Genomic DNA, 72,089 nt, shown 5'->3' with positions numbered 1-72,089 from the left:
TTAACATATAAGGCAATTTAATGTAAATTTCCGGTAAGTTAAAAGAGGTAAAAATACCTTAACCTAAGTAAAATTCATCTTTCAGGCGAATTTACCTTCAGTTTTCTTAGTGTGCTTAAGTAAGTCCTTAAAAAACTTTAACCAGGTTAAAGTGCGCGACCTAAATGTGATGAGACTTACTTGGCTAGAGCCCTGCCCAGGATGGGGTCCCGACCCCAGTCGGTGTGGCCCATACCTGTTTTGGGTCGCAGACCTCATCCTGGGAGTGGAGAAAGCGCACCTTAGCAAGAGGGTCTCAACCCTATTCTCCTGTCCGAATATAGTCTTAACACGGCCCAAACCCGAGTCTGAATGGCCTGATCAGAGCGTTATATAAATATATATACCTACAGTTTGGATAGTCTAATCAGAGCCCCTCCGGTGGCTGGATATTCTGATCAAAGCGCAATCTAGAGTCTGGAAATTTTGTTGGTGGGCTTTTTAAAGCACGAAGCTTAAAACAAACAAGTTTACATAAAGTCAAGGGATTCACTAGGCGGATGTAAGATTTATTTAACAACTTAAAACAACAATGTATATGGTTAAATTAATTCAGAAAGAATGGTTTGAAACGAAATGTTTTTTTTCGAGTTTTATGATAGTTTTTTATTCCATTTTTCCGATCCCACGCCAGCACTTTTCTTTTTTGCTCATAATCTAGATACTCATAGTGGTGGTATCTTATCCGTGTATCTGTAGGCGATACTTGTCTTGTTTCTAAATCTCGACGTGGCGGCCATGGGATTCCTGATAGTTGTATTGATGAATTGTTTTGACTTTTTGTATTGTGTTTCTTTTTGTTGAAGAAGTACCCGATTTTAGGGAGCTTGTTGGAGAAATGTCGCCCTTTGTGAAACCATAGACATATGGTCAATACCTTTTTCTTGTTGTTTTGCGTGGAACTGACAAAGAAAGTCCTGGAGTTGATACGTGTGGTTGGATTGTAGTTGAGAAAGATGGTTGCGGTGGTAGCAAACTGGTAGAAATTGTACGTTTCCGGGTTTTGGGATTCATTTTCGGGTTTGCGAATATTTATTGCTCCTGATATGACCAAGTTGGCAGACGAAACGAAAGATTTTCCCTTCGCTTCGTTTATGCTTCTTTGCATTATTACTGTTTCTTTAAATTCCCCTTGGTTGTTTTTGAGAAGGGATATGGTCTTCTCTTAGCGTATGACCAAAACAAAAAGGAGCTTTCTGTGTTTGTCCCGAACTCTATCTACTAGACGGCTATCACCATGTTCAACTAGGGCGTTTGCGGGTTTATTGTTGATTGGAGCCGTATGTGATGATTTTGTCAATGAGGAGCATCGTTTGAGGACCCGTGAGAAGTCTTTTCGCTTTTTTGGTGGTGGGAAACGTTTGGTCCAGTTTTATTTGAAGCCAATTTTGGATGTACCATGGTGCGCGATTCTTGATTTGGTTGAGTCTCACATTTTCTGTTTCAATTCAATATCACTGCGATCTTAATTTAGTCATCAATTGTCGTTTAGGTGTTGGTCTAGAGGGCCTGTGTCAGCACCTAAATAATAGTTAAATTCTTATACAAATAAGTTCAATTAAGTTGGCTTATACTTATATTTCGTAAAAGTATATTTGGTGTTCTGCAAAGCATGAGCCTCAAATGGAGTTACAGTTGTCGGTTCTTGTCTTGTTGTTCTCATTTGACAAATGTCATTCTAATTGCAGTTTCTTCTGTAATTTTATTTTTTTTTTCTTTCTGAATGCAAGCTAGTTTCTTTTGATTATTTGTATCAAACGCTTTAACAATCCACTAGCTTTATGGTTATCTGAAGGGGAGTCGATAACGTCACCAGTTATCGAGCCGTTGCTAGATCTAATTAAATTTGTCTAGGAATGCCATGTATGTGAACATAAACTTCAAGGAATTTTATTACTTTCTAACCAGTTGTCTTTTCATAAAGAATAGCTGTAGTATACTTTGAGCATTTATCAATAAACTGAGAAACATCGTTAGAATTTTTGCTTTAAATCTGTCCTTCAAATCGTTTTCCAGTTTTGCATTTGCTTCCGTACGTTTCTATAAGGCTGCCATTGAGATGCAGGTTTTGTTCGTTTAAGATACTTACCAATCCAGGTACATGTAAACATTCACTATCGTTTTTGTTGAAATATTACGACGCATGTAGAGCCAATATGAGCTTTTAGATAGTGAAGTCATCCTCCAGGTTCCGGGATGTGTCAGGGGTGACCGCCGTATTGGCCGACAGGGCGTTTAGCCGACAACCAAAAAATGAGAAATTTAGCCGACAATTTAAGTAAAATGTGCAATAAAACTTATTCTGAAGCTGTGATTGGCCAATTTAAAACACTATTTCGTAAGCGGACAAATATACCGCAGTTTTTTCATCGACTAGTGTAACGAAGGTCTATCAACTAGCGTAACAAAGGTATTTAACCACATCTGGCCATGCCTCGCTGGCCATGGCCATGCCTCGCGGGCCATGGCCATGCCTCAGCGGCCCGTGGGACTTGATATGAATCTATCACAACCGAACTACTGACCAATGAGACTTTTATGACCAATTATGATAAAATTGTCGGCTAAATTTTAGATAAGCATCTAAATTTTACGTGAAGGTCCCTCAGAACTGAAAGATGTAGGAACTTACTTCACGGCACCGATAATCGTCATCTTTGAGGACGTAAATGTTAGAATTGACAAGAAATCCTTGAAAACTTTGGTTCAAACTCTTCCAAAAATATCTTCCTCTGAAAACTCTTTTTTCTGGTTTTCCGTTTGGCTTGATGTTTGCGTTACATTAATGCTTGAATCAGCAACGAGGGTGCAATGGAATCTTACTCTTAAAAGTCGAGATATTGCAGGGAAAAGAGTTCGTTGTCTAAACACCTCTCCGCTCCATTCCTGTCTCCAACGTGTGATGAATTCATACTTAGCAGCTGATTTGTTCACAGATTAAAGTCACAAATGAAACTTGAATTATCAATTTCTTCACTTTATGGGTACTTGGTCGTTGGATGACTAGTTCTTATGTCAGGTTGCATGTGATTGGTTGAAGAAAACTTGCGGACTTGCGTCTCCATTGTAACTGAATTTTGTTTACCGATTTCCTTAAGATGTTCAGACGAGAAATGATTTGAGCTAATGAACAAGATCTCAATTGTGTCCCAAATGCGGGAAACTGTTGCTACTACAAGTTCCTCATGATATTCAGTAGTAACTTTTCATTTTTAATTTGGTTAGCGCCAAATGCAATCTACTTGTTACATTCAGTTTCTGGAAAAAAATCCTTATACGGAAATCAAACGATAGCAGTCTGAAACTGTAGAATGTTTCCCAAAAAGATGTTTTTTTGACCAACCAAACTACACCGTGAACTTCCTGTTCATTAAAGCTCTAATATGCTTGATTGCTAATTAGAGCCGCAAAATCAACCGTTTTCAATAGTGTGTGTAATTCTGACGCAAAGTTAGTGCCTCTATTGCCAATTACGACAACGGTTTTCTATACTTCATTATTCTCTCAATCTATAACAGTGGCTAACCCTGCTGTTGATGCATCTCATTTGACGCACGTTTCCAATTCAAAATTATCATGAGTTTTTTTCTGTTGTGCTTTTGCTTTTTGGGATTTACTTTAAAGTGAATGGCAGCCGAACTAAACTTTTCAAATGTCTTCAAATTTGGCCACAATGAACTTCATAAACAGGCTTAATTTGGAATAAATTTGCTCAAATGATGAGCTTTTCCTAGGAAATATCACATATTCAAAGTTTTGTGTGCCTGAATTTCCAAAAGTGCCAGTGCCTTTTTTCGTTTAGGAGCAGTTCCTGCTAGTAGAAGGCTGAATCTCAGCCAATTCATTCCTGTCTTTGCATATTCACATTCAGAGATATTAATTCAACGATTTTCCTTATCTTTTTTGCAGACATGAAGTCATATATTTCAAGTGATCTGTTTCAATGCCTTTATGAAATGCTGGGTTATGGGTTTTCGCAAGCGGAATAAAAAGCATTTTTAACAAAGCAAAAAACTAATTTCTCAAAATGAGAGAATAACAAGAATGATATTTTACAGTAGAATTTAGAGATTTACAGGTGAGATCTGATTGGTAGATAAAGATGGTGATTTGATTTTTGGGATGAAAACAGGCTCAAAATCAGCTGTATATATACCAATTATCAGTGCGAGGAAGTATCGAAAGTATTAAAACATCAAACAATCTTACTCTAATATTAGTTATCTAGATTCACCAATTTGAAGCGAATATTGATTATAAGCAACATTTCTTGACAATTCTTTTATATAAATTCTCTGATCAAAATCAATTTGCTTTTGTCTTTTAAATCTGGTAAGTTAAACTTTCTTTTCTAATTCTCACTACGTTTAAGACCATAGTTTGATCGATATTCTATCACCCCCACTCTGACTTGAGTTGATTGCGTAGAGTCTGTTCCCATCAAAACAGTTCTGGATGTTTCCACCTTCGATACGGGTAAAAATTTCGTGAAGCTGTCGGCTGCCATTTTGTCAGCAGGAACGTAATGAATTGATATAGTCCCATCTTCTGTCTTGTCCCGAATGAAGTGAAATTTTGTCTCAATGTGTTTGCTCCCCATTTGAACGAATGGGTTTTGGCACAGTTTAATACAACTCTGGTTGTCCTCTTCAATTGCTATTGGATGTTTCTGTTGGATGCCGAAATCCGCCAGAAGTTGTTTCAGATACAATGCTTCTTGAACTGCTGCTGCCATGCCCCTGATATCCTGCTTCTGATGAGGAAAGAGCAACTGTGTCCTGTTTCTTGACACCCCAGTTTAGTGCTGCGCCACGTCCGTTGAGCCTGAAGTAATAGCCCTTCGTTGATTTTCTGTCGTTCACGTCACCCTACCAGTCTGAATCACTTTTCCCACTAAATTATAACTAGCTTCTTTTGTGTAAGTAAGTTTTAAACCTTTTGAGCCTTGAAGATAACGCAGAAGTCTTTTTCTGCACATCCAGTGTTGATTGGTAGGAACATTCATGTGTCTGGACAAAATGTTGACTGTGAACATATCTGGCCTCATCTGTTTGGCCAGATACAGAATTGATCCAACCAAGCTTCTGTAGACCTTCTGGTCCACTTCTTCGTCTCCGTTCTGTGCTGTCTGAAGTTTCAAATTCAAATCAACTGGAGTTCTTGAGTGTTTGCATTGATCCATTTGAAACCGCTCAAGCATTGTTTCTATGTAGGGATCCTGGTCGACTGTGACTTTGCCATCTTTTTGTCTGATTCTTAGACCCAAAAAAACAGTGTATTCTTCCTCTGTTTTCCATGTGGAATGTTGCTTCGTGTGCCTTTTTGACACCGAAGATCACTGCCATGCTTTTTGATGCCACTATGTTGTCGTCAAACAAGACCAAGGTGAAGGTGTGACCCTCTGACTCTGCTCTTGCGAACAGGCAATGGTCATTCCTGCTTTTGGTGAACCCTATCTCAGTAGGAAGTTTGCCTGTTCATTATACCAGTTGTTAGCTGCCTGTTTCAAACCATAAATTGATTTATTAAGTCGGCCTACTAACTTCTCTCCATCTGATCCTCGTTTTACAATTTCCTGTGGCTGTTCCAGATACACTTCTTCCTCTATTGGTGAGTGCAGGAAAGCTGTTTGACATCAAACTGGCGCATCAATTTGCCCTGCTTCGCTGATAGTTGAAGTAGAATCCTGAATGTCTCTGGCTTACAGGTAGGCGCAAAAGTCTCAAAGTAGTCCAGTCCTTACCCCTGTTTGAAGCCTTTTGCCACATAGCGCGCTTTGTATTTGTCCCCTGAACCACCGGGTCCCAACTTCACCTTGTAGACCCATTTGCCCGGTATGACGTCCGAGTCTGTGGGTGTTCTCACTAGGTTCCAAGTCTCGTTTTCTTGGAGTGCCTTGACCTCGTCCGTCATTGCCCGGTGCGACTGGTCCCAATCGTCACCATGATTAGTTTCTTAGACTGTTTTGGGTTCCACATAGTCACCCTCGGTCACAACAAGATGGCTCCCGACTTCTCCAAAAAAATGCAGAACATCCCTTACTCGTTTTCCTAGTGTGGGCTCTGCCCTGTCCGCTTGCTACAGAGCCGCTTCAAAGAAGCCAAACATCTCTGACTGTGAGACGTGCTCCGTTTCACAGTCTTGCAGTGACTTCAAGTCTCTGAGACTCCTTCTTGTCGCAGTAAATTCTTCATCCAATGCTGCTTCCTCAGAATCTGAGACATCTCGTCACAGTGTCGTTTCTTGAGTGTTCACGCTCTCTGCGTCATGCCACTCCTTTTTTGCAGTAGATGTGCCCTGCTCCTCTTTGTTGCCATCGTCTTGACGACCATCGTCTGGGTGCCAAATCCGCAGTTGCTTTGACCCCTCATCTAGTAGGTTGGGCGTCTCTGTGTTGACAGGGATTGAGCCCACCTCGGTCTCCTTGATGATCACATCTCGAACTGCCACAATCTTGCGTGTGTCGGATACGTACACCACGTATCCGTTGTCTCCTTCAGTGTAACTCACGAACTTTCCTTCCAGTGCCTTGAGTTCAAGTTTCTGACATCTATGTCCCGCTTCCTCATAAAGACTGAGCAACCAAATATAGATAGTTTACTAATTGAAAGCTTAGGTTTTATACCTCGCATCAGCACTGCTGGGCATTTTTCTGCTTGTCTCACAACCAAGTTTCTTATCCTTGTTGCGTGGAGAATTGCTGCTCCACACATCATCTTAGAAAGACCTGAGTCAATGAGCAAGCATCTTGCCATCTCCAGCAGTGTCATGTTGCACCTCTCAGCTAATCCATTCTGTTGTGGTGTCTCTTTTATGGTCTTCTCCTGTAGAATGCCTGCATCTAAACAGTACATCTTGAACTGCTCTGAGAGAAACTCTATCGCATTGTCTTGTCTCAGATTCTTGGGCGTCCCCACAATGAAAACAAACTTCCTCAGGCTGGCCAGAGCTTCACTCTTTGCCTTAAGCAAGTCCACAAACACAATTTTTGTGTACTGGTCTGCAAACACAATGAAGAACTGGAACCCTGACAGTGACTCAACTCCGAAAGGTCCCATCACGTCTGTGAACACCCTCTCCAGCTTCTCTTTTGCTTGGGTCTCTGCCACTCTTGGTACTAGAGCCTTTGTGATCTTGGCCAATGCGCACACATTTCATACATCATCGAGTTCCCCCACTGTCTCTGGTGCATTCCTGACCACATCCGCTAGTTTCAAATGACCCAATCGTCTTTGCCACTTCCTTGCACTGTTAGGTTTCAAGTGTTGGAACTCATCTTGAACTCTAGAACGCTGCAGGGTAAGAAAAACAAATTATTTTCTTGTGTTAGTTTTACCCGAGTTGCCTTCCGTTGTTTCATGCAGCTGTTTCCTTTCTCAAAAATGAAGTTATGTCCCCACTCCGTGCATCTTGAGACTGATAAGAGGTTTTAAGAATAGTCCGGCACGCATAAAGCTTTTTTGAGTTCGCATTGGAATTGCCCTTTATTTGAGGGTATGCTGCTCCCTACATCATCTTGGGAAGACATGAGTCAATGAGCAAGCATCTTGCCATCTCCAGCAGTGTCATGTTGCGCCTCTCAGCTAACCCATTCTGTTGTGGCGTTTCTGGTATGGTCTTCTCCTGTAGAATGCCTGCATCTAAACAGTACATCTTGAACTGATCTGAGAGAAACTCCTTCGCATTGTCTTGTCTCAGCTTCTTCGGCGTCCCCACACTGAGAACAAGCTTCTTCAAGCTGGCCAGTGCTTCACTCTTTGCCCTAAGCGAGTCCACAAACACAAATTTCGTGTACTGATCTGCTAACACAATGCAGAACTGGAACCCTGACAGTGACTCAACTCTGAAAGGTCCCATCACGTCTGTGAACACCCTCTCCAGCTTCTCTTTTGCTTGGGTCTCTGCCACTCTTGGTACTAGAGCCTTTGTGATCTTGGCCAATGCGCACACATTTCATACATCATCGAGTTCGCCCGCTGTCTCTGGTGCATTCCTGACCACATCCGCTAGATTCAACTGACCCAATCGTCTTTGCCACTTCCTTGCACTGTTAGGTTTCACACTGTTGGAACTCATCTTGAATTCTAGAACGCTGCAGGGTAAGTAAAACAATTTATTTTATTGTGTTAGTTTTACCCGAGTTCCCTTCCGGAGTTTCAAGCAGCTGTTTTATTTCTCGAAAGTGAAGTTATGTCCCCACTCCGTGCATCTTGAGACTGATAAGAGGTTTGAAGAATAATCCGGCACCCATAAAGCATATTTGAGTTCGCATTGGAATTCCCCTTTGTTTGAGGGTGTGCTGATCCTCACACAGCCTCTGCCCACAACTCTGGAAGCCTCTCCGTTGGGACATCTGACCACTGATTGAAAGAGCACAAAGTCCAGGAACACATCGATGTTCGTCACTATGTGATCTGTACAATTATGGTCCACTAGCATGCCTGCTGTCTTCCACTGGGTAAGAGCTTCTCAGTATTCTTCATCTGGTGAAGCCAATGTCGGACTTATTGGCACTGACTTATGTTTGCCTCCATCTCTTTGTCTCTTGCATTCCCTGTCAAGGTGAGCTTTCTCACAACACTTGCTGCATTGTGCTTTATCCTTCCTCCTGCAGTGTCCAGGGATCCCACACACAAAGCAATTTGTTTCTTGGGTCCCTTCTTGAAGTCACGCTTCACTGCCAATGCCACTGAACACTTTTTCCCTTGTGCCTCTGTGCTGTGCTCTCAAGGAAGTTTTGCAGCCTTTTCTTCCCTTCTGTGAGGCTCGTTGCCGGGTTAAAGCTTTCCTGTATAACAAAACTTTCAGACCATTGACGACCAAGGCGTTTAATAGGGTCTCTGAGACTGCTTCTCCTGCTTCTTGTAGCCTTGTGAGCAACTCCTGTCCTCTGATGAAGAAGCTATCCAAATTCTTAGCATCCTCGAGCTGCAGTCGAGCAAGCCGTGCCACCAAAGTCACCACTGTCGGCGTCTCCACACTCTGAAATCTCTCTTGCAAAAGCTTCCAAGCCTTTGCTCCATCTCCAATGCCGTCATCTCCCACACAGTCATGTCTCATCAGCATGAGGGTTGTTGCATCTAGAGTCAGTGCCAGATGGCACCACACATCGTTCCCTTTCTCCTTGATGTCTGCAACTTCCTTCTCATATGCATCCTTCAGCACCTTGCGGTTTTTCTTTTCATTAATGCTCGCCCCATTGGCTAGTGGTGCAGGCTCATTGGGTTGCTCCTTTGACCCAAGTAGTGAATTGTAGAGTCCCTTCGTCTGCATCATTGCCACAAATCTTGTGCTCCAGATTGGAAAATCCTGTGCCTTTCCCGTGTAGGTCAGCAGCTTCACTGTCTGTTGATCCATCGTATTTTGAGTTGGCAAAACAGTTGTGAAAAGAAAAGGTACTAGCAGAAAAGGGGTATGACTGTCACCAACAAATCAGTTTTGTTTCAGAAATCAGTTTTATGACTTAAAAAATTGCTGCGCCCATTACCTGTTGGGTTATGGGTTATCGCGAGCGGAATAAAAAGAATTTTTAAATAAGCAGAAAAATTAATTTCTCAAAATGAGAGAATAACAAGAATGATATTTTACAGTAGAATTTAGAGATTTACAGGAGAGATCTAATTATTAGATTAAGATGGTGATTTGATTTTGAGGATGAAAAAAGGCCCACAACTCAGCTGTATATATACCCATTATCAATGCGAGAAAGACAAGATACAAAACTAATCTTAGCACCATGATTTACAGTGGGGGTGGCAAAGGTTACCCAATATGGATTGCTTCTGCAAATTTCCCAGAAATTAGACGCACGGGGTACCATAGGTGGTATGCGTTTACACTTTTCTAGGAATTGGTTCACATTTCCGGTGGTACCATAATCATTCAATACATGCTGGGAAGATTTTACATCAAATAATCTTACTCTAATATAAGTTATCTAGATTCACCAAATTCAAACAAATATTGATTCTAAGCATCATTTCTTGACACTTCATTCATATCAATTCTCTGATCAAAATCAATTTGCTTTTGTCTTTCTAATCTGGTAAGTTGAACTTTCTTTTCTAATTCTCACTATGTTTAAGACTATAGTTTGATCGCATTTTGAATTGAAGTTAAATTGTGAATGGTGGCTTAATGGAAATCAGCAGGTATATCTTTCGGCCCTTAAGATCCTATCTTAAATCGGTATATGTCTGTTGCTTTGCCGCCTCTAAAATTAAACATCCAAAGGCGGGCTATTTTGCTAAAATGAATTCATTAAATTATTAATAATGGGCGTTTGATATTTATTTTTCTGAAATTCTTCGTTTAAATTTTTGGAATTCAGTTCAATTTTGATCGATTTGACCTCTTGTTTCCCGGGTTGAGAAATTCGTCTAAATTTGTGTACGAAATACGCTGACAACCGCTGAAAACAACATTTTTCATGGGGTAAATCTTACACAGTAATCCGCTAAATCTGCTGATTTTTCAGCACTTTCTTACATAATTTCAGCACTTATCAGCACATTAAGCGGATAATTATGTAAGATCTAACTGCTGAGAATGTAATTTTTCAACGGCTGTCAGCGCATTTCTTACATAACTTTCAGGTCTTATGTTACACAATATCAGCACTTATTTTATGCACTTTCAACGGTTTCCTTGCACAAGTTGAAACATTTTGAGTTGTTTCTCCTACTGTACATTTAGATGAAGCAACTGTGCAAGACTAAAAAGCATTGCACTAAGACAATTCAACTTTAAAACAGTTGGATATCTGCCAAAAGACTTAAAAATGTTGTCAAAGCTTTACATAAAGCAGTTATTGCAGCTGAGGTATAAAACCAAATTACTTGATTGAATGAAACCAGGTAGCTTAAGTAAAATCTCATTCCTTCCGTTTAATATGATGCAATTGTGACGTTTTTCACTCGGTCTGTTTTTCAAAAAAAAGAATTTTCATTTTAAAAAACCACGCAGAGTTTTGATTGATTAGTCATAAGTGCAAAATTTGAAGGGGCCTACACTCTGAATACGTTATAAGCAATAGTGAGCAAAAAAATTGCACGTAAAATTATGTAAGAAAGGCGCTGATTCCGCTGAATTTAAAATTTTTAATAGTGATGAAATTATTTAAGAAAGGTGCTGAATCAAATGCTGATTTTATGCAAGAGATGCGCTGAAGTGTGCTTAAAAATTTTATTACAGAGAATTCAGCACCTTTTTATCAGTTTTATCACAAACCTTACATAATTTCAGCACATTCAGCGGATTTCTGACAAAAATATCCGCTTACAGCTGCTGACCCTTCGACTCGGGTTGGATTTGACAGTAATCTCTATCAGTGAGATAAAATTGATCGCATCTCTTTGTCCTTATTGACTTGTACGTTTTTTTTGTGAAATTTTGAACACTAATGTATATTCTGGACCTACCAATTTGGAAGACAGAATCTGGGAAATTGCAAGTAAACTACCTCCTTTGACAGACACAGTTTTTGATCTACATGATTGGTTGAATGCACAGGTTGACTTTGTTTGTTGATCTACCTGATGGAATAATTTTAGAGGTTGGTTCCCGGGCTCAGGTCGAGACCAATGGCTTCTAATCAGACCGTCCCAGACAAAAGCGACCCCTGATCAGACCGACTCAGACTGAAGTGTCCTCTGATTAGACTATCGTGCGCTCGAAGCTCCGTGTGTGCTTAAAGTGCGCTCGAAAACCTCTGCTGGTCAGTCTATTGTGCGCTCGAAAGCCATGCCCTGATCAAACTAGTGTGCGCTCGAATCTGCCTCTGATCAGACTGAAGTGGGCTCGATATAGCCTCTGATCAGACTGAAGTGCGCTCAAAAATGCCAATGATCAGACTGAAGTGCGCTCAAAAATGCCTATGATCAGAGTGAAGTGCGCTCGAAAATGCCTATGATCAGACTGAATTGCACTCAAAAATGCCTATGATCAGACTAAAGTGCGCTCAAAATCACCTCTGATCAGATAGAAGTGCGATCGAAGTTTCCTCTGTTCAAACTAAAGTGCGTTTAAATTAGTCTGATCATAGAATGATTTTGAACATGAACAAACCTCTCAATATCGTTATAATATATTCATTTCATGAAAATCGATGTTATCACTCTAATAGTCAACTAATGAAAAGCCAATCTTAAAATTATTGCTAATGAAAAAAAAGCAAACAAATTGCTCACAAAAATTTATTTGGTATGCCATTTATTTATGCTTTTAACTGAATAAATGAAGTTAGACAGCTTTGCTTAGAAACGTCATGATCAACTTTGATTCAAAAGCTTTCTTCTTGAGGTCCATTGTTTATACAAAAGTGCGCTCGAAGCTTTTTCCAGACCATGTAATTCGAGCGCACCGAGAACATGTGTGCGCTCGAAGATCGTCTGATCAGAGCTCAATTCGGTCTGGTCACCTCGACATAGGTATTGATGATAAGCTGCGTTTTGAAATTAGATCCCTTTCAATCAAAGATTTCCCGTGTTGGTGACTGGATCCGCTTTGAATATTTTAAGTCATCGGTTCAACGGTTCCGCAGGCCGTCATTGGCTGTAATTGCTAGACAGTTGTCATCCGAAATGAAATAATTTGATTTCAGATCAGGATTGAAATTATCGAAAAAATGGTTAACTTCACCCTTATTTAAAGCTCTTCGGCCTAAGTCTTGCATACCAGTACAGCTTTTACATAATATTTGAATTTTTGAAAATCGCAACCATGGTAACAAATTAAGCTATATATACATCACAATTTGCGCCAATGGCACACAAGTTGTGGCCAAAAACGGGAAATCTTTTACTATAAATAAAATTGAAAGTAACTGTCAACCACTTCTGAGTTCTTCAATTAAATCAAGAAACGAAAGATCTTCAATTAAAATAGGTTGGGGGCATGAAAGTCAGGAAATTAAAGGGTTTTGGATGTTGAAAATGTAGGTGGGGATGCAAAATGTGGGTGTGAGGAGAGAAATCAAAAGGAATTGGTTCCTTTACACTACCGCCAACAAAAGCCAACAATTGAAATGAAAATGTTAACACAACAAAATAATGCTCAAAGTTTTCGTTTTGGGATTTCAGTTTTGTTGTGTATGTATGTCTTTCAGTGAACGCGTTTCAGCGGCCCTCCGGAATGCTAGACAATCGTGGGAATACACGGTTTAGGGTTACTGCTGGTCTTTGGACTTTTCCTGTAGCCGTCTGGATTTTGAAGCTCCCGATTTATCCGTTAGAACCTGTCTGTGCTTTGACAATCTTCCCAGGAAGCCAAATTCCTCGTAGTGTAAAGTCTTTGAGCTTCCTCACAATGTCACCTTCATCCAGCTCATCATTTGGTTTTTGGCACTTAATTCCATTGTTAGCTCAAAAACATATTCTTTTAGCAGTAGTTATCAAGTAGCGCCTACGTAAGCTTGAAGTCCTCAGTTGAGAACCCTTGGTTGTTGTTCATATAAGGTTTCAAATACATTTGAGTTCTGCGAAGGAGGAAACGATTAGAAGTAAGTGATCCCTCATCTGAGATGCTGCTGCCCACGTGTGTTAATGGTCTGGAGTTCAAAATTGCCTCGGCAACTGCCACAACTGTCTGGAAAATTGAGAAAGTTAGGTTGCGACTGCCAAGCACTACTAGTAGACTTCTGTTTGCGGTCTGTATTAACCTATCCCAAACTCTTCCAAAGAGTGGTGCCAAAGGTGGGTTGAACGTCCACTGAATGTTCTGTTGAGCCAATTGCAGTCTGATTTACCCGTTGTCTGGCTGGTAGTTTCTCTCAAACTTTAACTTCCTTGCTTGATTGGCTTCAATGAAGTTTTTGCCACTGCCACTCCCAATGAGGTGACGGTATCCACGTCGTGACACAAATCTGCGGATGGCCATGAGAAGACAATCGGTTGAAAGGTCATGGCATGCTTCTAAGTGGACAGCTCTGGTGAACAAGCATGTGCACAAGCAGACGTGGTACATCTGAGTGCCCTCTCTCTTTTCCTCAATGTAGAAACATGTCCAATCCTGTGTTGACGAAAGTGTACTGCTTGTTTACATCTGGGATTTTGATATTGGGCAGATCAGCCATCCTGGGTCGCACGTTGTCTGCCCTCTATTTTCGGCAAATGAAACAGTATTCCCCAGATCCCCAGATTGAGAACTTTTCTCAATCCAATTATGAAGAAAGTTTGTTGGAGGTGAGCCTTAACATTTTCCAAGCCCCGATGACCACACTCGCGGTGCGTTTTTTCAATCAACAGTTTTGTAATTCTGCTCCTGCTAGATCTCATAAATTGGGATAAGATGCATCGGCGTTTGTTGTCCTAACATTCACCATGGCAGCAATTTCACTCATTGAGGCATAAGTGAACGTGTGAATGTAATGGGTTCCGTTGATATTGTGAATCAAGCATCTAGAAAATTGGATTGAAGTCATACTGTCGAACTCATTCATCAACTTGTGCAGTTCTTGTTGGTAGCATTCTGACACAAGTTTATTCCAGTTTCCTCCTTCTTGAATGCTTTTCTGGAAAATGCATCTAATTTTGATTGCAAACGGTGAGATTAGTTCAATTTCTGCCTGGATTTCTTCCAGTAGGTTTTCTATTATGGTTGTTTTAATGCTTAGGAAATTTGTCAGATTAAATCCTTTTGTCTTTAGACGAGTTTTGATCTCCTCTCCACTTCTTCGGGCCTCCTCTACAGAGGAGTAGGTCTGCATGAAATAGTCCACGTAGAACTGCTACATGATTAATGTGTAAGCCTCTGGATGCTCTGTTTGGGGTCATTTGCACACTTCTGCAGAACAACGATTGCACAAGAAAGTGGGAATGTAGCTCAAAAACGAGTCGATTGTATTTGAAGATCTTCTCATTGCCATGCGCTGTCTACAGAAAACGGAGATAGTTCTGGTCTTGTGGTTGGATGCCCATCTGCATAAACAATGCCTGTGATTGCTACTGAACACTGTCTGAAGCGGAGAAGAGGGCCTTGCAGGTTGCCAAGTAGATCCGGCCCTGTCAGGAATGCATCATTGAGTGAGATATTGATCCCTTACATACTGAAGCATCGTCTGCAACTCTTTGGATTTTGTCTGGTTTCTGTTTGTTAATCCCTGGTTAATGAAAAAAGTACCGAACAGAGTTTCTAATATTTGGGTCTGCAGTTATAATGTAGTTTTTGTCCAAATCTATCATGATTGTTTCCTCGTAGCGGTCTGTCAAGTTTGTGTCCCTCTCCAGCCTCTGTTGCAGAACGTACCACAGACCCTTGGCCATGAAGTAGTTGTCAGGGAGTTTGACGTCTTTCTGCCGTGGAAGTCCAATCTGGTGTATGTCGCCAGTGTTTCTTAATGGTAACGTTGAGGATGGACACAGCTCTTTTATCATCTGAAAACTGCCCTGGGAAGAATACTGATTTTAGTTCACTCCTTCAATTGTGCAGAAGTGCTGGAGAAGATCTTCATCTGGATCGTCTTTTCGTTTCTTGATATGATTGAAGAAAGCAATGTTTTTGCTGTTCGATTGTCCAACCTTCTTCCATGTGTGCCTCTGGAGAATCTACCCTGTCAGTGTCCAGCCAAGTACCAGGTTGACTCCGTATGTGGTGCCGGTGGATCCCGTTCTGAACTGTCTGCGAACTGTTGTTGTGAATGCATCTGTTCCGATCAGTATTTCTAACGAGATCTCCCTGATTGTTGGAAATCTTATGTTTTGGAGGTGAGAATGATCTCTGCAGATCTCAATCAACATTTTTGAACTCTTGGCATCGGAAACGCCTCCATTTCTGTTGCGTTCACTAGGATTCTGATCAAAAGACAACTGCTGTACAACTATGCCAATCACGACATCTGCTGTTTCAAATGACTTTCCACCAAGAAGTGCAGCTAGTGGTAGGATTGTATCATTGGGTTGTTGATCTTGAATTGCATTGGCAACCCTTTGTTTTATTTGTGTGTTGACATTACCACTGTCTAATTTCAATGCTGAAATCTCTTTGGAAAATTTCTTCTGGTATCGCCTGCAACTGTATCTGCAGTCTGATCAAAGAAATTTCCTGTTGGTTGCTGCAAATGTAGTTTTATTGCGGAGTAGTTTCTGCTGTTGGGTCACAGTGCGTTGAGTGTTATTCTGCTGTCTGTCTGTTGTTCTGCTTTTTCATCGGCTGAGGTTCTAAACTATTTTTCTTCCAGTTGGCCCTGTGTGAAATGTTGCTGTTAGATCCACCTTGTCTGTTTTGGTTTCCATTCTGTTGGTTGTAGTTTGAACTCGTCTGCTGCCTTTGGTTTTCAATATTAAAGTTACATCCATAGTTTGACTGGTTTCGGTTAGTTTGGGTTCTGAAGATATTGTTTTGTGAGATGTGATTTCAGTTCCCACTTGGTGGTTCATTTTGTTGCGACCTTGAATCTGTCCTATGCAGGTTTGGAGGGCCACAAGGCACCTTCTTTTTGATTGGCAGAGACCAATTTCGTGAACTCTTGTACTGTTGTTGAACCTCCTCACACAAATTTGTTGGTCATACAATGACTTTTCCAAGCATTCCAGCCATCCGCCAAGATTGAGGTTTTGTAAAAAGAGCTGACATGATATATCCGTTGGCCCCGTCTAGTTCATTCTGTTTCTTTGGTTCCGTTGTGCGGAGCTGTCCTCGCACGCCTCGTAGGAATCAATCCAATCAGCAAAGTGGGAAAGCTTAAGTTGCAGCAAGGTTTTGCTTCTTGTATGTTGATTCAATCTTATTATTATGGTAGCGATCAGTTTGTGTCTGGCCATTCTCAAGACAGCTGAAGACTTGAGATCAGCTGCAAAGTTGCGAAGCCTGACAGTTTGTACCAGTCTCCTCAACAAAGATGAGAAGCTCATAAAAGTGTTTGGTTTGTCTAATCTGGGTTTCGGTCACTTCTCCAATTGATCCAGATATGCAGCGGCTATAGGCTCTGGTTTGCCAAGTTTTCTGGTCAGCTCAGCGATGGCGTGTTAGTAGTAGTCTCCATTTTACGAGTATCCACTTATGGAATCTTTTGTTTTTTGTTTTATGCGTTACACAGTTTTGGATGTAGGTCGTTTTTTGGACATCTGAGAGACTACTGTTATTGTGAATGGTTGCTTTGAAGAAACTGAACCACTAGTGTCTTTTCCAAGGATCACCTGTGAAATTATTAATTGATATCTTAGGCAAACTCAGTATGTTCTGGAACATCCAGTCGGGTAGATAACACGGGAAAGTTGGAAAGCCATTGTATCGGTTGTTTTTATTGCCGTTGTTATAATGTCCATCAAGTCCGGTACAATTATTTAGTGGTTGTTCAATGTTTTGCGGCGTGTAACTATGGCTCACAGACGGACCAGCTTGACTATTGTTATGAAAAGAAACTACTTGTTACAATTGCCCTGCTCTGCAATCCTCGCTCTCATGTCGGCTCTGTCCTCGAACATGGTTCATTTCTCTCGATCGACTTGATTTTTGCCAGCCTTCATCTGATCTTAGTGCCCCGTTGAAAATTTCCGTGTTTCTTCTTCTCTCTTCAATGTTCAGAACGGGCTGAGAATTGTCAGGGTCTTCTGAGCCTGATGAGACATCGGTGTTAGTTTCTTGATTGTTGCGGCTTGCAAACTGATGTTTCATTCTTCTCTTGCGTAAAGGGGTACTGTTTTCTCAGTAGGTTGGTTGAAGGCGCTGCTGATGAGTTAAAATCAGAAAAGCTTACTTTCATCCATTCTGTGTGCTCTCTGTTTGAATTTCAGCATGGTTATGTTTCTTTTGGCAAATTCATTAGCAAGTTTTGTCAACTCTTCATTTGTTACCATTAGCCTCATGAGCTCACTGCAACTTCTGTCTAACTGCTCTTTTTGAGACGTCAAAAGTTCCAAAGATTAACGTAGTTTTCTTAGACTATCGTTACAATTGCTTTGTTGTTTGCAGAGGCCGTTTACCGCATTTCACACTATCAACTTCAACAGAAGATTTTAGTTGAGGGTGTTCTTTGCTGTTGATGTTTTAGACATGCTGACTGTGTTAAAAGATTTATCTTACTTTACAAAGTTTATTCTGCACTGTTACTGCACTATGTTTCCTTGTAACAGCCCTATTCCAGATTTTGTTATGTTAAACCTATTAATTAAATGAGGCTGTTGCTTATTTGCTTATTGTGTTTAGCTAATGTTTTTGCTTAATGATTTCTACTATATTTGCTTGTTGCTATCACTAATTAGTGATGTTTGATATAGATGTGATGTTTCACTAATCAGAAGTTGTATTGAGTTAAACCTTTTCACTAGTCAGTGAAATTCTTACAAACTTAGAGAAATGTTGTAATTCTCCGGTTGCCTATTTGCTTTTCGAGCGCGACAAAAAACCTTAACCTGTGGTGGCCAAATTTTTATTAATTTGTGTGTCTACTGACACAGGGGAGGATAACTTCCCGATCCTATAAACCTTATTGTAGCAAGGGCTTAACAGACATCGCATCTAATCCTAAGCAATGTGTGTGTGTGGTAGTGGTGCTATAACACTCACCTAGAAGAGGACCTACTCCTTTCAAAACCAAAGCGGAGCCGAACGATAATATTTTGATCCAGCGATACCTAGACGCCTATTAAAATCCAGCCATCGAAAAGAGACATTCAAATCAGCAGGTGAGGCTAGCCCAGCTGTCGTGACTAGGCGTCTTACGCAATCATTGTTTTCAGAAGAACTCTCACCTCAGTCTCACTTCTAGTGACAGATTAAAAATAACTAAGTGACAGATTAAAAGGGACATATTAAAAATAAAAGGGACAGATTGATATTCTAGGGACAGATTGATAATAACTAAGACAAATTAAAAATAACTAACTAATAAGTGTCTAAGTTTCCCCTATACAAAGTCAAAAAGTCCCCAGTCTGAGTCGAGCAAATTTCAAAGGTATAGTTTGACCCTAAGATACGCCAGAGATGTGTATGCTCTCCGGCCTAAGTCTTGCATACCAAGACAACTTTTCAATAATATTTTTATTTCTGAAAGTCGAAAGCCTAATAGCAAATCAAGCTCTATATATACATCATAATTCGCGCCATTGGCACACAAGTTATAGTAAAAAAAGTGAAATCTCTTAATAAAAAATAATATTGAAGAAAATGTCAACCACTTCTGGCTTCTTCGATTAAATCAAGAAAAAAGTGCTTCAGTAGAAATAAATTGACGGAATGGAAAGCAGGAAATTAAAGTGTTTTGGTGGATGAAATTATATTTGAGAGTGGAAAATGTTGGTTTGGTGGTGAAAAATTATTAAAGAACTTGCTTCCTTTACACCCTTCTGCTGGTCGTCTTCTTCTGCTGGTCGTCTGCTTCTACGCCATTTACATAAGATTTAGATTTTTTTGGTTTTCTCTTTCCTTCAGAGATTTGATTAGCTAGTCCACAAATGTTGAAGGTGTTCTAGCGTGCTGGACATCTATTTCGATGATCAAAAATCAAAGAATTTGTATTTTGAGAAAATTTTTATGAAAAAAATCAAGAAAAACTGTTTTTTAACAAATACTTAAACTCTATCTGCAGAAAAAAAGAATTGTCAGTCGAAAATGAAACTCATTAATGAAGACGAATGTTTTCGAACTTTTTTTCATCGTCATGTTGGCCTAATTAGACCTAATTAATTACGTTTTTAGACTTGTCTTTGACTATGTCTAATTAAACCAACTAAAATAACAGCGACTTTTTGAAAATATTCACAGTTCAAATTGCGTTTTCAACATTCAAATTTAGTATACGCCAACAAATTGTAATTTTTCCGGCGTCTTTGATAGTTTTTGGGCATTTTGTTGAATTCTCCTGAACAAAAGTCTTCTCCTCATTTTAATCTGTTGTTTTCTTTGAGGTTTTAGATATTTAGAGTTTTAAAGTTTGAAAATTTTAAACTCAAAAGAATCAAATTAATTTTTAAATCTTCAAACAGAACTTTTGCATGAATTTCATTTTTCGGCCCTTTTATTCATAGCGCGTAATTAGTTGCAGTTAACCGTATAATAAAAATGGCGTCAATTCTCATTATTCATTCAATCTCGTAACTTGCTTTGAATCTTCTCCAATCAAAATACGCGTCGCTCAACAAAATTCAACGAGATGATAACCGGAGACGCTTCTTTTGATGTTTTGAATTTCGATAGCTAATGTGTTGGCAAGTTTGGCCAACAGAGCTTGAATTGCGTCAGTTACATATAATTTTATATGTCACAAAGAATTTCGCAATATCTTTTTAGCATGGGTAGGCGAGTTCCCGACTTTCCGGTTTTGAGAGTGACTTGAATATGAGACAATTTTTTCTGTCCAATCACTGAATTTAGAGTTATGTTTCCTCGGTGTCGCTAATTTTTGCTATAACTCTTGCTTAGTTTGTGATCTTGTTCTTTCTTGGAATGTTCTGCTGTAACGCTCTCTTTGATCGTTAAATTATCCAAGGTGTCATTAGCAATCCTGATTTTTTGTCCAGATCTTTTTAGTTTTCCAGAGCAACTTCAAGAGATTTCCAATCAAAGTTAGCTTTGAAAATTATACGTACAGTCACTTGTGTCACTTTTTATTTCATGTTTTAGCGGTGCATAACTACAAAAATTCAGTAGTATGCCAGTATCGGTACACTTTTCACACCGATGAAAACTATTTTGCCTGTCCATATACAATTTTGTTCATGTGCACCATTTAAGGGACTCCATTTTGTTCTGGTCTCTCTAGAATGCATTATAGGTTTTGATGAAGTGATTTCCCAAACTTGATTTGCTCTTGAGGTTTCGTTTTAGCACTACACATTGGGTCATCTACATACCTTTGGAAAACATTATTTCGTGTGTGTCCTCTGTTGTACTTTTATCTGCAAAACAAGAATGAATAAGTTCAAACTCTTGCATACTTTAAAACTCCGCGTCAGTTTTTTTGGGATTTTGTTTGAAATCAGTTTTGACGTGATTTTACATGATTTTACTGCTGGAAATGATCTCTAGAAGTGTTCGGTTCAAATTCTTTCAAACATCTCATCTCCTAAACACTCCTGATTCTGATTATCCATTGGGCCTGATGTTCGCGTAACATTATTGATTGAATCAGTCACTAGGTTGTAGTGAAAGCTTACTCTTAGTGATCGGGGTGTTGCTGTGAAGATAAATGTGTTAACACCAATTATCTTCTCTATTTCGGTTTTGGGTACTCTTAATGTGCTATTTTCGATGAGTTCATAATTAGCAGCTGATTTTCTCAGAGATTAAAGTCACAAAGAAAACTCGAATAATTTTTTGTCACTTTAGGGATTGGTAATCTAGAATTGACTGTTAGTTGCAAAAACTTCTTCTTAGCTGTCCTCAGAAGCTCTCGAAACACGTTTAACATCAGGGGATACTATTTTCTTATCTAACTCTTAAGTTATAGATTGCACAGCGGCTCTGTCATCTTTTAAGTTGGTCTCAGTATTTCCAGTGACCTCTGGAGAAAGTGAGCCAGAAATTTAGGATCCAGCTGTCCTGCGTCACTGATGAATCTTTACATTATTCTTTCTCTTGTTCAATGCATGCTGCAAATATCATTTGATGTTTTTCCCTATTTCAAAAATTAGATTGTCAGTTTCCCCGCAACAAAACTCAAATTGGTTGGCTTGGCTCTAAGGCTGTTTATACACGATTGTTCTCAATTTCGTCACTAAACATCTAAAACCCATCAAACTGTACAACAAGTAGTTTTTGATGTTTCAATAATTTGTGAAACTTTTAACTCTTCTTTCAGTTTCAAGTAGTTTTAAAACGTCTGTGTTTTCTTTCAAATTGTTAGAAAACTTGTCTAAGTTAGCAAGGAATTGCATTTCATGAAGTCTGTTTATTACCGGATGCTTTGGAACGAATGATAAAAAGTCCACAACAAAAATTCCAAAACAAAACGAACCTTCTAAAGTAATAACAATGACTTGGTGTTTCTTGGTCCATTCCTCCAACTTTTTTTTTGAGTATATCATCAATCAATTCTAATCACTTCCTTACGTTTTGAAAATTTTTTGATATTTTTTTAACTTCTCTCATGAGTATGTACATACCTTGCTCAATTTTTATCCCAAAGAATATACGGCTTTTTCCGCAAACATTAATTTTAGTCCTTAAGACCTTAAGATGAAAACTGTGAGCAGCTAGCTCTAAAAATTTTTAATTCAAAGGAATTCAGAAGTTTGAAAAATCGAGAATTCATTTTTCACCATAATTATTACACTTTTTTAAGTATGATATTGTTTTTGAAATCTGGTTAAATCTGTTCATATTCGTAGTTGAATAGCTCGTCGGCTGTCGCAGTCTATATGGCTAGTAATTTTTGTGGCCTAAAAAGCTGCTGCTGATTTTGTTTCGCCAAGCAAATGTCCTTCCTAAAGCTCAATTACCCTTGATCAAATTATTATGTACGTATATCAACCATTTTTTCTGAGTTGAAGGAACGTCTAAAAAGTGTTGTTAACTTTAGAACAAATGTTTTTTTCTATGTTGAACGATCTTTACATGGTGACGCATTGAGCTTAATATTAGGATGAACCATTTTGTAGTATCTGTAAAAACTATTTTTCGAAAATCCTGCTTTCCTTTGCCCCGTTTTAGAACCTGTTAAAACCAAATTGTCCATGGTTAAAGCTTCAGAGGAAGAGGAATTTTAAACAAAAAATGCATTCGCTGAATAAAAACAGACGTTTTCGAACATTGCTTTCATCGACTTTAAACTGATGCGCAACCAATTAGAAAGGTTTGCAAAGTAATTACACTTGTCTCTGACTAGATATATCTAAATATTTGGAAGAAGTCAAAACAAACCCGAATTTTACTTTTTAAAGTTTAAATTTCAGTACAAAAACTTATTTAGTTAAGATGCGGAAAACCAAATACAATCTTGGTTCCTGCTTCTTCAAAAAGACTAGGGTATTTTCATTACTTTACCTTAGCGAAAGTTTAAGCCTTCAATCCAATCAATTGATATCTTTGAGGTTTTGGGATTGAAAAAATTTGGAGTAACTTGTATCAATTTTATTTTCAGATTTTGAATATCAAATTTTGGAGGTACATTACGAATTTAGTGTCAATTCCCGTCCATGATGTAATCGCGCGTAACTGACTACAGTTTTGAGTTCTAATGAAATTTGCTTCAGTTGTCATTAGTTTTTCAAACCCGCAGCAGGCATCACGTTTGTCCCCATCAAAATACTTCACAAAAAAACGACAACTGAAAACAAAGTTGTTCTTAAATTGACTTCCAAGAAAAATTTGTTATGAAAAAATTCGTTTTTAAACCAAATTACATGAAACAAATTTTTTAAATACCAAATTTGATAAAAAATCAATAACTTTAGATTCAATTTTTGAAAAAGTTCCTAAAAATTCCCATACAACTTTTTTTGTCATGGCAGTTTTCTGATCATAATTGTTTTGAAAGAATTGTTTATATCTGTTTAGGTGACTATAAAAACAAGTCTCAAGAAACGCAAACTTTATAAAACTGACATTTGAAGATTTAGCTATCTGATACAAGCCATAATTATCAATAAATCAGCAAAAAAACACAAGTTTAGTTTTCTGACCATATGAAGCTAAATTCATTCACATTTAATCAGTACGGAAAAAACTGTTTCCTGATAAGATAGTATTTATTCCTCGCCTTGTTGAAGTCAATTGAATTTCATTGCTACCGAATCAAGCCACTCTTTATTATAAACCTAATCTCAACAAATTTTCTCTCATCTATTTAACTGAATGAATTGTATAAAGATAGCTGAATTGCTTAGCCTAGTTTTTGTTCTAATCTTTTTAATTACGGTTTTCTATGTAATAACATGTTCTTCGGATCTTGTGTTTGCTATCAAGTGAGATGATCCGTGAAAAAACACACTCTGAGACACCCGTCAATGATCAAATTCACCAATTTCTTTCTTTTACAATAAAAAGTCCATTTAATCATTTGTTCTCTAGTTACTGCAGTAGTATTAGTCAAGATCGCGTTGACTCCGCGCTTCAGGATAAAAATAATTTCAAGTTTCTCAAGGAGGTTGATCGTCGGCTCATCAATAGACCGAAAATACCTAGACGCTAGCGATTGGAGCACCACTTGCTGTTACTGTGTTAAACATGTCGACGAAATCCTTTGAACATCAGATCAACTGATTAAATAATATCGTCAATAGCTTTCAAAAGTGAACATACAGCCTTCCCTGAAGGCAGCCGTAAAAAATACAGAAAAAAGGAGTCCAATATGAGAAATATGAGAATTGTTTTCATACAAAATGCCACAATATTGAAGTTGACCTCTAAGCACAAAAAAAAACATTTGGTTTTCAGAACATTTAAAAGAAAAAAGATAGTAAACCTGAAACAGAAAGGCAATTATTCTAAAAATATATATTTAAGTAGAGCTAACATTAGAGAGGACTGATAAAATTGAATATTCAGCGTTCTTAGACTCAAAATTTATCGGAAGAATTTTTAAAGAAATAAATCGTAAGAGCTGCCAGAAACTTACGGAATTGGTTAATTTCCTGAATTTTCTACGCTGTGCACCAATCCAATATAAGACAAATATCGTTGAAAGCAATCTTTTCCGCAGTTTTACAAGCATCATCCAATGGTAAAAGTTTTGAAAAAAAAACATAGATATTTGGTCAAAAGATCAATACCCTGAAGGATGTACCTCTAGAAATATCAACAATTCCTACACGTATTTATTAGTGAACCACAACTGAAGAACGGTGCCTAAAAATTTAATAGAGTGAATACAATTTACAAGCGAAATACGTTCAACGATAAATTTTCCTTTGGCACAGAGGTAATATCAGCCTGATGTTTAATCGCAAATTGCAAAAAAAACTTGTGAAAAGACGACAATAATAACAACATGTAAACTTCGAACATGGTTATTGTCCCTGAAGTCAAATTTTGATGGCAATCTCAAATTTGTTTTTTTTTGTTTTTTTTTATGATCAGGTCAGGTCCGTTTTTATGGTCGAGAGGCGTTGCCAGCTCCATTGTGCCAATCCACATCTCAAATGATTGTGCGAAGGTCAGTCCAAAGCCTGTCTAGTCTTCTTTCAAAGATGTTTAGAATGGGGCTACATGTAAATTCTTCTGGCAGACTGTTCCAGTCTTTAGCCGCTCGGACATTAAAACAGTTCCGTCTGCATTCGATTATTGCTTTTTTGACATCGTCGTCTCGTTTCTTCTAGAAAATATCTATTATGCCCAAAGAATCTGTCAGTTGCATTGATATCAAAAAACTGGTTTGTTAGGTTGCTCGTTTCTATCATGGTGCTTGTTTTCCGTTTGCAAGCAAAAGTTTTTGGATTCAGTTTCCTTAGTCGCGATTCTAAGAACATTTTTCTCAATTGGCATTCTACTTTCGTGGCTGTCTTTTGGACATTTTCGATCAAATTCTTATGTTTTCTCAAGTTCGGGTACCAAATTAGGTTGCAGTCTTCAAGATGTGATGGAATGACCGACTTGTATTTACTGCTCCAAATATCTACATTGATGTTGCGGAAGCATTTTTGTCAAGCATGTGATTCCATTGGCTTTTTTAACCTTGGTAATGAAATGCTTGTCAAAGTCTAGTTTGTTTTCTATCCAGACAGTCAGATCTTTTTCCGCTTTGGTTATTTTCAAATAACCACCATTCAAGGCGTACTTGGTTGATTGTAAAACTTCGGCGCTGTTGATTGGCTAATTGAAGCTTTTTTCGTCGTGAAATTGTATTAGAATTGCTGGCGCCCAGTTTTCAAGGTTTTGAGATCCACTTGTTGAATTGTTTTGCCGTCCGTTTTTTCAATCCTACGGAAGCCTGACCAGTCAATTGGCCGATATTCAAATTAGCCGATACGCCTCTTAGCCGACACTTGAGCAAATGTAACTACTCGAAAACAAGAAACCACAATAGTTACCCGCGCATTAAGCGGTAAAAATAGCGTCCCTTAGTTGCAAAACAAACATTAATTGGATATTACTGCTAGCTAAACAGGCCATGCCTCAGCGGCCCGTGGGACTTGATATGAATCTATCACAACTGATGAAAATATTAAGGCCGAACATGATTAACTTGACGCTTCTAACAAAATTATTTAAAGTACAGTTCTGAATTCGGTTTTTTCACGTTGTCTTGATGAAATCTGTCGGCAAATTAGCGTTTCATCTAATGTGTGCTAATTTACCTAGCCTCCTACTGTAGACTTTGGCGTCGTCAGCAAATTGTAGATCGTTTGAGTTCGGATTCTCTCCAATGGTGTTTATATGCATGATGAACAATATCGGTCCTACAATGGAACCTTGCGGGATACCATTTAAAACGTCACACCTAGAGGAAATCCTCCAGTTGACAACAATTTTCTTTTCCTTCCCGTAAGAAAATCCTGAATCCAGTCGAATGCGTTTCCAGTGAAGCCAAATGATTTCATTTTATGGAGAAGTCGTCGATGAGGGACACTGTCAAACGCTTTTCTGACGTCGAGATAATTCCCGTCAGTGTCTTTCCCATTCTCCACATTTTCATTCCATTCGTCAATTGCGTTGAGGAGTTGAAGATGAACTCAGCTTTTGATATCAGTTGAAGATGCAATTCCACCATGTCGGTCAAACTTGCCGATCACGCGAATTTTTGAACAAAATAAAGTTGATTCACCGGTTGGACAGCATGTTGTGGATTGCTGTGGAGCACTGATAGCCTTTGATTGTACGATAATGGATCGGTGCCAGATTGTGGAAAAACCAATCTTCTTTTAAAAACGTTCAACTTATTCAACGAATTTTTTTATTTTTTTTGCTAATATTAGACACTAGTACCCACACACTAATATTTTTGTGGTTTTGGCATATGTTCAACTAAAGATTGCCTGGACTGGCTCTTTTTCATGGCTCTATTTTTTCATAAAATAGTCCGTTCTGCGATAGCGAGTAACCATGCTGTAATTAACAGTTTTTCCTGTCCTCTAAAACTGTGTTCAATGGGATGTGTACATTAAGTAAATGATGTATATATTAAGAATCGCATTAAGCATTATTATATCAAATTCTGCGTTTTTTTAAATTTTATTGAATTCGATTCCTATTTCAATAATGGTACAGGACCGTAACTTCAGGGACGTCGTAATTGTCTACACTGATTGCTAATAATTTCTAAAAACCTGTGAAGCCTCTGCGAAGTGTATTTAAACTTATTTTATTATTTGTAAATTTACTTGCATGTTTTATCTCAATACCTGTGAACTTTTTCGAAAATCTGTGAAGCTTCAATTTTCAGAGCTTTTCGAGTTTACTCAGCGCTAGCTCGATTGGTTCACTGATTTCCAGGTTTCCAGTGTAACTATGTTTTCTCTCCTGCTTAGCACCATACTCTGCCTCCGTGGCGCGCGCTGCTTGCGCACGCTCCACTCTTAGCCGACAATTGAGCAAATCTAACTAATCGAAAACAAGAAGACACAATTATTACCCGGGCATTTAGCGCTAAAAGTAGAGTCCCTTAGTTGCAAAACAAACAATAATTGGCTATTACGGCTAGCTAATCAGGCCATGCCTCAGCGGCCCGTGGGACTTGATATGAATCTATCACATTCAATCAAAGTATTAAGGCTGAACATAATTAACTCGACGCTTCTAATATAAGCATTCAAAATCGTCGATGAGGGACACTCAAACGCTTTTCTGAAGTCTAGGTATTTCACGTCAGTGTCTTTCCCCTTCTCCACATTTTCAGTCCATTGGTCAGTTGCGTTGAGGAGTTGAAGATGAACTCAGTTTTTGATATCAGTTGAAGTTGCATTTTGACCTATGTCGAACAAACTTGCCGATCACGCGAGTTTTTGAGCAAAATAATGTTGATTCACCGGTTGGACAGCATGTTGTGGATTGCTGTGGCGCACTGATAGCATTTGATTGTAAGATAATAGGTCGGTGCCTGGTTGCCGAAAAACTAATCATCTTGCGAAAATGTTCAACTTAGTCAACGAGTTTTTTTCGACCTTTTCTTTTTTGCTAATAGGAGTCACTAGTACCCAATCTCTAAAATTTTTGTGGTTTTGGCATATGTTCAACTAAGGAATGCATTGACTGGCTCTCTCTCTACTTGGGTTTTTTCATAAAATGGTCCGTTCTGCGATATCGAGTAACCATACTGTAAGTAATACTTTTTCCTATCCTCTAAAACTGTGTTCATTGGGATGTTTACATTAAGTGTATGACGTATATAATAAGAATTACTTCGCATTAATTATTATTTTATCAAATTCTACGTTATTTATATTGAATTTTATTGGATTCGATTTCTATTTCTATTATGATACAGGTCCGTAACTTCAGGAACGTTGTAATTTTCTACACTGATTGCTAATAATTTCAAATCTGCGAAGCCTCTGCGAAGTGTATTTAAACTTATTTTCATGTCTGTAAGTTTACTTGCATGTTTTATCTCAATACCTGTGAACTTTTTCGAAAATGTGTAAATCTTTAATTTTCAGAGCTTTTCGAGTTTACTCAGCGTTAGCTCGATTGGTCCACTGGTTTCCAGGTTTCCAGTGTAACTATGTTTTCCTATTCTGATTAGCTCCATACTCTGGCCGACAATTGAGCAAATCTAACTAATCGAATACAAGAAGGCACAATTATTACCCGCGCATTAAGCGGTAAAAGTAGAGTCCCTTAGTTGCAAAACAAACAATAATTGGCTATTACGGCTAGCTAATCAGGCCATGCCTCAGCGGCCCGTGGGACTTGATATGAATCTATCACAACCGATCAAACTATTAAGGCCGAACATAATTAACTCGACGCTACTAATAAAAGTATTCAAAGTCGTCGATGAGGGACACTCAAACGCTTCTCTGAAGTCTAGGTAGATCACGTCAGTGTCTTTCTCCTTGTCCATATTTTCAGTCCATTGGTCAGTTGCGTTGAGGAGTTGAAGATGAACTCAGTTTTTGATATCAGTTGAAGATCCAATTCGACCGATGTCGGACAAACTTGCCGATCACGCGAATTTTTGAGCAAAACAATGTTGATTCACAGGTTGGACAGCATGTTGTGGATTGCTGTGGCGAACTGATAGCATTTGATTGTAAGATAATAGATCGGTGCCTTGTTGCCAAAAACTAACTTATCATCTTCCGAAAATGTTCAACTTAGTCAACAATTTTTTTGGCTAATAGTAGTCACTAGTACCTTAATATTTTTGTGGTTTTGGCATATGTTCAACTAAGGAATGCATGGACTGGTTCTCTCCCTACTTGGGTTTTTTTCATAAAATGGTCCGTTCTGCGATAGCGAGTAACCATACTGTAAGTAACAGTTTTTCCTATCCTCTAAAACTGTGTTCAATGGGATGTTTACATTAAGTAAATGATGTAAATAATAAGAATTGCTTCGCATTAAGCATTACTTTATCAAATTCTACGTTATTTTTATTGAATTTGATTCAATTTGATTTCTATTTCGTATCTTTTCCGTTTGTGCCCCCCAGTTTAGTGGATGCATATTATTTGCATCCCCCAGACGCACGTGCAATAACCTTACATAATGATTTACTATGTAATGACACGTGCTCTGTAACTGGGGGCGCATAACGTACTGGGGGGCACAAACGGAAAATATCCTTTATTTCAGATTATATAAAGATCCTTTATTTCAGATTGAAATAGCGGATCTTTTCCAAACGGAAAAGATCCTCTATCTGCAATAGAGGATCTCTCCTCTATCTGAATCCTCTATCTGAAATAGAGGATCTTTTCCAAACAGAAAAGATCCTCTGTTTCAGATTAAATAGTTTCAGATTATATGAACCATCGGGGCAACCGTAGTGGCCCCTTGTTTCTTTGATCGTGATCACTGCAATCTATCCTGCATATCTTTCCTACATTCTTGCTGTGGTAGGAGTTTGTGGATATCCTCTTCACCCTCCTCCACTCAAACCAATTGAATTCATTCCAAATTACCCCTTTTCCAAATTATTTCATTTTCTTGTAAATTCTCGTTTAAAATTTTTGGCGCTAGCTCACTTTACCACCCCGTTAATTCCATTGAAGAAGACTACCTACGAGAAGAAATTCAGGAGCTAGTTCACTCTTTACCGGGCCTAAACATTAATCCAAACTCAAAGAATGACGTTACAAATTTCTTGATTTCTGAATCATTGCACTATAAACATTTTTTTATCTGGCATGATCTCATTAATAAAACCATTTCCAAACATCCAAAACACCCAGAAGTCAACCCTCTCGAGGTTACCAGCCTATTTGATAAACTTCGCGGTCTACCAAATTTGTTTTGTATTTTCTATTGCCACCGCGAAGGGGCACCTGAAATCCCTGACTCCCTCCGATCTCTGACTTGCTTTATTGTCAACATTACCCAACATATCCTTAGCCCAACGGAGAAAAGCGACAACCATATAATCGAAAAGTACAGAAAATTGCATCAGTCACTAAATCTTGAACTGCGCACTCTATCGGCAATAATTCATCACTACCCCCGAATAGAACGACTCTTCAAAACACGAGGACAGAAGAGAAGGAACCAGGTGGAGAAGCGCGAAGCAAAGAGATAGAAAAAAGACAACGCTTAGTGCAGAATAGGTTTGTGAGTCTTTGGCTCCAAGCCCCTCCACTAAGTACCCTATGTCACTTGTCCTCTCCTCGTTCATAATGAGCAAGCACTACACTAGAAAAAAATTGTTTACCGAGAGTTGTTCGTCCTGTAATGAGAAGATACCAAAAAATGAAAAGTCATTCGATTGCGCCTTGTGTGGAAATTGAATGCGTTTATCTGAGCAATGCACGGAGCTTAGTGACGTAGCAATGAAGGGCATTCTCGCACTTGAAAAAATTCTTCTATTATGCAATAAATGTGTTGGAGAAAAATGCCACGAATCATGCAAGATGTTATTGAGAACAAAGAAAACCAGAGGAAACAAATTCAAAATATCGAAGTGGAAATAACTGTCATGAAGCAGACTATCAGTGAAATAAAAACATTCCTGACCCACAAAGCAAAGGAGGCTGAAGCACAAAACCCAGTAACAACTAGCGGTACAAACATACCAAATAAACCGCCTGAGGAACTGGACGGAATTCGAGTCAGCGGAATTAAGGAATGTGCAGATAAAACTCAATGAACCGCCAAAACTATGACTACATGGAGGTGCAAAAAGTCTTGACTCATCTAAATGTGTGCACTGAAATCAAAGACATGGAAAGTACGATGAGAAGAAAACAAGAACGATACCGATCAAAATACCAAATCCATGGCAGCGAAGAAAAATCTTACTGTCCGCGAGAGAATTTAAAACATTTGACGCACCAATATTTCTCAGTCGTCAACTAACTTGCGAGGAAGCGGACCTGGAAAACAAAGCACTTAAACGAAGACGCGAGATGATCCAAGAAGGCATTGAATCCGAAAATCTTAGAATAAACGACGGCATTCTCTACCAAAAGATCGTAAGCGCATGTTCTGAAATCAAACTTTCTCACTCAGCAAGTGAGGATTGACTATCCGGCTACCTGAATATCCTTGTTTTCAAGGTGAGAAGTTTACTTGAACACCAGAGAAGGACAAACTTTGCAAATTCGATACAAACAAAAAATCTATACGAAGTTTCATGCTTAACGGAAACCTGGCTCACTGAAAATATACCTGATGCGGCTTTGTTTTTACCGTGCTACGAAATTCACCGAAAGGACCGCCCAAGCAGCAGAAAATTAAGGCATGGGTCTTGATAGCAATCTCTAACTGTATTCCGAATTATGCCATCGAAAGTGATTTTAATGACTACGTACGTTATAGTGCGACTGTCTATCCAGAAACCTGTTATCATATGCTGCATCTATAGTTCACCCAAATATAGTAGATATAAATGGGAGTCAGTCCAGTTTTCGAGCTTGATCAAATTCTTGAGGAACAAAAAGCTTGAGTTCAACGCTGCTTGTGTCTACATAGTCGGTGACATAAATTTTGACCATACAAACTGGCTTTCAATGACGTCTGCCACTCTTGATCAACAACTTGTACTAGATTATTTAACCGAGCACAACTACCAGCAGTTAATCAAAAGTGAAAATGGTCGATCTCTGGATATCATTCTGTGCAATAAACCGCAAACAGCTCTGAACGTGGTGGTAGATAACCAAATTTGAATTCTTCATACCTCAGACCATCAACCATACTCCGTCAAAATCAACCTCCAAGCTCCACCCAACCATAAACAAAGGCCTTTACCACAAAGGAAACTAGATTTTTCGCTACTTGCTTTCAAGAAAGCTAACTGGAAGGAAATTAACTAGTTCATTAAAGATCACCCATTCAATCCACACTGTTTCAGCAATCCCGATCAAATGGTCGAAAAGTGGTACGAGTAGCTCTATGAAGTTCTGAAGGACCTTGTTCAACGGCAAACGAAGCATCGTCGAGAGCTAGCACCATGGGTAACACCTGAGTCTTCCAATTTTATCAAAAAGCTGAAAACTTTACAAAAGAAACCAGAAACCTGCCTTACGAACGAAAACGAAGGAAAAATAGAAAAAGTAAAGACGAATCTAATGACTTCCGTTCAAAAAGATCAACATAGCTATGAAACACAGCTTTTCCAAAAAGGCAGGTTCTCGGAGTTCCAAAAATGCCTCAAAACGCTTACCAAAGCGAACCATATTCCACAAGAGGTTTTCCTCGATGCCAAATTGCTCGAACTGACGAAGAGAAGGCGGAAATGGTCAATCAATACTTGCAATCGGTGTTCACTGAACAGACTTACACCGCTGAAAAGCGTGTTGCTCATCCGACACCGCTAATAGACAGTATCCACTTCAGCCGAGCCGAAATAAAAGAAGCGATGTAAAATCTTCATGTAAACAAAGCAAAAGTGCCATACAGCATATTAAACGAAGTCCTCACAAACTAGTCAGAGTCACTGTGTAAATCTCTCTATACGCTCTTCAACCTTATTGCAATGTGTCACTTTCCAAATGAATGGAAAACCGTTGAAATTGTACCAATGTTCAAAGATGGCAACAAGCAGGAAGTTACAGACTACAGACCAAAAAGCCTACTGTCGACGTTCTCCAAACTGCTTGAGAAATTAATTTTCAACAAGTTATATCCCCTTGTCTCGCCATTCTTATGAGAATCACAGCATGGATTTCGTTCAAAAAGATCAACGGAAACTAATGTAATTGAATTCCTACACCACCTTTTTGTCAACATTGATTTGCCCAGCTGCGATTTCCTCATGGCTTTTTATATTGATTTCAAAAAGGCATTCGACAAGGTGAACCACGAACGACTGATAGAAAAATTCTCTTCATCGGGAATCGGAGGAGCATGTCTGAATTTGTTGATTAGCTACCTCAAAAACAGGAAGCAAACGGTTCGAATCAACGGAACTATGTCGACTGTACTGAGCGTTATCAGCGGAGTGCCACAGGGATCAGTTCTTGGTCCCTTGCTTTTCTTGGTTTTTATCAATGACCTTCCCAACTGCTCCATGTCAGACTTTTGGTTAAGCTGATGATTTCAAGATAGTTGGAACCAACCCAGTGTCAATAAATATCGACATTCAGAGGATCGGGAAATGGCGCCAATGTAATCTCATGGAAATAAATTTATCAAAAAGTAAATGCTTGTGGTTGAAGGGCGTCGACAAAGTCCGCTTGCCAAATTTCAGTTTTGGAAGCATTTCAGTAATGAAAGAATTAGGAGCAATTGTAGCCGACACTCTTACATGGGCAACTCCTTCTCAATCTCGTACTGAAAAGGCTTTAAACGCTCTTTACTCTATCAAGAGAAACCTTTCTTTGGCAAATTACGCAAACAGGAAAAACTCGTATGTCAGTTATATTGTTCCAATTATCAGTTACGGCTCAAGTGTGTGGAAACCAGGCAAAGTTGAACTGAGTCAAATTGAAAGTGTACAGAAAAAAGCAGCAAATTGGATCACTTGAGCCAAAATTCCGTAAGAAGAACAACTCTTAAAACTCAATTTACTTCCCTTATCCTTATACCATGAGCTACATGTCGTTTTGTTATTTGCAAAAATTTTAACGGGGAAAGTTGATTTAAACTGGAAACTTCATGTATCAATAAACGAGCCAGGTACAACTCGATACCAAACGACTCGTAACTTCATATGTCGACAACCAAAACTCAGGAAATGCGAATCCAATTTTTGAAACAGGGCCTGCCACCTTGCGAACACCTTCAACGAGTTCTTCCAATATGATATCTTATTTCTTGAAAACCACAAAGCCAAACTTCTCGATCTGTATTTTGTCTACTTCAGACTGCGTTACGATGAAAACAACACGTGCTCTTGGCGAATTATGTGTGGGTGCAACAACTGCATGAACTTGAAAAAACTGAATTTTGTTATCTAATAAACTTAACGAAACAAACTGCGGTTAATGAAAAACCCTTGGACTTTTTCGTAAATTCTTTTTTATTATTATTATTATTATTTCAATTATGATACAGGTCCGTAACTTCATGTATGTAGAAGTGATAGAAGAGTGACCATGAAATTTCTGCACTTGCGTGTTGTGAACGCCCGTGATCTTTGTGCAGGCTGGTAATTCGTTGATTTGCTACTTTAAAAAACATGTTTCTTTATAAAAAACCTTGCCAATTTTCTCTTAGACGTAAAAAAAATGCAACTAGTAAAGAATCAGTACACTGTTAAGAATTTATTACGTAAAAGTGAAAAACGTTTTTTAACTTGTTATTTAATGACCTTTGTCCTGAATTAGTTAAAGCGAGGGTACAATTTTGTCCAATAAAACAATACAGCTGAAATAGCTAATAGCAGAAATAGCTAATAGCTGGAATAGCTAATATCTGTTTTTCGAAGAGAGCACGCAACCTTGTCTAATTTTAAAAGCAGACCATCAAAAATAGGAGAGAAGTATGCCACAAAAATTATTATTGTTTGATTATATTACTAGAATTTCTTTGAAACAGAGATTGTTGCCGGAAAAAGAGTTTTGCTGCTGAAAAATGTTGTTTTATAGCATTTAAGGGACAGTCCCTCAGCCTTACGATGAATAACACTACATTAGAGCAATTCACAAAGGTGACTTGGGAGTACAGCTTACAGGTACCCTGAAAGCGGCAAAGCACCTCGAGTCTAGGCTTGCGAAAGCCAATAGAACTTTTGGTTTTCTGAAGAGAAATTTATCGAAGAATATGGGAACGAGAGTGAAAATTTGTGCTTACAAATCCCTAATTCTACCCTTGATTACTTTTGCTTCAAGCACTTGGCACCCATCGCGTGGAAGTATGAGACTAATGGAATGCTTTCAAAAACGTGCGTTGAAGTGGATAACGGGCTATAGGAATGCGCCGTACTTTGAAAACATGGTATCCCTAAGATTAATTCTGCTTCCTATGTTTTTGCAACTCAATGATTTACTTCTATTGTCTAAACTGTACCATGATAATGAAAACGCACTTCCATTGATAGAAACCTATGAACACCAATATGGTATAGTTAAAAGCAGATTATTCAAAATTCCAAACTGAGAACCGAGAAATTCAGAGAGAAATTTTACTTTCGAACTGCCAAAGTTGCCAACAATCTGCCTGAAGAGATAGACTTTTCCCAGCCTTTGGGACTCAAAAGACGTATTCTGTCATTCATGTGGCAACATCTGTTGTTGAATTTCAACGAAAAAGTAGTGTGTAGATGGACCATTTTCTGTGATTGCTCCGATTGCAGAAAATAGTGGAATCAAGACCAAAACTTCTATGGGAGCAATCCCCTCGGCTTGATGCCGAAAAGTCACAACAACAACAACAACAAAAAACATGAAAAACGTTAACAGAAAAAAACGGTTAAAAATCAACCATGAATTCTGTAGACCGATCGTATCTTCTAATAGAACAGTTTTAATTCCTTAATTTGTTTGATTTTGCTGTTCTGATTAACGTTTTGCAACCACCAAAGGGGGTGAAGAGCTTTTATGAATTAAAACAATTGTTTTTAGTAATATATATTTTGTCTTAGTAGTAGAATTTTAATTATTTTTTTGAAAACTTTAATTAACCAATCATACTCCGCTGCGCGGCTACCAATCATATTCTGAAGTGTCTGTTCCACATTTTCATCACGATTTCCTATTAAACCAAAAAATTCGATAGGGTTTGTGCTTCTTTTTGCCCAGTATCGTCTCTTTAAATATGCTCCGCGGTCTCTGATGTTTTCTTGATGCCTCCACTCAACATTATGGGTCTCAAATTTAAAATGTATCCGAGTGCCTTTCTGTATACTTAATTATCTCGGAGCTGATCTAGGTTCATCTATTCCTTAAAATGCGGGCAAAACAGCAGCACGCACTTGTCAGTCTTCTTGTTGCTGAAGACCGTATTTTCTGTTGTAACGGCTGCTCTCCTATCAAAGTCAAGGAAAATTTACACCGCCCGGTTCGTTTCAGCGGTTTCAAATCTGTCCGGATATTGTGTTTTTTCAGTTAACTTTTGTGAACTGTATTATCCGCTATACTCTAGAATGCCGTTGCATTACTTGATACTCAATAATTTCAAATAACTAATTGATCAGCTTTGCTGAATAACAAACTTGTTTCAAATAATCCAATTTTGCTTGAGTTTTGTTTAATAACTCAAATTATAGTTCGAAAATGCAAAACCCCTTATGTGCAGCTCTAGGTAACTGTCCTAGCAACTGGATAGGGTAAACAATTTCTATCTCGCTACGTTTTAATGTTCTGGGTGACTTTTTCCCGATAGTCAAAGTTAACAAATGTGAACAAATTCGTACTTAAATCAAAGTCAACAGATGTAACCAAATTCGCACTTTGTGCTTTTCTGTGCACTCAATTGCTCAATAACGCAATTTGTGAATTATGCTGGGCTTCGTTAAAGCCAGTAAAAGAAACTGACTTTATGCTTTGCACAAAGTTTCTCTTACTTAGGAACTTTGTTCCTCAGAAAGAAAGTTTTGAGAAAATCAAAGTTATTTCTCTTTTCACAAAACAAAGTAAAGTTAAGACTGTACAATCACTAATATGATCTACAGAAACCAGACACGATAACAAGTATTTTACCGCTCAAGAAAGTGTGCTTCAATACGCACTTATGTTAGTTTAATAAGACAAAAATAACGAGTTTCAACTGATTTTTGATAGTTTTTCAAGCTTTTATGCTGCTAGTCACGTGGATTTACATGTCAAGTTCAACTGTTGATTGGTTGTAGACAATAATGTCGACATTATTTGAACACTTTTCCATAACGTCATTTTTTCATTGTAAATTTGATGTCATGGGAAATTTGTTAACCATGTAGAAGTTTTGTCGAATATTCTGTATCAGTAACAGGTTGATTCGCAATCCAATCGCAAAGAATCTGATGCAATACTGTTAAGTCGTAGTATTGTTTCGCTGGTGGTTAAGGTAGTTCGAGTTTGAGTTTTAGTTTAGCTTCATGTATGACGATTGTGTACTAATAATAGCTGCTAAATTTAAATGCTGAACAAAATGAACATATCTGTATGGCTCCGATAGAATGTAGCATTAATTTTTGCTTGTCATGCTCTTCTAAATTGAACTGCTTGAAATGACCTTGGAGCGCTATTCAATTTGGTAATTGAGATGTTAAGCTCAGCGCAATATCGCCGGCCCTGTTTTCCATCGCGAAAATATCTTTTCCAGGTAGTACTGGGGCGAGCTTCACTACTGGTCTCTTGTAGACTCCTTCGTTCGTTCGAACTATCGCCGATCGGATCACACCGTCAGACCCATCGATGGTCTCCGTAACTTGACCTAGGTTTTAATACCCACGCTTATTGCTGTCTTCGATCAACCAAACGAGATCACCTTCTTTAAGGATTTCGTTCGCTGTAGATTGCCATTTTTGCCGATTATTCAGAGTTGGCAGATATTCTGTACGAAATCTGTCCCATATGAGCTTTGCATAGGCTTGAGTCTGGGAAAGATTTTTCGATGATCAACAAATTCTTCTGCGTATGGTAGGTAGGGTAAGCAAACGTACCGGTTGCCAAGCAAGAAGTGATTGGGGGTCAATGCTTCTAAGTCATTAACGTCCAAACTGACTCGAGTCAACGGTCTTGCGTTCAACGTCTGCTCTACAATACACATCGTCGTTGAAAGAACGTCCTCGTTGACTGATCTGTTCCCCAACACTGCATACATTGCTTTCTTGCAACTTCTCACCAACCGCTCCCATACTCCTCTAAAGTGAGGTGCTGCGGGTGGGTTGAACTTCAATCTGATTGCTCGTTGAGCTAGATGTTCTTCGATCCCTTCTTTGTTCCATGCCGCAACGTACTCTGAAAATTCTCTTTCAGCTCCAACAAAGTTTGTCCCGTTGTCACTGATGATTGTAATTGTCTTGCCTCTCCGGGCAATAAATCTCATTATTGCTTTGAGACAACTGTCTGTGTCCAACTTGGGTACAATTTCTATATGCACCGCTCTCATAGTTAGACATGTGAAAAGACAACACCATCGCTTTTCATTTCTTTGCCCAATCTTCACAATGAAAGGGCCAAAGTAGTCAAATCCAACATTTGTAAAGGCTGTTGAAGCAGCTAACCGCTCTTTGGGTAGATCTGCCATTACTGGTGCTATCGTTTGTGCTCTGCCTTTTATGCAGGTAACACACTTGTTCTTGATTGATCTTAAGGCGTTTTGTATGCCTAGGATCCAAATCTTCTGCTGAACAATGTTTCTTACATATTCAGTGCCCTCGTGTTGATTGTCCTTGTGCTCATTTCGCAAGAATAATTCAACCGCATGATGTTTCCGATGTAGCAAAATTGGATGCTTTGCATTGAAGTCCAATTGACTTTTGCCTATTCTGCCTTTGGCTCGATTAAGTCCTCCTTCTTCTAGGAAGGGTGAGAATTGTAGGATTTTGCTACCTTTTAGAATTTCTTTTTCAGTTTTCAGAGATTTCATCTCTTTACCAAACTGTTCTCGCTGTAGAGTATCTTGAAGATTGTTGCTTTTGCTTTTTCTCTTTCTTCAATACTGACTACGAATGTTGCTGGTTTGTATTTGCTAAATGCTCGCCGTACGTATGCCACTGTATTTACTAGTCTGTTGAAGTTACTGAATCGTTCCCACTGAATAACAGCTTTCTTCTCTTCAGCCTGTACCATGAAGGCTGATGGGGGTATATTTTCTTCATCTGATGCAAAGATTAGGTTCACTTCCTCTGGCCATTCGCTTTCTGGTTGCTTCAGCCACTCACTTCTTTTGAGTTCCTCAATGTTGATTGCTCTGGTGCCAATGTCCGCTGAGTTGTTAATACCACTGACATGTTTCCACTGTGAAACATCAGTTGTATCTAGTATCTCATCCACTGGATTGGCCACAAACACTTGTTGTTTACTATGGGAACTGTGTATCCGCTGCAATATTGTAGTTGAGTCTGACCAAAAACTGCAACTAATTATCTTCATTTCATGTTCCTTGACTATCTGTTCTTTCAGCCTCACGGCCATGACTGCCGCTTGCAATTCCAATCGGGGTATTGAAAGATGCCTCATCGGTGTCACTCTGCATTCTCCAATGACAAAAGCTAAGTCAGCTGAGTATTCTTTTGGTTGTGAACGTAGATAGGCCACTGCACACATCGTGTCTTCAGATGCGTCAGCAAACACATGAAGTTCGATTTTATCCCTCTCTCTGTTGAAGTATCTTCTATGGAAGCTTGTTTCAGCCACTATTGGAAGTTGTTCTTTCCATCTTAGGAATTCTTCTTCTTCACTAGGCTCCACTTCGTTGTCCCAATTTTGCCCATTCTTAATCCAGATGCCTTTCAGAAGTCGTCTCATGTGAACACTGAACGGAGCAAACAATCCGATCGGGTCGGAAACTGAAGATACCAGTGACAGAATCTTCTTCTGGGTTATACGTGTTTCAGCTTCCTTATTTGTACCTCTGCATACTTGAAGACTGTCATCAATAACGGTCCACTGTAGTCCTAGCACTGAAGATCCCTCCGTATTGGGTTCCACTTCGACTTGCTTTGTTTTGCTGATTGACTTCAAGTCTTCTGGGATTGCTTCGGTAACTGCATCATTGTTGCTTATCGCCTTCTTCAATTCAAATCCATTTCGTAAGAGAAGATGTTGTAGTTGATTGAAGACAATTGCTTCTTCAGGGGTTTCTACTGATTTGATGAAATCGTCCATGTAGAAGTTGTTTCGTATTGCCTTTGCAGCAATTGGGTACTCTTTTTCGTTGTCCAGTCCCACTCGCTTGAGAGCATGGTTTGCACAAGTTGGAGAACTCTTTGCTCCAAACACGTGACGCTGATATCCGTATATTTGAACAGGTTCGTTAGTTCTTGGACGCCATAAGAACCTCAAGCAACTTCTATCCTGTTCGGGAACTTGCACTTGTACAAACATCGATTCGATGTCAGCTGTTGGGGCTATTGATCCTTCACGGAATCTGAATATTGTTCCAATCGAGCCATGTAACAGATCAGGTCCTGCTAGTAGCTTATCATTAAGGAATACTTCTTTGTACTTTGATGAGGCATTGCAAACACGTCTTGCTTTGCCAGGCTTGTTCGGGTTTAGCACTGTATGGTGGGGCAAATACCATTCTTTTCCGAAGGTGCTTTTCTCTTCGGACCCGTCCAATATCTTTACGAATCCTTTTGCTACATCTCTATCTATTGACTGTTGATACAAACTCTTCAAGTTTGGGTCCTTTTTCAATCTTCGCGTCAGTGAGTAAAGCTGACACAGGGCTGAGCTGTAGTTGTTCGATAGGTTTGGCTCTGGTTCACTTCACAGCATTCGCACTTCTTACCGCTCGCCTGTGAACTTTCTCGTACTCTCTAGCATCTTCTGTGCCTGCAGTTCCTTTTCTGACTGACTGACGACGTTAATTTTGGCAGCATAGACTTCTATGTCCCACCAGGTTTGGATATTCTCAGCCACTTTCACATCTTCAGTGGAGGCGAAATGACAAACATTTTGTCTTTTTTGCCCGTCATGGGTCCACTGACTACCCATCCTAGCTCTGTTGGAACGGCGAAAGGTTCACTTCGTGTTCCTATCTTATAGTCCATTGGGCGTTGTAGCTCATAAGCATCTTGGCCAAGGATGATGCCAACTTCCATCAAGTTGAAGCTTTTGTTGGGTAGAACACTCAAGTGATTGAAGCTTTCCTTCAGCTTGTTATAGTTGTAGTTTGTGTTTCCCAAGGATATTGACGGGTGTGCAAACGCTTCGATTGAATGCACATTTGAATGTAGTCCCTTTATTTTGAGAGGAACCTTTTCTGTCTTCAGATCCTTCGTTCCCTGTATGCCAGCTATATTGAGCGTCACATAGGTGCCTTGGGCCCGTAACTTCTCTTGCACACTTTGATCGATAAATGAAACCGTTGATCCACTATCGAGGAAAACATATGTTTTCAGCCTGTTGCCACCGCTTGGTATTGAGACAGGAACTATCTGAAGAAAGCTAGTAACTTCGTTACTCTGGTTGATTGTTGCTGCGCTTACGTTGACTGCGTGATTGCCTTTGTCCATTTGGTTTTCTGAGTGTCGCAATCGGTTGTGTTTCTTGATGCATCCATTGATGCCGCACGCTTTGACTTTACATTTTTTGACTGCATGTCCTTTGCCTAGACATTCGTAACATAAGCGTTGATTCCTCTCTGCTGCGTACCGATCATTCACAATCATGTTCCTGAATAGTGGACAATTCCATATTTTATGAGTGCCATCAGCTAGCGGACAGTGATCACTTTGCGTTTGCTTCGTTTCTTTCACGTTCGAACTTGCACTGAAGTTCGATGTTTTCGAGAACCGTTTTTCTCTATTCGTGCTTCCTCGGTCTTCTTCTCTTCGCTCTCCCTTGAAAACTGAAAACCCTTCCTGCACAAATGCTATCCCAGATAGCCACTTTTCAAACATAATCAGATCAGGCCAATCTTCATCTTTATCATCAACATAGAACCAACACTTCTCTTTGAGAATTTAGGGTAGTTTATCTACTGCCATATACATTGTCGAGCTTGATTGCAGATCACCAATCTGTCTGTACTCTTTGAGTACATTCACAAAGTTCGAAACAATAACTGAGAAACTGATCAGACCTGTTGAGCCGTGAGGTTTCACCTGACTTGCTTTGCGAAGACTCTCCAGTTGTGCATCAATGATCACATGAGGCCTTCCAAATTTCCTCTCCAGAATACTCCATGCAGCACCATAGAATTGTCCAGAATAGCCCTTTCGAGAGATTGCTGACCTTGCTATGCCTGTCAGTAGGGTCTTCAGATGGCTCATCTTCTCTGAGTCTGGTATTTGTCGTTGATCCACTGTAGCAATGAACATACTAGACCACTCCTGCCATTCGAGAGGGTTTCCGTCGATGTTGTTCAACTTCAGCTTTGGAAGGCTACCACTACCTGCGTAGCCACTGTTGTGCCGTAGTAGACCAGCTCTGGGAGAAACGTCTCGGTCTTCAACACTCTCGTGAACTGCGATATCGTGAGAAGTGATTATACCTGTTCACTTCAGGGGTGGGTTCGAAGCGAGCTGTTGATCGTTCTGGTGTTAGGAGGTTGTCGATCCTGCTGGCGCAGTCTGAGACATCTCTATTCTTTGTGGTCCAGTTGAAGGGTGATTTGTCTCTAGCACCAGTTGACTGGGAACGAGCATCTTCGTTCTCTATTGCTGTTCTCTTCACTTTGCGCTCTAGCTCATGCTCTTCCTCCAGTAGTTTGTGCTTAGTTTCCCGTTCCTTCTTTTGCATTTCCAGCTCTAGCTTCCTCCGCTCGAACCGTGCTTGTTCCAGTCGCATCTTGGTTTCGAACTCGATATCGAATTTCTTCATCCTTTCATCTCGTCTTTGCTTTGCTGAAGATGTTTCCGAGACATTCTCCGTATGTTGGCCGCTTGCTGTTGCTCCGTTTTGCACTGTTTGAGCAACTGGGTTGTCCGTTGGTTAGTTGTTATTGCTCTCGTTGTCGTTCACTGCTTGAGGTGCGTTGCCTTGCTCTGCATTCACTGCTGGTTGCGTGCCTTTGCTTATATATGCAAGCCAATAATAGTCCAAACTTGCTTTGCACTTTCTTGCTTCTTTCAGATGTTCTTCAACTAAATTAGCTTGATAGGGCACATGCTTGTTTTGACGCTGCAGTTGCTTGGATATTTCTTCCTCTAGAAGGTGAACAGTCTGTTGGTAGAGGACCTTTAGTTTGTCGGGTCGATCTGAATCTTGAATTATTAGGTAGCCAATCCCTGTTTTAGTGTTAACTTCTTCCACTAAATCTTGGAACTTCTTGTCGTTACTTTGAGCTGATGGTTGAAGCTCCTCTCTGCTGGTTGTGCTTGGATTGCCTGGTTGCTGTTTATTCCTTTTAAGCAAGGTCAACTCTTCAACGTGTTTTGTGAATTGCACTCGCACCTTTCGCTCTGCCTCACTGGCGTTGCGCTGCTGATTCGTTTGGTTTTCTTTGGGGTATGCCTTCGGCACTCTCTTCATCAAATTCCACTGTCCGGGTCGGCGGACCAAATGTAACGGCTGCTCTCCTATCAAAGTCAAGGAAAACTTTACACCGCCCAGTTCATTTCAGCGGTTTCAAATCTGTCCGGATAATGTGTTTTTTCAGTTAACTTTTGTGAACTGTATTATCCGCTATACTCTAGAATGCCGTTGCATTACTTGATACTCTATAATTTCAAATAACTAATTGATCAGCTTTGCTGAATAACAAACTTGTTTCAAATAATCCAATTTTGCTTGAGTTTTGTTTAATAACTCAAATTATAGTTCGAAAATGCAAAACCCCTTATGTGCAGCTCTAGGTAACTGTCCTAGCAACTGGTTAGGGTAAACAATTTCTATCTCGCTACGTTTTAATGTTCTGGGCGACCTTTACCCGATAGTCAAAGTTAACAAATGTGACCAAATTCGTACTTAAATCAATGTCAACAAATGTAACCAAATTCGCACTTTGTGCTTTTCAGTGCACTCAATTGCTCAATAACGCAATTTGTGAATTATGCTGGGCTTCGTTAAAGCCAGTTAAAGCGTCTATCATCTCGCTTTGCCTGGCACTCTTTGCTAAACTCCATTGGGCTTCAATGTCACGATTTTCTCACCAGATAAGTTTTATCTGATGCAATTGGTCAATAAATTGGGGAACTGAATTTCATTAAATCCTTTTTTTTGGATTTTTGGTGGCACTTCTACCATCTGTAAGATTTGAACTTTTTTAGGTATTTTTTGCTCTCATTGGTTAGGCTATCACTTCGTACATTAAGTTTTCTTTTCAGTTTCTCTGGTGTGTGAGGTAATAAGGTTTTCATTTGAATGACCATTTTTGACCCTGAGAGAGAGACGACAATTACTTAGAAATCAGTGCTTGCGAAAATTTTTTTATGTTCTATCTTTGACAGACTTGTCTTCATTTTTAATTATCTATCAATGGCTCAAGCTTTTTGGCGCTCGATAATCAGAAACACGTTTCCGGCCTGGATGCCAACGCATGGCGAAGGCTGCTGACATACTTGAAGGCGCCCTTAACTTGTCTTTGCAAAACTCTGGCTAAATTAGCAATAAGCATAGCAACTTTTGTTCTTTCGTTTAATTTATGTCGGTTGATAGCTCGTGATAAATGTCCCGGTGTACGCCGGATAAGACTTAGGGAAGCTCTAAGGCGAATTATTGGAAGAACTTTTGCCAAGTCAGCTAAAACCGACTTTACGATTTTATGTGGTGATTAGCATTAATGTATAGGTGAAATGGGCAGGATTTGAATATGCTATTCGTTCATTGAGAGCTGCTTTTAAAAAGAGATTTGGAAGCAATCTTGCTTATCGACGCACAAAACGATTTCTATAGTCGAAACCTCGATCTTGCCTTAAGAAGCATTGAGAAGTTATGCCCTTTTCTCTATCCTTCCATATGTAATTCATATCGGTAACCATCAAATTTGTTAATTAACAAACAAATAATCTCAGGAAGGTACAACCCTTATTCCTCTAATTGATTTTCTTGACAATTGCTTCACAGTTCAAACGTGGTAAAACGACTATGATAATTCTGTAGGCTCTCTCGATGACCTGAGAAAATTTTTTTGCTCATTGAAAAGATTTCTTTGGTTCATGTCCTGCTTTCTGTTAACGTCTTACCAAGTGCCATGTTATAACCAAAGCACATCTATTTGAAAAAGCACAGATATTTCTTCACGATGAAACTGAAATAGTTGACAGTCGTAGAGTACTTGATAGTGTAATAGGTTCTGATAATGCGGAAGAGAAATTTGTACAGAGATCACGAAAACAGCGGAAATCATTGCTAGAAAAGCAGGCATTTTTACCAATGTTTTACCTCAAAATGTTTAGAAATCGTTGATTTCATCGGTTCAGCGTAAATTGACCGTTTTAGCTCGTTGAACACTTAATATTGAAAGCCTGTTAAAAGAATGTGAGAAATCAATCAAAGATAAGCTATCACCTAATCATTAAAGAATCCTGACTTTAATTAAAAATACCGGAATATCTTTTCCTTGCCGATAAGGGAGAGCGACTTGAACATCCTTAAACCTGAAGACCGCCTTAAAAAATATGAACGATCAGTTCAACTGTCAACTCCCTTGTCCCAATCTCGTGCCCAAAGCCGAACTAAACCAACAAAAAGTCATGAATTAAAAAGGGAGGAGAAGCCTGATATTAAACCGAAAAAGCCGAGAATTAAGTGCGAATTGAATAAGAAAATTTCGCTAACTTGACTTAGCTAGTGAAAAGGGAGCATCAATCTCATTGAACGCTGTGCCCTTGAAGCCATATCAATTTGACCTAACAAAAAACAACTTTCGTTATGGCAGTGCGCTTCGCTATTGTTGGTACCCAGTAAAGATGTCATCATTTTGCGCATTCAGTCAAAACTTCACTGTGGCAGTTGCCCTCCACTGTCCGAAAAGAGGATACACACAAAAATGAGACAAAGAACTTCGCGCTTCCTTTGCGAATTTGATTCGTGATATGTGTCATGATGTCGAAGTCGAACCTTATCTTCAGCCGTTGTAAGGGGATATCTTTGCTCTTAAATCAACGACAACTGATGATGATTAACATGATGAAGGTTGGATATCGAAGACAACGGACTTCTGGGAATGCAGGTTGAATAAAGCATATTTTGATGTTAACTTTCAAGCCGCTGGCAAAAAGTTGACCTGAAAGCAGTAGCGAAGCCTTAAATCTCATGATGAATCTATTAAAAAGAACATATATGAACAAAAAGTAATTGATGTTGGAAAGCAATATTTTGTCCACTTTTCTTCGCATGCACAGGTGGAGCCAGCCCAGCATCTTTAAAAGAGATGAAACAACTTACTTTGAAGCCCTCTGCCGGAAAAGGACAGCTACGCTGACATAATATCTATGGACAAAAAGCATTCGAGGCTTAAGGACACTTGGGCGGCATGAAACTTACTGCTTCAATGGGAGCTGTGATTGAAGGGAGGCTGTTTGTTTTACTCATCTACTTTCGCCATTAGTTGTTTATGTTCTAATGCTGTCTGTCTTTTGTTTTACTTTTGTCGCAGCTGATGTGTGTGTATAATGTAATTTTATTGATAGATTTCTGGAAGAAGTTTTCCCAAGGAAAAGTCATGTGTCTATGTACCTTTTTCGCTTTAGATATTTTTGATACATACTTCGTTTTAGACGTCTTAAAGCAACAAATTGTAATAGATTGAAAGCAATCGAAATTATTGATAGAATCGCTATATTTACTGCGGAGGCTTGAAATAATCAAGATTTCCTAATAAACCAATCTCTTTGATAAGGGTTTGTGCTTGTTTTTGCCCAATATAACTTAATTTTTTTCCGCGGTCAATGATTTCTTGATGCCTCTAGGCAACATCGAGAGTATTTAGGTCATTGTTTTTCCCAGTGGATTTCTTTATACTTCACTAGCACGCTGAACTTATGTAGGTGCATCTATTTTTCGTAAAATGTTGGAATAACAGCACCACCACGCTCGTCATTCTGAAATATTACACAAGGCACAGAAATGTTTGCAGCTAAAAATGGGTTTTTTGTAGTTTGAAAAAGTAATCGACGAGGTTTTGGACTTCTGCCTTTTTTGCGTATTCTATTTGTTACAGTTTTTCAGGATGAATTCGCATTTGCAAACTTACATTCGCAATCTTCATTTTTTCATGGGAATCTCAAGTAGAGGTTGTGGCTCTGCTAAAAGTCACTGAGAACTTCTGGTGATTATTGAAAACTGGTTCGAGATGTGAAACCAAAGTTTTGAAGTGACGTCTGCAGAGGCACGCAACCTAATTAAATATGTTAATTCCATTGTTATTATGGTATTGTTTTCAATTAATTCCCAGTTTGACTCCATTTGCTTCTTTTAAGCTTTATTGAGAAGTATTCTTCAGTAACGGGCGGCCCTTCCATTTATTTTGGTTCTGGCTATTTATAAACTTCGAATTGTGAAGTTCTGAAAGTATTCTATTTACGACTACTAATATTTAATTATTTGCCAATCAAGTGAAGCCAAATTGCCTTGTTGCTCTCTGAAGGCTGTACAAAAGCATCCTAATACGATACCCACAAAGTTTTTTTAATTTGTCTTTTTTTGCCCGCCAGGCGAAGGATATCTATTATATTATAATTTTATTATATTATAAATGGATCGATAGTTTAAAATGAATAGAAGTTGAATTGTTTTTCGTGACACACACGGGTGTAGATGTTTTTAGCTCTGCTACATCTGGTTGTAGAAAATTTTGTCTTCAGATTAGAATGTCTTTCGCTCCTCGATACTGCTATTTAGAAAAAGGCGAGCGTGGTTATGGTTTTAACCTTCATGGCGAAGCTCCCGAAAGTAATGAGGAACCCATTAGTCCGCATAGAACATTTTATCACGTCATCAAAGCTGTGGATGCAAAATCTCCTGCTCAATACGGAGGACTTAAACAAGGTTAGTCATGGCTACTTATCGAGTCAAATGAGAGATTTTAAAACATTTGCGAGTAAGCTTCGATGTTTTTTTGGGACTTTCCCATTATAGCCCCCCCCCCCCCCCCCATGAAATTATAGCCCCCCCCCCCCCACCATTATGGTATGATTACCATGATTGGGGGGGGGGGCTATAGGTTATCTGACTACTAAGCTGCGGGGGGGGCTATAATGGGAAAGGCCCGTTTTTTGTACTGACAATAAATTCAAATATATTGAGCATTTATTCTGCGTGACGAGCACTTCGCAAATGTTGATTACTGACGGCATCGAAATAAGAGGATAGGAGTTGACATGCCTACCATGAATTTAGAGAATGCCTTTTACGAACGGAGGGTTCTTTTTAATTGAACTTTTATTTCTTAGTGTTTTTCGTTTTTGTTCAATATTTTAATTCAAAATCTTAAAAAACGCAATTTTTTACTAGATGACAGATTAATTGGAGTGAACGGATACTATGTCGATAACAAGCCCCATTTGGATGTGGTCAACCTAATAAAGAGAGGAGGAAGTTCTGCTTGGCTCTTGGTTGTTGACCGCGAAGCCGATGAACACTTTTATTCGCAAATGAAGAGAAAACCCGCCTTCGCCGATGCTGTATATGGCCAACAAGGTTTGTTAACACAGCTGATTCGTCGGAATTTTTTTGCACCCATGAAAAATTTTATATGCTACAGCCTTCACTGAATTAAATCGCCCCGCCTGTTGTTCGAGAGCAACTTGTTCGACGTTAGTCAGTATATGTTTTTAATCTGTCGCTAAAATGAACATTTCTCCGAAATTGATCTGTTGTACACCAAACTTTCAATGTGTGTATAAAGTATATTGTATAGATATAGAGGGTGTGTGTGTGTGTGTGTGTGTGTGTGGGGGGGGGGGGGGGGGGGCTAGGAATTAGCCGAAAGGGAGCGGAGCTGAATGAGAAAAATTATAATCAGATCCGAATGCTTGAATATGATTGGCCAATTAATTTGATTGGTTCAAATTTAAAGTGCAACAAATGAAAGATATGGCGAATTAGGTAATTGTCGTTGCTTGATTATCTATGGTCTGCGGTTGGGATTCATTCGGTATCTCCATGGCCGCTCCCTGACGGGGGGGATTGCGACCACGGATAGCTCTTCGTTGCGCTATTTTGTAAGTTGTTGCACAAAAAATGCCGTTAAAGCAATCCATAATAAATAGTATACTGAAGACGCCGTAATAGGAGCTCGAAGTCGAAAACGAGAAGCTCGAATAGTCAGAGGATTCCCTTGAATATAGTTAAACTTGTTTGGACCCGAATTGTGCTGCTAGAGACGCAGATTAATGTTTTGCTCCGTGGAAACAGAACAATTGGATCTTTTCCGCACCCCCCCCCAGTAATTTATTAAGCGCCCCTTTTCATACACATCGTGTATGTATTTGAATTATTGCGTATGAATACGTGAGAATATGCATTTAGAAAATGCTAACAGAGTGGAGGTATGAAATTAATATGTACATAGCAATAACTCACTTTGTATAACGTACACATCAATTATATGCTTTGCAAAGGAGATGTCTACTGCTGTGATTTTCTCGATAATTGTTGCAAATATGGTTGTTGATATAATATACCACGCAAGTAATTATGATAATAAGCAAAATTTTCAGATTGGGGGTGCATAAATTTTGGCTATATAGGACTGGGGGAGGGGTAGCAGAAAAAATCCCAAAATTCAAAAATAAGCCTCTGTTTGCTCTCATGAATGAAACGTAATTAATTACATCATTTGTGTCCTTATTCACATGTTAAGTGAGCTACCATTTTTCAAATTTTAAAAGTTCGACGAACAGCACGTTAATGGTCTTTTAATTACTCGAAGAACCGCTCTTTAAATCGAAGAACAGCTCTTTAATGGTCTTTTAATTACTCGTTTGCATTAAAGGTAAAACTATTTGTATCTTTTTCGTTTGTGCCCCCCCAGTACGTTATGCGCACCCCAGTTACAGAGCAGGTGCCATTACACAGTAAATCATTATGTTAAAATATGGCACGGGCGTCTGGGGGTACAGATAATATGTGCTCACTAAGCTGGGGGGACAAACGGAAAAGATCCAACTATTGATGTAATTCCCGAAGACAAAATTGCGAATTATAAAAACGAATTGATGTCACATTTGACAAAATTTTGACGCGAAAATCTCTCTACGGAACACTGTGATACGTAGTTTTGCAGTTCATTCTGTTCATGTAGCTACAGTTGCAGGAGTATCTTCAAAAATTTTAAAGATCTTCAATTTCTTTGTTTGATTCTCACTCGATAAGTTGTGTGTGTGCGGTGTTTCGTCAACCAGTGTGTGCGGTGTTTCGCCTTCAGTTAATATTGAATGTATGGTGCTGTGGCTGGATGTCAGAGAACCAAGCTAATCAGCTTGCTTCACTGACGGCAGTGTTGTTGGTGTTTTAAAAGAGACCCTAGCAATCGAGTTCCTTTTGGCACGATGTGCCTGGGTACCCTTTACCCGCTGTTGTTTCTTGGCAACAGTTCTAATGTTTCGAGATTTGCGTTACAAATCTTCTTTTGCTGCCCAGAAAAACCATTTCCTAACCATTGAATTATATCTATCAAATCAACATTGACATGTTGTTTTAAAGTTAGTTTTTATAGCACGTGCCTCCTGGCACTCAGGGTTACGTGTTGGCAATGTGTGTTTTTTAAGCTACCAGTACAAATTAGGATTGTGAGGTATTTATTAATGTTGGAATGGCCGCTTAGCCTTGTGACTACGAATGATCATGAAGACGTTTTTTACAATGCGGGATTGATCATTTTTTGGAGCATGGTGTCGTATTTTCGCAACTTATTAGTACGTTTAGTGTCCTTTTTAGATTACTCTCAGACAGTGTTTACAGCCATGATTTAGGTCCCGTTGGTATTTTTACGACTCTAAGGGAGATATTGGCTTTCTACGCGTTGCTTAGTTTTACTGCCCACGAAATGAACGTTGTTTCTATTCCAGAGAATTTGATGTCATATTGAAAAGTTCTAACCCCATCGCAGAAATTCCGCTGCCTCACCACTACATAGAAATAAGCCCTCCCCCACCGAATTGAACCTTGTCTCAGGCCCACTGCATTATTCTTCATTTACCCTGCCCTCACATTGAACTGTCCGTAGTATTGTTTTGTTTATTGAAAAGTGAGAAATTTATGTTTTTTTTTTACTTTGTAGTAAATTCAGGCAATATAGATTCTGTTTTTTTATTTTGTATTGATTTGTCTGCTTTGGTCATTTTTGCTCTACAGTCCAATTTGCATGATTCGACTGGTTTCCAGTATTATACCTGCTATTTTATGCCATTTCACTTTTTGTGTGATCAATTAAATTTTTGTTATCAGAAATATGATACGCAGCTAAATCCCGATGTTATTAAAGTCTCTATGCATCTCTCTTGAGGCTTGAAGTATAGGTTCCACTGCTGTAGAAGCAGAAATTCATCCTGCAAAGTGTGAATTTGTTCTTTTGAATAAATTTGGACCTCTCATCTGTACCCGCTTGTCCCGTAAAGATAACTTCTTCAGCTAGCAAAATCAAAATCCAGGACCACGCTAGTCGTTTTGAGACAATTCTTCTGACAATGGTCGGTTATATTTAACTAAATATTATTGTTGCTGATCGTTTGAAGCGAAGTGCGCCACCGGAAAAAGATCTGATCTGTTAGATTAGTGGATAAATGCAAATAGCAGAGATGTGATCGCTCTGTTCGTACCGAGACCCCTTTTAGAACATGAACATTACGCAGATATGGCTTTTTAGAAGCAGAAATTTTCTTCTTTAAATTTTCCAAGAAATTTGTCTTGGCAAGCTGTCATGTTTGTTTTTGTGATTTAATGGGCTAGAAAATTATGAAGCTTGAAAATGAGCTATTTTGTACGTTTTAGCACTACAGAAGTGTTTTTGAGGTAATGCAACACAAAAGTGGGTTTTAGCAACACTTTAACACAAAAAACACGTAAAATGAATTTTCGTCTCTCACTGGTTGACTTTTGCTTCCTTTAATTGGAGAAATAAAGTCAAGTATAAATATCTCACCCTGGTTAAAAGGTATTTGAGGACAGTTTTACACTATAATAGAAAAACCGATTTTTTAAATATTTGAGTCTGTATGTGCTATTTTTGGCAATTTGTCAGATATTCTATGCATATCAATGAACCTAGACTAGGTTTATTTTTTTTATAGAAAGCCGCTAACTGAAACCACGTATTCTGACGTTTTGCATTGCCATCTTGCTCGCGTTTCCGCTCCATGATATTTGAGAGCTTTGCAAGTGCAATGATTATGTAAGTTACAAAATTAGTTGATTTTGTTTTAGTTTTTTGTCCTTTTTTCACGGCGTGATTTCTGTCTGTTAGTTCAGTTCATTCGTTTTACGATCGATATCCGATTCACATAAATGGTCAATTCTTCTCTAGTCGGTTAGTTATGTGTATATTTTGATGTGTGGATGCCTTTTTTAGTGATATTGATGTAAACTTTGCTATGTTATCGGCGTGAAAATGGTCAGTGATATAAAAAGTGCTAAAACTTATTAAACTCTTATTAAATTCTTGCCTAAGTACCAGTTAGTAATATAAACAACAAATAGCTCTTTATGGTTCGAGATTATTAATTTATCAGTAAAGCGAGTTGATCAAAATTGCAGCGAGTTTCACCGCAGAGCGACTTAGTTGGCGTCAAACAAACTGCGGTATGGTATTTTTGTTTGTTCATTTAATGCGTATCAGAGATTAATTAGACTTTTCATGCTTTTAAAAAGTGTTCATACTTTGCATACCAGTTGGGTAGGTGTATTTGTGGCCATACGAAACGGTTGGTATACGAAAATTGCTATTATAATGCTCTGGTTATGGTTCGTAAGAATTGGCGAATGACTTTTTTGTGACAACTACGGTGTAATTAGGTCTCTCCGCCCAGTTCAGTGATTTTTCTGTACTAACAGTGCAATATCATGCTTATAAGGCGGGGTGAGGGGGCTCAAAAAGCAAAAGAAAAAAGAACTAATTAAGCTGTATTGGTGCTTTTTTTTATTTTTATAGTTAATAGACTTTAATTGAAATAGGGATCTATTCAGTTGTTGACCATTCACTCCCCAGAATCCTGTGCAAAAGTTTTCTTTAACTTCTGTAAGTGTAATTTTAGTGCTTTCCTGCTCTAAGTTTTAATCTCAAGAGCTGTTTAATAGATATTAGTATTAACTATTTAACTCGTTGGGATAACAACCGCGACACAACTTATCCACATTAACTCTTGAAAAAAAAATTCGAACAGCTGTATAATACTGTTTCGTGATTATTGTTCCGAGTTTATGTAACTGTTTACGTGTCTACTGTGGAGGTACAAGAGTGGAATAAAAATGTAGTCTAAACAACAAAACAGTTTATGCAGCTGTTTATTTCAAAAAGATATTACACACTGTTGTTATTGCCTTTTTGCAGTTACTCAAGGCCTCAGTTTCGTTAGCGTTTTTCCGCTATGGCGAATACAACCTCCTGGTAAAATTTTTTCGATACCTTTCACTAATTTCCAATGAATAAACAAATTCGTGGTTTGGGAGGGAGCATAAAAAGAATGTTATCTTTGTTTTAGACAAAAGGGGAGAACCTGTTGACCTGAGTTCAGTGCCAATGGAGGAAGAACGGGAAACGGTTAGCACTTTACCTTGACATGCTAGTAATAGTGTAACCAAAATTTGAAGCATTTTGATAGCTCTCATTATTTCTTGTGAAACTTCATCTTTGATCAGTACTTTTCTGTCTGAGCGGAATGGATTAAGATGAGTTTGATAATTCAGTGCTTTTCGAAATTTGATGGCGTAAATGGTGAATAACCAGCTATGATAACAATTTTGGAATCTTTGTAAACATTTCTATTGATTGCCCTCATTGATGGCTATCTTCTATGTGTATAGTTTCAGAACATAATTGAGTTTAAATTTTCTATGATTGTAATATTTGTTTTTTTTAAATAGCCGCGTCAGCAATTCCAGGCCGCTATTATAGCGCTCCTAATTTTTTTACAATTCAAAGAATTTGAATTGTATTAGGGCGCTGTCTTTTTTAAGATCTGTTCACACATTTTCATGATTTTTGAAGTCAAATTGGAGTAGTGATTTTGGTCACGCCGAAACAGGAAGTGGAGCGAAAAAGCGAGTGGTTTTGCGGCGTGAATTTTTTAACTCTAATTTTAATGTAGAGTGAGAAAACGGCGATTGAACAAAAATTCGCTTTCTCGCTTGTGGGTTTTTTGTTCAAATGCGGCAACTTCACTTTGATTTTTACCGTTTTCTCAAATTTTTGGATCGGATTTTTTTCTAAATGGTTTTCCCAATTTATTCATAGTTCATTCTAGGCCTAGTTTTTCTCTTTTTCGCTAGTGGTTTTTTGTTCACATGCGGCATTTACATTGTTTTTCAGTTTTTTTTAAATGTTTTGACCTGATTCTTTTTGGAAACGGTTTTACCAATTCATCCATAGTCCGCTCTAGGTCTAGTCGTTTGATTGTTCAATGACAATTATTTGAATCGTACAGCGGAATTTGCACTGCTATGTTTTTTACAATCAAAGAATTTGAATTGTATTGGGGCGCTGTCTTTTTTTACGATCTGTTAACACATTTTCATGATTTTTGAAGTAAAATTTGAGTTGTGATTTTGATCACGCCGAAACCGGAAGTGGAGCGAAAAAGCATGTAGTTTTGCGGCGCGGAATATTCTCTTTAAGTTTAAAGTAGAGTGAGAAAACGGTGTTTGAACAAAAATTTGCTTTCTCTAGTGGTTTTTTTGTTCACATTCGGCAATTTCACTTTGATTATTACTCTTTTTTCGATTTTTTGGATCACATTTTTTTCTAAATGGTTTTCCCAAATCATTCATAGTCCGTTCTAGGTCTAGTTTCTGTTTAGTCAATGAAAATTCTTTGAATTGTTTGTCAAGACTTGTCCTGCTATGTTTTTTTTACTTCGTCGAACATATTTTTGTTTTGTCTTACCCTAACTTCTTGGAATTGACTTTTTCAATGACTTTGTGGCTTCTACTGCTTTGCGGTTAAAATTTGTGGTTGTGACGTCATTTCTGCTTTTAGGTCAATTGCGTGACATGCCTCACTCAAAAAAGTGACTTCTGAACTCATTATGGAACTTTGAATTTTATGAACATTTACTAATTAAAGGTCAATAGTGTGCATCTAAGTAGTGCCAAACTTACATGCCCGATTTCCTGAATAATAGAGAGTTGAGTTTTATTATCGAATATTAATTTTGAAAATGCTCCATTAGGGCTTTTTCCTTGTAGAGCAAATATGTCTCATGAAAATGACAGTGCTAATCTAACCCAAAAAGTCAGTTGTCTATTAAAAAGCTGGTGGTCGATCTGTCAATCTTATTTCTTTAGTTGTTTGAATTCATTGTAGGCCACAAGTGCCTATTGCGGCTAATTTCCGGCAATCTGCCGGCTAATTTCAGCTGTTTTGGATTGAAGTTAAAGGTAATTATATTGCGGTCGTGTCTTTCGCAAAATTGTCTCTCAACCGATTTGGTTTTTTGATTAATACCCTCCCTCATCTTCTCAGCCGGCTATTATACCGCTCCTATTTTTTACAATTCAAACCATTTAGTTTTTATTGAGGCGCTGTCTTTTTTACTACTGGAACCGAAGAGGATGATTAATGGAGCATATTGGAGCATGATTAATAATGTTTTTGAGTGTTTTCAAAATATGATGTAAAAGTCAATGCCGCACGTTCAAACTAAGTGTTTAAGTGAAACGGCCGAACGAATTAAAGAGCAGAGAGAAGAGAGTGATTTTGAGTTCATACTGCGATTTTGAGAGAGAGAGCTAGTGAGAAAAGTTTGTGCGAAAAAATTGTTGCTAAACGAGCGGAACATTTTGATCACGTTTGGATTTTTTGAAGCAGTATTTTAGTTTTGACTTTACTTTTGCGGGTAAAGCGATCGTTCGACCCATATTAATATGTAATTGTTTGTTTGGAAAGGTTTTTGGACCATCACAAGCATGTATTAAAATTTTATATCAATCTTAAGCTATTTTTGTGATTTCGCCGTTTTAACGCTTTTTAATCGGTTTTTGTGCCCTTTTAAAGTTCTGTTTTCAGGGGTAATTTTTTAGTTGCAATTAGTATTCATTTGGTTTTTTATGTCATTCTAGTTTGGTTATTATCAATTGGAGTTTGTTTTGGTTGAAGTAAACATTAAATTTAAACAATTTTTTGCTTAATTTCAAGTTTTTCAATTACTGTTTTTTGTGCCTTTAAGAATATAAATTAGTATTTTTTAGCTTATTTAGTGTTCATTGTATGGAAATCTTTTCTGCAGTTTTTGTGGTTTTTACTACTTTCTCTTGTTTTTTTAAGATCTTTTCACACTTTCTCTTGACTTTTGAAGATAAATTGAAGTGAAGATTTTGTCACGCCGAATCAGGAAGTGGAGCGAAGACGCAAGTAGTTTTGTGGCGTAAAATTATTCCTCTACTTTTAAAGTAAAGAGAAATTTGTTTAAACAAAATTTTTCTTTTTCGCTAATGATTTTTTGTTCATATGAGGATATTTGATATTAATTTTGCTGTTTTTTCGATTTTTTTTATTTGTGATTTTTTTCTGAATGGTTTTTTTAACCATTTTTCTAGTCCCTTCTAGTTCTGTGTTTTTTTGTTTAGTCATTGGAAATATTTTTTTAATTGTGTCAGGATGAGTTCTGCTATGTTTTTACAATCCGAAGTATTTGGACTGTCTTTATGTGGCCTTTTCTTACATTTTCATACATAAGATTCTTACATTTTCTTACATTTTCGGCATTTGACTTATGTATTTTTCATACATATGTATGAAAATACATAAGTCTTACATTTTCTTTACATTTTCGGCATTGACGTGAAAATGCCGAAAAAAGTGTGGACAAATCTTATGCAAGAAAATGTAAGAACGAAAAAAGATTCTTACATAAGATTCTTACATTTACATTTTCTTACATTTTCGTTCTTACATTTTCTTGCATAAGATTTGTTTACACTTTTTTCGGCATTTTCACGTCAATGAGAAGTCAAATTACATTTTCGGCACTTTTTTCGGCATTTTCACGTCAATGAGAAATCAAATTAGCGGGTGATTTTAGTCTTACTGAAGTTATAAGGGAGAGAAATATCGAGTGGGTCTGAGGCTTGGTTTTTTCCAAACTCTCTTTAAGAGTGGAGTGACAAATTGGTGTTTGAACAATTTTTCAGTTTTTCCGAGATTTTTCTCTTTGCTTCAATTTCTGTTTTCAGAATTTCTTCTGAGTGCAATTAAAGTGATACATATGTAGTCTAATTGTGCCTGTTGGCAATTGCCTGATTTAATCAATGAGCAGCCCTAGTCTTTTATTACTGACTCTTTTTGTAGTCTCAAAATGTTTGTGAATGTTTGAATTTGCCCCCTTATTGAATATTACTCATGTCCTGTCTGCTAGTATCAGTAATAACAGGTTTTGATGGTTGTTAATAAGACCTAAAAAATATACTGGTTTAAATTCATAGCTTGAAGATTTTCAAAGATTTTTAGTGAATTTTTGAGTTTTTCGTGTTTTTGTCGAACTTTTCCTTGTCTTATCGTTTAGTAGCTTAAAAACATGTCTCATGGGTTTCTATTAGAGATTTTTTTATTGATTTAATTTCTTCGTTTTGAAGCTATTGATTGCTCTGAATTGGAAACTAATTGTTTTCACGAAATTTTGTCGTTTTTTTACTTTATGATTTTTTCTGTCACTTTGTTGTCTTAATTTCATTAATGACAGTTCTCATCAATTGCTAAGTATGAATAAATGAATTGTGTTTATCGTTAGAGGTCATAGATGTTAGTTTCTTGGAATTCTAAGCTGTTTGTATTCAAAAATGTTGAACTTTGGAGTTTTGCATGTATTTATTGTAGTTGTTGCTGTCTAATCAATAATTCTCAATAGTGACAGGTCTCTTTTGTTGCTAATGAAGATTTATTTAATTGAAAAAAAATTCTATCAGTGCGTAGCTAATGCTTTCGGTTTTTTACAGTTAATGACCAAAAAGTAGAAGCCAGGTCTTTGTATTTTGCGAAATTGGTTTTAGTTTTGTGGTCTTAATTGGTCGCATTTTTGACAGATTTCTTTGTTTGCTAATGAGGAAGAAACTGCATCTAATTAAATGCAGACGTTTATAGAAGTTGATATTTTGATTTTTTCACTTAAAAAATTGCAAGTTTTTAGTCTTGCATTTTGTTGTTTCTCTTGTCTTGTTGCTGTCTTTCAAGAATTACATTTCACATAGGCCTTTTAGTGAGGCTTATTTCGGTCATTTTATTTGCTTCAAGATCTAGCTAACTTTTTCATAAACTGAGAATTGTTTCAGTTTTCTTTAATTTTCTAATTTCTGCCAGTTTTCTTTGTTTTTGCCTCAATTTTTAGTTGTCTGTCATTAATTCCCACTTAGTTGCTGTATCGTTAACTCATTCTAAGGATGCATAGGGTAAGTATTTTCATAAGGTGTTAAAAAATTTTTCTCGCAAAACTGGAGATCTTGGAAACGAATTTTTTCTATTATAGATTCTTTTTTGCTCATTTAGGGTCATGTTTTTTTGGCTGATTTAGTTTAATATTGCTGTAAAAGTGTTATTTGTCAGGTCATTTGTCAGGTCATATTTCTTTTAACTAAAAGTTTTTGCTATATCTTAGTTCACAGCTTGTTCAACATTTCGTATAAATCTTCTCTAGGTTAGTTTCATTCTTCGCTCATTCTGCTTAAAGTGCTTTTGAATAGCTTTTGCTCAGCAAAGCAATCTAATGTGAAGAGAATCAGTATCGAAATACAAAATCAAAATTGCAACGAGATAACCCCATAACGCCCAATTTTGGATGCCCGCTACTTGATTTTTCTTCTAAGTCTTCGTTAACACCTCGAACGCGTTTTGGCGTTGATACTAGCCCATGCATTCTCTCAGAAAGAAACAGGGATATCCATAACTACAAAATCTGTTCAAAATAGTTCTCTTTTTAAGAATCTGTTTGTACAACAATCAATTTGGTCATTTTTTAATAGCCACCTTCAGCCTCTCAACGGCTATTCAGGCGCTCTCCTTTTTTTTAATTCGCTTTACCTTTTGATCACGTTTTTCGTGCTACAAGGCAAAATGTTCACGGTTGACTTCTGACTTAACCTCACCCACTGTTTCAACTGAATTGATTTTAAGTTCTGTTTATGCATTGAATTACGCAATTTGGTGAATACTGTCTAAGTCAAAAGATCAAAATCGAAGAAGACGGGATAAACCGATAAAGTCCGGTCATTGAGAATTAGATTATCAAAGTTCATTAAAGCGATTGCTAGCTGGTATTAGTATTATGCTTAATAACGTTCAATTTAGAAGTTGAATTAAGTGTAATTTTAGAATCGAACCAAATATGCAGAATTTACAGACCAAATAAAAAAATTTTCACTTACAAAAATGCTGTCATTTTTTATCTTTTTCTGTTTGAATCCCAATGTGCGTCAAGTGGGTCAACGGCGGCTATTTTCCGGCAATTTGCGGGCTATGTTTCAGTTCTTTTGATTGAATTTCAGGACTTGTTCTGCTATGTTTTTATTTAGCTTTACCTTTTGATCACTTTTTCATTTTACATAAGGTACGATTTTCAGGTTTGATTCCTGACTTAACTCACGCATTGTTTCAAGTCAATTGATTTTAAATGCTTTTAATATACACAATCAATTTACGCTATGAGGTGATTCGGTCAACAGAGCAAAATCAAAAGAAACGAGATAAACTGATAAAGGCCAGTCATTAAGTAATAGTGCATAAGGTTATCTTTATGTTCATCAGAACGGCTTCTAGCTGGCATTAGTATTTAAACCTAATAAACTTCAGTTTGGAAGCCAAAATAAGTATAATTATAGAATCTAACTGAAACTTCGTCAACACTTTTTGGTACATAGAAAAATGATCACAATTTGTATCTTTTTGTTTAATTGCTTTTGAACGAAGTTCATAGCAATTATTGTAAACGTGCTGGTCTTTTTATGCTAATTTTTTGCTTGACCGTTTTTGCGCTTTTCTTTTAGAACATTCTTTGGCTTCTAAAGTGACTTTTTCACGCTTTTGTTCTTCATTTTCGAGCGATCTCTTTTGCGCTCACACCGAAGTAAAGCTTCTTGCTAATATAAAGTCGGTTGCAGCAAAGCAACAAGAAAGGGCTGATAGCCGAGTGGGCAGTGCTTCTGGTTAGAGATCGGGATGTCTGTGGTTCAAATCCCGGCGTGGTCAAATGTTTTCCCACCCGCGTGTTGTTCGAGAGCAATTCTTCCGACATTAGTCAGTTTTTGTTTTTCTGTTTTAATCTCGATGTTCATCACTTGGGTTAACGGCGACTGTTTTCCGACCTTTTGCCGGCTATGTTCTGATGAAAATTTTATTTTTGGGTTGGTAACGATACAAAACTTTTTTGAGCTTTTCTGCACTTTTTGTTGGCTGCATGGGCAAATCAAAAGTTGCTTTAGGTCTGCGTGGTTGTAGTCGGGGCTTAATTTAGTGTTCTTTCTGCTATGTTTTTTAATTCACTGTTTTCTGTCATCTGTCATTCACTTTTTCATTTTTTTAACTGAAGTAATATTTTCACTTGGGACTGTACATCTGGCCTGCCTTTTTCAATGGAATAGAATTTGAGGGAAAAGAATTTATAATTAGTTCAACAAATTACATTGTAGTAAATGCGTTTCAGTTCAAAAACAAAATCAAGAGAGATGGGATAAATCGATAAATACTGGTTTTATGGGTCACTCGAGGCCATATCGCTATATTCAATCTTCTAAAAGTGTTCTTTTTTGCATACAGGTTGAGTCCGGGGAAGGTGAGGAGGAATTGGCGGCACCTCCGCCCGACTACCCTGGGAATGCTGACGACTCTGAGGAAGAAGCGAGGGAGAACGAGGAAGCGATCAATGCTGTAGTGAGTGCTGTAGAGGATAAAGAGGAATCGTCGGAGAGGGAGGCAAATGATGCCCAGAGCAGCCACAACACCAGTTCACACTCTGCTCAAGGCAGCCAAGAGGACAAGGAAAATAGAGGTGAGTTACAGATTCGAGTCTTATGATGTTCTTCAACTTTTAAGGCTTTAGTCTGAGTCGCCTATTATTGAAGCAGGTGCCATAGACCTCTCTTAGACCATCTTGGTTCTTTCTAATTATACCCCCCTTGTAACTAAAGCCTTTCTTTTGTGGCATTTTAGAGGTAATTTTTTTTTTTGGGGGGGGGGGGGGTAAGTTCATATATGGCTCTTTTGGGTACCGTAGTAACATGGTACGTGAGTAATTGGCAAATATATAGATATATATTATCTATGATGGGTAAACTAAGGGGTCTTGGAAAGCTGATGTCTGTTCTGTTCCGCATAATTTCTTAGATAATCTTAGAGAATGGAGTCGCTGGTTTGTAAAAAAGAATAAGAGAACAAAAATTGAGTGGACCTAAATTTGGAATCAAAGTGGCTGTTCGAGAATAGTTTGGAATTTATTTCTTGCACTGCAAATGGGCCGATAATTGATAGAGTTGCTTTCTTAGCCTCCGCGGCAGATCAGCAGCGGATACAAAGACAATTACGCAACCTAGACATGGCCTCCAAATTGGGGGTCAAGGTCGTCCACCCCGTGCCGGAGTCTTTCCGCTACAACAACAAAAACAACATCAGAAAGAACAGTAGTAAGCCAGAGGGCTCTTGGGTCTTTCTCACCCGATCGCATGGCTTTCATTGTTCATAGTGCAAATATTGCACTGCGGTTACGCGTAGAATGAATTCCAGCAAAAATAGAAGATGGAATCATTTGCTTTTATCAGGCGTTGAGAAACCCTTGTTTGTGTCCCTTTGATGGCTGTTAACCTATTTAGAAATGAGTCTTCTTCAGCCGATTGATTTTGCAAAATTTCGATTTTTTTTAGTTTCCCAGACTTAAAAGTATTTTTTAATTGCTCTCAAACGAAGTTTGTTGCAATTATATTAGTCCTGTCGGTCGCTTTTATGCGATTTTTTGCTTGACCGATTTTTCGTCTGACCCATTTGACTTTTCGTCCTCAAAAACGGGATAAACAGGTAGCGCCCAGCGGGCATTAAGTGCTCTTAGAGCCTTTCAGCTCACTAGTCTCAAAGTATGCGATTCACATAAACTGTTTTGGAGGACTATACTTATCATGTGAAGGGCGGTTCTTAGAGGTTGACCTCCTCCACTCCACCCCCTACGACAACGCTACAACAACACACCCACTCCCCATACATCAGACCCCCTCTCACTTCACCCACCTCTGCTCATTGTTCAGGCCGTAAGGGCCCCGTGCAGCCAAAAACCACCCTCCCACCGTTGCCCCCCATCAGCCCCCGGTGCACCCCTCACGCCCCTTCAATTAAGTTAAAGCTAGGCTCACTGAACCGTGGCTAGCTACTGACGAAGCCAAACGCTCGCCGGTCGTTTGAGAGCAATTCGCCCGACGTTAGTCGGTTATGTTTATAATCTCAAACTTAATGCATTGGTTATTGGTGACTTTTTCCGACCTCAATTTTTTCTGACTCAACTCATATTTTTGTTGTTAATAGCCGCGAAGCGATAGCGAGGCTATTATTGTACACAGCGTTGTATTTTGTTTAATTCGTTGTTTTTTATTTTTGTTGAGGTCATTTGATCGCGCGCCGTCATACCCATGTGACGTCATTTCTTATCCATTAGCTATATATTTTTGCGCAATCATGTGATAAATTTTTTGAGGATATATGGCTTCTCATTCAATAAATTGACTTCTTCAATTTTTTAATAAATCTATGAAAATAACCCATCAGATTGAGATTTGATATAAAATAAGCATGAAAATTGAAATTTGTTTTGAATAGATTTTTTGACCACTTTAGCTCCCCTCCTGCGCTAGCTCTGTTGTTTAAGCTGCAAACCGACTCACTATTAATGCAGTGTTGCTGATTCTTTCGTTTCTTCGCCACCTAAAGATTTGCATTTGGTTGCTTAAGTGATGCTAATTAAGTGCTCTGAAACGAAATTTAGCAACTATATTGGTCCTGTACACCTTTTTTGGTTTTTCGCTTGACTTATTTTTGCCTGACCCTTTTGTCTTGCACAAACGGAATAAACAGGTTTAGCCAGCATTAAGTGCTTGAGCAGATCTATTAGAGCCGTACGCATTACTAGCCTGCAAGGCAATCTATTGAAACTGTTGAGAACACTTAAAATGTCGTGAAGGGCGGTTCTCAATCCTCACCGCTTGACTAAAGGATACTACAGAAGCCAACCGATCGCCGGTCGTTTGAGAGCGATTTGCCCGACGTTAGTCGGTTATGTTTGAAAAAAAAATCTGTAAAACTTCAATTCATTTATTAGGTTTTTTCAAACCGCTCAGAAATATTTTCGCGATAGCATTTTGTTTGTTATTGAAGGTTTAGACCTTTTCTGCTGCGTCAAGTCATTTAGAGCTTGAATCATCGTGTATTTTTTTTCAAAATCACTTGTAGCCAAGATCACTAGCTTTGGGGGATACTGGTGTAAACTTTTTTCTCAAAACGTGCCAAAATTGTAATTTCAAGGCGAACAATGAATTTTTACATCGTAAAATTTGTTACTTTTGATATTCAAAGTATACCAATTATCTAAGGTGATGTAGGTTTTTTATTCTAGTTGAGACCTTTTCTTTTTAACTGATGAAAGCACTTTTCAATGGCTTTTCGATTGTTTTTGAAGGTTTTGTGTTTAGACTCATTTTGCGTCGAGTCATTTATAGTTTCGATGTTCGTTTGACTCAGCAGTTACTCGTGCTTAGTTTTGCATATTTTGCACTTGTGTCATTTTAGAAATACGCTGCAATTATGCAACTATGGTGTACATACAAACATACCCCTTAAGCAGAGAATAGCTCAAGTTGTCCTACCCCTTTGTAGCATTTTATGAACAAACGGTGTTTCTATTGTCCAGTGCTGATTAAACGTAACAATGAAACAACAGTACACCGCTGTTCGTTCATAGTCGTCTTAATAGCTGTTCAAATAAAAGAGTATGCTGTATATTTGATCCTGAATTCTCTCTCTCCTGCTTGCGAAAATAATTTTACCATTCAGTATTGCTGCTCCCTACCTTGTTGACATCGTATTACATGTAATATTAATCATGGTTCCATCCTATAAGACCGTCTCAAAATTTGTATCATGCTGGTCGTGGCTTTTAGTTTTCATGCTTATTATGCTCAAAGTCATTTGAAGCGTATTTGTACAAAAGTTATTTCAAGATCCTGGTTCAAGTATCCAAAAAATAGGAAACAAAATTATTTTAACATTGGTATACCAGATGCAAAAGTAGATAAATGTGGGAATTTTTGGTAGGAATGAGCTGGTCAGACCAGCTAGGAATGAGCGGACGAGTGTTTACCCAGTGAACTGAAACTTGAACTTGGTGCACCTTGATAAGAAATATACTAAATCTTGTTAAATCTTGTCAAGATCTTGACATGGTACTTACCATGAAATTATCAAGATTTGTACAAACTTGCAAGATATTTGCATGGCTGTCAAGAAAAAAGATCTTTGCAAGATAACCAAGAGAGATTAACCATGACATGGCAAGATATACCAAGTTGTAAAAATGAAAAGCACCTTTAAACAAGATTTAGCACGAATTCATAATAAAGCAATTATCAAGATTTACCAAGAATTATCAAAAATTGGCAAAAAATTCAGCTCCCGTTAGTTTATTAACCAAAACTTGAGCCTATCTTTTCCAGTATAGTGAAATTTTTGTGGGTGCAAGCTCGGTATGTACATAGTACACACCTTATGCAGGACCTATTTGTTTTTTTTTGTAGTTTTACTGAAAATATGCAATTATATACTGCAGAGCGTTAAATTTTTTTTGGGTACTTTAAGTTAATTTTATCTAAACAAAGTTAAGCTTAATCTTTACCTTAGCTCAATTTAAGGTAAAGTTAAGGTAAATGTTACCTTAACTTTATCTCAACAGTAGTTTATCTTGACTACGTTAAGTTAAATTTACCTTAACTTTATTTAGTGTGTTGAGTTCTCAGAAGTCTATCATGTCTTTTCTGAGGACGAGATACGTTGAGCAGCTATCAGAAAAGATAATAAGTGTTATCAAGATTTGTGAAGATTTCGTCAAGAGCTGTCAAGAAATTTTCTTAGTCTGTCTTGATAAGATCTTTCCAAGATCTTATTAAGATTTACCATGAAATGTTGGTATCTCAAGATCTTGGCACGATGTTTCAAATTTTGCAGGAAGTGTAAAGATCATACAAATTTTATCAAGGTGTACCAAGTTTCAGTTCACTGGGAAACATTTGACCCATAGAGGGAAAACACTGACCCACATTTTATTTTCCGACAATGATAATAGTCAATGCAAAAATAGATAATTAATCGGAAATTGTAAAATCAAATTCTGACCTGACCAGGTGTGATGTGAGCCCATGATAACGTAATTAGATCATAAAACAGAACTTATAAAAATTTCATATAAAAGTATACTACAGATTTCGATGAACTATCTATTTTTGCATCGACTATTATCATTTTCGGAAAATAAAATGTGGGTCAGAGTTTTCAGATCTTGATCTATTCATATCTTGGGAAAGTGGCGCATGAAAATTCAAAACGGGAGTTAAGGGTCTAAGATTGATTTCGTGAATTTGGAATGTTTTTAAACAGATACTATGTTTGTTAGAACAGTGGTATCAATGGAGTCTATAAAATATAAAATTATAGAGTACTCGAAATTGTTTTCATGTATTACTCATGTGTTACTTTGAGCAAAACTCTTTGTTTTGTTTTTGTAACAGAGCAGCAAGTGAGTAACGACGAAGAGGAAACTACCTCAAACAAAGAGGAGGCTAGATCTAGTCTGATTGGCTACGACCAAAATGTGGAGGTCGAAGTGACTACGAGCGATGCTCGGGGTAGCACCTCGTCTTCTGATCACCAACAGGGTTCCACAATCGAAGAGGTTGGTGCCAGTAGTTCCAACAACATCCAGTACCAACCGGATCTGCCTCAAGAAAGCCAGATCCAAAACAGCGGCGGTGGGGTTCTAAGTTTAGACATGCAATCAGCGAGGTCAATGGTTAAGGCGAATCGTCACCAGGCGAAAGAGGCCCCGGGCAGCTGGAAAAATAAGTGGGCGGATTTCAACAGGCTTTAAAGTGGCGATGAATTGTGACTATTCTTATGTAGTGTATAAAAACAGCCTTTTGTAACTTCATATCATTTTTTGATGTTAGATACGAAACGATGTCTAGATCATATCAGCCGATTCAATCGCTTTTTAAGTGTTTGTAATTTTTAATCATACATACGTAATGAACAGTTATTTTTCGACATATTTCTGCTTTGGTTTGCGATTTTTAATTTGAACTACAAATTCCACCCTTTAAAAATTATAAAACTTGGTTCGGCTATCATCGTGTATAATTTTTTGTTCCATTTTGATCCATTGTTTGATGAGACAGTGGGTTTGTAAATGGCAGGGACGGTGTTTAGTGTTGATCATTATCGATATCAAAAATTCTTCAATAAAAATTAGTTTATCAATTTGCCGTTTTCTTTGACTTTTTAATAGCCGCACAGCGATAACTGGGGCTATTATTGGCCTTCTCTTGGTTTTTACGACTCGAAGAGGAGTATTGGTTTTCTCTCGGTTTTTTTTTACAGGAAGTAGATTTGTTCACGCGGCATTCTGACCTAAAAGCGAAAGTGAGAAAAGCTGTCTTGCTGAACAGATTTTCGCTAAGCGAGAGAAGTTTTTTGATCATGCGCTGCGTTTAGTGAATGACTTTTTGACTTTGAAAAGTAGTTTTTGACTGAATTGCACATATAGATAACCGTTTTTAGCCGTTTTTTCGTCTAAGTGGCCCAATTTTTTTGCTTTTAATTTGATTTCTTGTAGAAATAAAATTTATTCGATACTATATTGAAATGTCAACCTCGGAAATTGATACCACAGTGTTTTGCAGAGCCTGAAAATGCGTTTCAAATTGAAAATTGGCACATACTTTTTGATTTTTTAGTTAATTTTTGACGTTTTTTATATTAATTTCTTCATTTTTGGATCTTTTAACCGTCTTTTTGTCAAAAATCAGTTTATATGGCAACTTCTCTTTGATAATTCCTATACTCAACGCCTTCTTTCTACCTCGATGTAATTTTGTTTCATAAAATTGTACATATGCAATCCGATTTTGGTATTTTTTTCCGATTTTCGTCAGTTTTTCGTTTGTATTTTGGTTGTAATTGCTAGAAATAGTTTTTTTGTGAAACATGGAGGACTTTAATTTAGTTTCAATTCAAATTCAATCAATTTTTGGCGTTAAGTTTTGAAAACACAGTTATAACTTTTTCATAAATGCAGTCTTGACATAAAAGTTCTTTGACTATTTTTTTGCAAAATGTTTCAATATTTCGTATTTATGAATTCTGCTTTTTCCTATTTTTTTGTTTTCTTCAGGAGGATAGTTACTCATACTGGATGACTAGTTATATTTTCTATGTCTTGAATGCTGAACAATGAAATGTATTCGTTTTTCTTGAATTTTTTAAATTGATTTTTAACCTCAAAAATCAAGAATGTCTTTTTGTTACGTTGTTCCTTACATTGTACCCATATTTACATTCTAGTTAGTATCATTCTAGCTTTGTCCTGTCACCTGCATTTATTTTCGGTATATTACTTTTTTCAGTTGTAAAAAATCAATGATTTCACCTTTTTCTTAGATTTTCGTCATTTCTTTGGTTTGCAATTGATTTCATTCAACATAAGGCGGTACTGACAGTTTAATAGCAACCGTTTCCAACATTTCCACTTTGGGCTAATTACTACAGCTTTCTTTCGGCCCTGGTATTATTTTAAACGATTTTTTGCCCTTGAATATTCTTCTGCTGCTTATGTCTTTTCCATGATCAATTTTATTTTTGATTTAGTATGAAATCATGCTGTCTAGCTTATATACAACAAGGAACAGGTGTGTGTTGTTTGTTTTTTTGTCTTAATCGCAGTGATTAGAAGTGTAATTATAGGTGTTTTTTGATTCTTAAATTTGAGCTTTCTTTTTTGAAAAGATTTAACTTAGTTTCTAAAATTATTATCTGCCGTTTGCTTTCGCGATCTTTTTCAGATTAGAATCATGAATTATTTGAGGCCTATTGATAACTTTTCAGCTGTTTCAGACTATCAGGTTTTTGACCACCTTATTTATTTTGGATTTTTTAACGTTACCAAACGTTTTCAGTAATATAAAATTTTGCTGCATTTTGTTTCTCTTGTTGACAGTGGTTTAAGTTTCACCAATTTTTAGAGCAGACCTGGAGAGGTAGTGAGTTAATAGTTTAATGCAAAAGCTGGTGGCTTCCGTTGCAATTACGGTTTTGTGAGTGAAGATCTGACGCTTCGAGTCGTTTCCTGAATTCTTCCGGCTATGTTTTTTTTTTATTTCGTCGTCATGATTTTTGTTACGACCATATGACGTCACAGCCACTTTTTGTTCATTCGTTCATGCAATTTCAACTGAATTGCATGCGTGACGTCATTTTTCGCTCTTAGTGGAGCGAGTTTTTTGTTCATTCGCGTGATTAAATTTTTGGTCACACTTGACTTACCTCACTCTCAAAAATGACTTCCTCACTTTGAAATTGACTTTTATTTACTTTAATTCAAAGAGATAAGGTCAAATGGGTGTGTGTCACTCTAAATGAAGGTTATTTGAGATCAGCTAATAGAGGCAGCAATAACTTTACAGATTTTTAATCAAAATATAACAGATCAGCCTTCAATGAAAAGACGAATTTTTTTATCTGTCTTTTTTACTGTTTTTTTAGACTGCCGATCTACGAATTTATTGCGGCTATTTTCTGGCAATCTGCCAGCTATGTTTATAAATTAGTGGAATTGTCTTTTCAGTCTACGTGTTAGTGTGTTCCGCAGCTTTGACAAGACTATTGTATCAAATCTGAATCACTTGTTGACGCTAGGGAGAATTACTTTTAACCACAATTCTCGTTTTTCTGGAATTCCATTTGTTGCTAAAATATGCCAGAACTGATTCTATATGTTCAACAACTGCTGCGTTCAATGATATCAACAATTTATACATATCTTTTATTCTATCGAATCTTTCCATGTACATAAATTTCATTGTCAACAACTACATATCATTGAGTTTTGGATCTATTCTGTTCCCCCGCTTAGTGGGAATATAACTTAGTCCCCCTCCGCAGGAGCACGTGCTATTTTTCACAGCAATATACTATAAAACAACATTTATAATAAGTTGGGGGGGGGGAAGCATGATAGATCCGAAGTTTTTAATAAAGGGCGCTACATTGCTACATTTCATTATATGGCCATTATATTTTATCTTGTGCTGCTTTATTTTGTCTATCGCGATCTCTACTTCACTGTAAATACACAAATGTTCGCACATTGCATACGTTGATTAGCTTCAAAAACTGACCGATCATTTTAGAGTAACAGATCGATTCAATGCCGCCTGCTGCTATCAGATTATGGCATTCCGGATTCTATATAAATTTTAGCTACGCTCTTCTTTGTTTCAATTTAGAATTTCTCTCATCTCGTTTTCTTCAGTGGAGACAATTTTTTTCAGGAGAAGGGTGGTTCATAATCTTCAGAGTTTGACTCCCTAATCACGGAAGACAAAACTTCGAGCTTTTTGCCGGAGAAGGATTTTAATTCCGGTGTCTTGAGACATTTAGTGAATGTTCTGTGTTTGCAAGTCGTCCAAACAAAGTGTCATGATAGCAGCTGAATAGAAATTCCAAAGTATAATCTCCGTAAATTTCAAGAATCTGCAATGTTGGTTTCATGAATTTGGAATGTTTAATTGCTCTTGAACGCAGTTCATTAGCAATTATTGTAAACGTGTGTGTCTTTTTTAATAGCCGCACAGCGATAGCTGGGGCTATTATTGGCCTTCTCTTGGTTTTTTTTTACAATTCAAAGAATTTGAATTGTATTGGGGCGCTGTCTTTTTTTTTAAGATCTGTTCACACATTTTCATGATTTTTGAAGTCAAATTGGAGTAGTGATTTTGGTCACGCCGAAACAGGAAATGGAGCGAAAAAGCGAGTGGTTTTGCGGCGTGAATTTTTTTCGCTCTAATTTTACAGTAGAGAGAAAACGGTGGTTGAACAAAAATTCGGTTTCTCGGTAGTGGTTTTTTGTTCACATGCGCCAATTTCACTCTGATTTTTGTTTTTTCGATTTTTTGGATAGGCTTTTTTCTAAATGGTTTTCCCAAATCCATTCACAGCTCATTCTAGGCCTAATTTTGTTTGAATTAAATTTTAATTTCTCGCTAGTGGTTTTTTTGTTCACATGCGGCATTTTGACATTGATTTTCTGTTTTTTTTCTTATTTTTTTATCTGATTTTTTTAAATGGTTTTCTCAATTCACTCATAGTCCATTCTAGACCTAATTTTTCTGTTTAGTCAATGAAAATTCTTTGAATTGTACGTCAGGACTTGTCCTGATATGTTTTTTTTATTTCGTCGTCATGATTTTTGTTACGACCATATGACGTCACAGCCACTTTTTGTTCATTCTTTCATGCAATTTCAACTGAATTGCATGTGTGACGTCATTTTTCGCTCTTAGTGGAGCGAGTTCTGTTCATGAGCGTGATTAAATTCTTGGTGACACTTGACTTACTCACAAAAATGACTTCCTCACTTTGAAATTGACCTTTATTTACTTTAATTCAAAGAGATAAGGTCAAATGGGTGTGTGCCACTCTAAATGAAGGTTATTTGAGAGCAGCTAATAGAGGCAGTACAAACTTATACAGATTTTTAATCAAAATATAACAGATCAGCCTTCAATGAGAAGACGAATTTTTTTGGTCTGTCTTTTTACTGCTTTTTAGACTGCCGATCTACGAATCTGTTGCGGCTATTTTCTGGCAATCTGCCAGCTATGTTTATGCAAATTTTTCGCTTGACAATTTTCCGCTTTTCTAGAACATTCTTTGACTTCTCAAGTGACTTTTTCACGCTTTCGTTCATCATTTTTGAGTGATCGCCAGTGCTCCGAAGTAAAGCTTGTTGCTAATATAAAATCGGTCGAAGCATAAGAAGATTAAGTGACTCGTAGCGCCAGTGGTTAGTGCGGGTGGTCATGGATCTGGAGGTCAGTGGTTCGAATCCCGCTGGGGTCGAGGTTTTTTGCACCCATAAAGAAAAATTGATCTATACTAAAGACCATGAATAAAATTGCCTCGCCTTTCGTTCAAGAGCAATTCTTCCGAAATTTGTCGGCTTATGTTTTTAAACCTAATCAATGTCTGGTAGAACAGTGGTTTCAATGGAATCTATAAAATATTAAGTTATAGAGTACTCAAAATGGTTTTCATTTATTACTCATGTGGTACTTTGAGTGAACAATTTGTTTTGTTTTGTAACAGATGCCAGATTATAAGCATAACACGAATAGTGAGCATGTGTTCTTTCTCATGACAGCTCATGATAATGCAGGAGCTGGTTTTGAAAGATTTGTCACATAAGAGGGGATAGTCTTTGAAATTTTGTTCTTTGGTGTTTATTTAGCACCAACTTAACTAACGCCAAATTTTGGAATTTGCTTAATAACTGTCAACCTCTCAACGGCTATGATTTAGGTGTTCTCCTTTTACAATTCAAAGAATTTGATTTGTATTGGGGCGCTCCTCTTTATTAAGATCTGTTCAAACATGCTCATTATTTTTGAAGTCAAATTGCAGCAGTGATTTTGGTCACGCCGAAACTGAAGTGGAGCGAAAAAGCGCGTGCTTTTGCGGTGTAATTTTTTTGCACTAATTTTAAAATAGAGAGTGAGAAAACGGTGTTTGAAAAAAATTGCTTTCTCGCTAATGATTTTTTCACATGCGGCAATTTCACTTTGAATTTTACTGTTTTTTCGATTTTTGGATCGGATGTTTTAAAAATGGTTTTCCCAATCCATTCATTTTTCATTCTAGGCATAGTTTATTGTTTGAACCAAATT

The 72,089-nt window shown here is 37.9% G+C and overlaps 1 protein-coding gene across 2 annotated transcripts; it reads left to right on the top strand.

Moving 5' to 3' along the window:
* The first annotated feature begins 47,795 nt into the window (after positions 1-47,795).
* LOC142352977 (uncharacterized) lies at positions 47,796-66,683 on the top strand. 2 transcript variants are annotated; one of them, XM_075405142.1, is made up of 5 exons: positions 47,796-47,975; positions 48,441-48,626; positions 53,627-53,685; positions 60,883-61,114; positions 65,880-66,683. In XM_075405142.1, the coding sequence occupies exons 1-5, from the start codon at positions 47,798-47,800 to the stop codon at positions 66,236-66,238; spliced, it is 1,014 nt and encodes a 337-aa protein (XP_075261257.1). In that variant the 5' UTR covers positions 47,796-47,797; the 3' UTR covers positions 66,239-66,683. The 2 variants fall into 2 exon arrangements, with proteins under 2 accessions (XP_075261257.1, XP_075261258.1); XM_075405143.1 differs by lacking the exon at positions 65,880-66,683 and adding an exon at positions 61,608-61,824.
* The last annotated feature ends 5,406 nt before the right edge of the window (positions 66,684-72,089 follow it).

The sequence above is a fragment of the Convolutriloba macropyga genome, chromosome 14 (genome assembly GCF_964194025.1).
Source record: "Convolutriloba macropyga chromosome 14, txConMacr16.3, whole genome shotgun sequence".
Taxonomy (NCBI): Eukaryota; Metazoa; Xenacoelomorpha; order Acoela; family Convolutidae; genus Convolutriloba; species Convolutriloba macropyga.
Note: the sequence above shows the minus strand (reverse complement) of the source record. Positions and strands in the feature narration are given on the sequence as shown.

Coding starts and splice junctions, on each gene's coding strand:
- LOC142352977 (XM_075405142.1), top strand. CDS start 47,798: ATGTCTTTCGCTCCTCGATACTGCTATTTAGAAAAAGGCGAGCGTGGT. Junction 47,976..48,440: donor ATACGGAGGACTTAAACAAG/GTTAGTCATGGC, acceptor ATTTTTTACTAG/ATGACAGATTAATTGGAGTG. Junction 53,686..60,882: donor TGGAGGAAGAACGGGAAACG/GTTAGCACTTTA, acceptor TTTTGCATACAG/GTTGAGTCCGGGGAAGGTGA.